The following is a 72,089-nucleotide window of genomic DNA, read 5'->3' as shown; positions in this document are numbered from 1 at the left end:
GGGAAAGCATCTAGTTTCTCAGCATTAAGTGTTATTTAGCTGTACGTTCTTTTGTAAATAATCTTCATCAAGTAAACTCCCCTCTATTTCTGGTTTTCTGAGAGTTTTTATCCTGAATGGCTGATGGATTTTGTCAAATGCTTTTTCTGCATCTATTGATTCATGTGACTTTTTTTTATTTAGTCTGTTGATGTGATGAATTACATTAATTGATTTTGGGATCATTGTTTAATCCACTCAGCCTATGGTATTAGTTTTAGCAGCCAAAGGAGAGTAAGACATAAAATGTTTTTCTATGCTGAGTGATATGGTTTGAATATGTGTCCCCTCCAAATCCCATGCTGAAGTGTGTTCTCCAGTGTTTAAGTTGGGACCAGGTTGGAGGTGTTTGAAACACAGAGGCAGATGAATGGCTTGGTGTCATTCTCTTGATGACGAGTGAGCTCTTGCTCTCAACACCTGAGATCTAGTTTTTTAGAGGTGTGTGACACCCCCCCGCTCCAATTGCTTTCACTCCAACCATGTGACGCCTGTTCCCCCTTAAGTTCTGCCATGACTGTAAACTCCCGAGGACTCCAAGAAGCAGATGCAGGTGCTCTGTTTCCTGTATAGCCAACAGAACCGTGAGCTAATTAAACCTCTTTTTCTTATAAATTACTCATTCTTAGGTATTTCTTTATAGTGACACAAGAGTGGCCTAATACACCAAGTTAATACTTCTCACAGAGATCTATTCAGAAAATATAGCTTGTTCCTGTTATCTCTGTATGTATGTTTGGATTTACTGGATTTTAATACATGACTTTTTCTTACTATGGGCTACAGTTTTATATTGAATTATAGTTTATTGAACTAGACACAGGAAGGGAGGCTGAAAAAGTCTAATAGAAAATATAATGTAACATCACATTTATATTTCTAATCCACTAATTATCCCAACATATCATCTAGTTATGCAAAATGCATAACATAGGAAAGAAGAAAAAAGTAGTTAATTTTAATTTCTTCACTTGGTTATTTTTATTTTGTAGGATATGCACCTATAAACCAGCCACTTTTTCTAGACTTTTTTATAACTCTTAGGCTTATTACAAGTTGCTAAAATTAATGAATTTTTTCAAGAAAATTATTCATAATTGAAACCAGACTATTGCTCAAAAATAAATAAAATTCAAGAAGATAAAATCTAAAATAAAATAAATACAGTGCCAACACAAATGACTATGACAATTCTTTAAGTGTGTTGTGTTTCAAAATACAGCATTTTGTGGAAAGAACAGAAGTCACTTACAAAATTGACTGTTTTTTATTAAATGATAAACATGATATTATATTCTGTTAGCTCATGGTATATTTAGTAACTGTGCAACTTTTGATACTATATCAAGACTCTTTTTTCTTCTAGGGCCTTGTATTTTTGGGCAATAGTCAACTTTGCTTAAAGTAAGAATAGAAGTCTTAATCCCATTACTGGGTATATACCCAAAGGAATATAAATCATTCTACTATAAAGACGCATGCACACGTATGTTTACTGCAGCACTATTTACAATAGCAAAGACATAGAACGAACCCAAATGCCCATCAGTGATAGACTGGATAAAGAAAATGTGGCACATACACACCATGGAATACTATTTAGCCATAAAAAGGAATGAGATCATGTCCTTTTCAGGGACATGGGTGAAGCTGGAAGCCATCATTCTCAGCAAACTAACACAGGCCAAGAAAACCAAATACCACATGTTCTCTCATAAGTGGGAGTTGAACAATGAGAACGCATGGATACAGAGAGTGGAACAACATACACCAGGGCCTGTCGGGGATGGGAGTGAGGTGAGGGGACTTAGAGAATGAGTCAATAGGTGTAGCAAACCACCGTGGCACATGTATACCTATGTAACAAATCTGCACGTTCTGCACATTTGTCCCATTTTTTGTCTTAGAAGAAATAAAAAAATCTTTTGTTAATGTTTTATACAAAAAAGAAGACTCCAATTCCATTCACAAGAGCAAATTAATAGTAATAATAATATACTTAGGAATAAATGTAAACAAATACATGAATGACCTGTACAGTGAAAAGTATAAAATATTTATGAGGGAAATTAAAGAAGACAAAGATAAATGGAAAGAGAGTTCATGTTCCTGTTTGAGAAGAATTAATGCTGTTAAAATGTCTATACTACCCAAAGCAATCTGTAGATTCAATGCAATCCTTATGAAAATCTCATTGGAAATATTCACAGAAATAGAAAAAAAATCTTAAAGTTTATGTGAAATCACAAAAGACACCAAATAGCCAAAGCAATGATGACAAAGAAGAAGAGAGCAGGAGGCATCACACTTTCTGAATTTAAAATATATTGCAAAGCTATACCCATCAAAACAGAATGGTATATCATAAAAATGGACATAGAGAAATGGAATAGAATAGAAAGTTCAGAAATAAAACTACATACCTATGGTCAGCTGATCTTGCACCAAGGTGCCACATATGTGAACATGCAATTGAGAATGTATAGTCTCTTCAGTAAATGGTGTTAGGAAAACTAGGTATTTACATAAAAATGAATGAAATTTTACACTATATCACACAATATACAAAAATCAACTCAATTAAAAACTAAATATAAGACTTGAAACTGTAAAATTAAGAGAAGAAAACCTAGAGAAAAAATTTCTTACCATTGATCTGGGTAATGATATTTTTGGATATAACACCAAAAACCTAGGCAACAAATGCAAAAATAGACAAGTGGGATAGCATTGAAAAAAAAAAAAAGCTTTTGCACAAATGAAAGAATCAACAGCCTCAAAAGGCAGCCTACAATTAAATGGGAGAATGTATTGGCATACCATATATCTGATAAGGGGTTAATCTTCAAAATCTATAATGAATTCAAACAACCTAAAGCCAAAAAAATTCAAACCAAATAATTTGATTAATAAATGGGCTAAAAGCTTTAACAGGCATTGTTTTCAAAAGAAGACACACAGATAGTCAAAAGTCATATAAAAGGTGCTTAATATCATTAGAGGGGAAATGGGGAGATGTTGGTCAGAAGGTACAAAGTTTTAGTTAGACATAATAAATAAGTTCTGGAGCTCTACTCTATAGTATGGTGACTGTAGTTAATAATAACGTATTATATACGGGAAAAATGGTAAGAGTATATCTTAAATGTTCTCAACGTAAAATAACCATGTGAGGTAATAAATATATTATCAGAAAAGGCAAATCAAAATGATAATGAGATATCACTTCACACTTGTTAGAATGGCTATCAAAAGTAGGAGAGATAAGTGTTAGTGAAGATGTGGAGAAAAAGGAGCCTTTATATACTGTTGGTGGTAATGTAAATTGGTAAAGCCATTGTGAAAAACAGTATGAAATTTCCTCAATAACTAAAATTTGAACTACTATATGACTAGCAATCACATCTTTGGGTATATTTCAGAAGGAAATGTAATCAGTATTCTGAAGAGACATCCATGCCCATTGCAGCATTATCCACAATAGTCAAGATATGGAATTGACTTAAATGTCCATCAATGGATGAATGGATAAAGAACATATGCTATACATATACAGTGGATGAACCTAAAGGAAATTATGGTAAATGAAATAAACCACTCACAGAAAGACAAACACAGCATGACCTCATTTATATGTGAAATCTAATAAAGTCAACTTCATAGAAGCTGACAGTAGAATGGTGGTTGCTAGGCGCTGGAAGAAGAGGGGGAATGAAAAGAGGTGGTCAACTGGTACAAAGTTTCAGTTAGAGAGGATATATAAGTTCTGAAGATCTATTGTATAGCATGATAATTATGGTTAATAATAATGAATTTTAAACTGAAAAATGCTAAGAGAGTAGATCTTAAATACTCTCAACATGAAAAAAATATAACCATGTGAAGTAATGAACATATTAATTAATTGGTTGTGGCAAACATTTGGCAATGTATATGTATATCAAAACATCATTTTTACACCATAAATAAATGTGATTTTACATGTAAAACTGGCTATAAAACAACAAACACAAACATGATCTCACATGTGAATTTTTTAAGCCAAATTTATCAAAGAGAGTAGAATGGTGATTTGTAGAGGCTGGGGTTAGAAAAAATAGAGACATGTTGGTCAAAGAGTATAAAGTCGGGGTTTTGTGGGACGAATAATTCTGGAGATCTAATGTGCAGCATGCTAACTATACTTCATTCTGTATTATAACCTTGAAATATGCTAAGAGAGTTGACCTTAAGTGTTTCCATCAAACACAAAAAGGAAACCTTAACTCTGTGAGTTGATGAATACGCTGATTAGCTTGATTGTGGTACTCTTTTCACCATGTATACATATATCAAAATGTCACTTCGTATACCTTAAATATGCACAAGTATTATTCGTCAAGTATACCTCAATAAATCTGGGAGGAAAATAGGGGGTAGAAATCCAGTATGATAAAGAATGAATGTACACTTTGATAGTGAAACAAGTGGGGGAAAAGTATTCTTTTTAAAAGATGAGATTATAAGGCTAATAGTTAGGTAGGCATATACTTTTACTGTGACATAATAAGGAAGATGAATTTTGTTCTCTATCTATCTTCTACACACACACACATATTTGTAGACATATACATCTGCATATATATAATATTGACACTATATATATATAGAGAGAGACTAAATAGCAGATGGCATGCAAAGATTCAAAAATATATAAATATGTGGGGGTGTGGGGGCAGTGCCAATTACTCCCAGCAGAAACAGCAAACTATGCCTTTCAGAGTACCTTTGAATAAAATTCCAGAACAATAAATCCATACAAACGGGCTATCTTGATCTTCACAATAAAGAAAAAGATGAGCTTGTTTTCTGAAATAATAAGTTTTTTGATCCTGGGATTCCAGATATAGCAAATAAAAGCACAGGACATATAGTTAAATCAAAGTTCAGATAAATAACATACACACATATTAATTATGTATAATATACATTATATATTTTTTATGTAATATAATATACATTATATACATTTTTCTATTATTATCCATATTCAGTATATAAGATATACTTGAACTTTTAAAAATGTTGTTTATTTGAATTTAGAATTAACTGGGATGTTCTTTATTTACCAGGAAATCCAAATCCACTTCTGTCTCTAAAACATAATAAATGCTTTGGTATACTTTCACTGATGAGAATATTAGAATTAACCTGATTTTAATGAAGTTATTAATCATAATCCTTAGGGAAACATTGAAAGTGAATTTGAGGGATTTCTGTTTGTGTGTTTGTTTTTAATATGGTCTATCTTTGCAAGTGACTTTTGCTTTCAATGTTTAATAACCTAATATAAAGTAGAAGATAAAACACACTCTTTAGTTCACATCATATTTGAAATTGGCAAAAGTAGTTTAGTATAACTATTAAAATGCTGTACTTAGCAAATTTAAACAATAGAAAAAATGATTTAATGTTTGTGGAGCAGAGATTAGTTAAGAAGAACATTTAGAAAGAGACAACTGACAGAGGAAATAGTTATCAGATTGGAGGTCCGAATAATGATAAAGAAAATATGAAAAGCAAAAGATTAAAGAATGGAAGTTGGATTAGGAATTGATTATGGATTGGGGTGTACTTTTCTTAAATCATAAGTGTAACAGTCAAGTAGTTACTATGTCCAAGGCTGCTTTAGGGTTTTTACCTATATGTTAAATGTTTTGCCAGTCCTGGTGTGCTTACATTTTTGAATGTGCCTGTGTAGTTCGAAGATCCCTGACACTTATTAAAAAATAAACTCTGGGCCTTCTAAAATGACTTTCTACCCTTTAATACAACTGGAATTAATTTAACAGTCTTTGCAAAATATGTGTTAGGAATAATTGACAATGATTAGCAAATGATTTAATTGGACTGAAAGGTCGATATAAATTACCAGTGTGATAGGACTGCTATACAAACCAACGTAATTTGAGATATTATTAGAAATAAAATATCTAGAAAGATTGAGTGTACCACTGAATTCTTCCCCAGCAGACTTTATTTTAAATATTATTTTCAACTCTACATTCAACATTTGTACAGGTTTATTGCCTAAATGCAAGTGAAGGATAGGGTGATCAGGATAATCTGGTGATATAAAGGATTTCTGAAAGGAACATGCATGGGTGGTATAGCAAAAACACTATTCCTGGGGGTTCCTGAGAAAATAGTTCTCTTTCACAATTTGCACAATTGTCATATGTTAATTTCTGCATGTCATGCCACATCAAGTCTTTGATCCCTTAAAAAGTAGTGCAATTGTAACATTACACATTGTACTCAATGTAAGAGATTATTTTAAGAGGGAATGACATTCCCTAAAACATAGGATAGGAAGTACAAAGTGCAATAAATTGGGAAAATTTAACAAAGTATTACAAACAAACTCAAATTTTAAAGGATAGCTGGAGGAACAACCATATTCTTTAACTGAGTTTGTTTTTAATATTTCTGTGCCTCTTGGGAACATAATTGTACTTAGCTTAGTTTTAAACTTATGCTAATATGTTATTACAATGTACTATAATGTCTTTGAATTAACAAAGTAAAAATTCAAAATAAAAGCATGGACATTATAGTAAAAAATCCCACATTAGCAATCTGAAACTCTTTTAAAGGAGATTATTGCACTACGTTTTAAGTATGATATTATATTTTGTCCTCTTTTATGTTTTTTTTTCTTTTTTTGAGAAAAGAGAACCAATCTCAGAGTAGCTGGTCTAGGTCCTTAAAGTACTATATAACACTGAGACAATATCAGATTCTGACACCAGCAAAGCTAAGTTGTACTGATGGCTATGAATTAAAAATTGATGTCATGCAGTCAACAGCAACATATAATGTTACATAAGCTGATGCACAATGTTTGAAAACATGCACTTCAGGTTCACAAAGATCTGTGCAAAATTTGAGTTTTGGCTTTGCCTCTTGTAAAGTTTCTGAACCTAAGCATATTATCTAAATCTACAAGTCTCTGTGGCTGTATATCTAAAAATATAACTTATTTCATAGTTTTGTTGTGGAAGTTCAATAAGATAATGTTTGTGAAATACATAACTTAATAGCAAATGTTATTGCCATGGTTGCTATTTTAAGGTGCTGAAGATTCCCATATTTAAAATTCTGTGACAACATACTAACTAAAGTAAAATTTGAAATTTATGAGGTTTTCCTGGATAAATCCCAAAGTTAATTTTATGCCAATGAGAGCTATGTTTTTGTGAATAATGCATTTAAAACAGCAATGAACACATTTTCTTCAATAAAAATGTTTGAGTTTTTTATTCTTAATTTAGGTTGAGTTCATTTTATTAGCATTTCTGAAATATAACACAATGTGCATATAACATTTTTAAATTCATAAATTGATAAAAGAATCCCACAATAAAATACTAATGCCCACACTTGTATACATATGTTCAATCTTTCAAAAAAAACATATTTTGATGTGGAAAATTGGCTTACACTGTTGACTGAGTGACAAGTAATTTAGTTCAGACAAAGGTGAGATAAATTTATTGTATTCATCATGATAATTAAGTATCTCTTAAGTACTGGTGTTTGAGAAACACCACTGGGTTTTAATAAAAACATTTTTTTTTCCTTGAGCATTTTAAAATAAGAAAAGTAGCATAATAAAGCTCTACTCTTATTAATGAATTTGTGTTTATCAGAAAGCTGTGCATCTTCTGTGTAAAATGGCAGACAAAATAAAATTGAAAATATTGTAGTTTCAGTGGAAAATTCTAAAAAGAAAATATAAATTGTAGCTTCAGATTAAAGAGAGCTGAGAATAAGCAAGCAGAAATATATTAGGAGATTTAAATATTAAAAATTGAGAGGTCACATGTGTTGTATACTGCTAAGTAGGCATAACTGACCTATGAAGCAATTGTATTCAAATTCACTTTAATTTAGGTAGCAGTGAGATACGGACATTCTTACTTCTGAAATAGGATGCGTAATAACTAATGAAGGTCAATGTTCACTTTGTTTTCACGCCTACTCACTAGTTTGAGAACTTTCTTTTAAAAGTTAGAATACATGATAAGTAATATTTCAGCTCTCTATTTGTTGTGCCCTCCAAGCATTCACTTAGGATTGAAGTATGGACAGGAAATAATTATGCTGTCAAAAATTGGTTCCCTTGCTTTTTATGTGTCGAATCTTTTTATTTTAGAATTTTGTAATGCATTTTATTTTTACTCAGCTTATTATCTATCATGCTACATATAACATGTAAATTATACATATTTAAGTGGTAGGAGTGTAAAGAATTTCAAATTACTTGGATAGTCACTAGATTTTTGGTAGTGGGTTAAGTTTTTATATGCTTAAATAGTTTATTTTTTTCACAGCACCCAGAGTAAAGAGTAATGTCAAAAGTCTTGATTTTTCAGTGATCAACTGATACACATAAAAATGAATTTCATTTTTTTCTTTACAATAATCCTCTTCAAAAGTGTAAGATTTGTATATGCCAAATAAGTATGGGAAATTTAAAAGAGCAGCTGATTGAAGAAGGTTCCAATACATTTGATTTCATTTTATTTAAAAGATGAAATTACCACCTTAGTAACGTGAAAAGTGTCTAAGAGTTTTCTACACAATCATAATTTTTTCATCTTACCTTTTAATTTGATAACCCTGTTTATATTTGTACTGCTAATCAGAATGGTAAGATGAACTAAAGAGGCAGAAGTGTAATTAGGAAACCTTTCATTGTGTAAATATTCAGAAACGTTGAAGTGTTAGCTTCAGCTCTATTAAGAGTTTCATTTCATAATTCTCAATTGATGGATATGTAGTTCTGTCTACATCATACTTATTCACACAGAATCCAGATAATTAAAAAATTCAGAGAGGCTTATAAAATTTCAAGATGAGACAACACAGCACTTTGAGGATAATCAGCTTATTTAAATTATTTAATGGTGCAGAAGAGAGACCCATGAAGTTACTGACTTAAGATAAATTGTAGAAGAACAAATTGACTCTAATATTGTAGAAATTAAGAAGATTTTATATTATCTGATACTTTTGCCTGTTGGTAATATCGTACCCACATCCTCAAAAATCACCTCTTACTTCAAGGAATAAAGACCTAGGTCTCTTAATCCAGTACCATGCCTGAAGAACAAGATTTTAGACATATACAATACACTATGAAAGAATATTATGATCTCATTTTCCTGTGGGATCATATATCATTCATCTTAAATTCCATGGACATATTTCCAACTGATTTTTTGAAATTTTTGTATGATAATTCATGATATAAAAGAAGCAAATATTTCATTCTTTAAGGTAATAAGCATAAACATATTTCAAAGAACTTTTTATACTTCAGATCCTCATTATTTTCTGAAAACTTTATCTAAATCATCACTCTTCATATTTGTAGATTTTCTCAACATTTTATATAACATTGTCTAAACAGATTGAAATCTTAAGTAAAGGAGAGCTTTTAAAAATGTTTATGTCTTCAGCATGTGGTAACTATTTTAATATTTCACTTAATCATTACAAATATTCTGTAAATAAAGCATTAATTCCATTTATAGGTTAAGTATCTCAGATGTTTGACACTTATCCCAGGGACACAAAATAAATTTTAAACTAAATGTTTCTCTGTTTAATGTCTATGTGTCTATATTTTTAAACTATAGTTTCCCAAACTTAATCACAGATTTTGTATTAAAGCTCTGAAATATAAATGGAAATTCCTTGCTTCTATTAAAAATTGTCTTTCTCCATTGTTTCTACACATTTTGTTGTATTCACTCATTTATAAGCTCAGTGCTATCTGGAATTGAAACCAATTCTAAAGTTGTGAAGATTTATGTCATGATGCCTTAGACCTTAGATTAATATCAAGATATTGTTATTTTTGCTTTCAGTTTTTACCGAAATTCTTTGCCTAAATTCAACTTATTGTGGCCAGGAACTAAGTGGAGTTCCTCATCTCAGTTTATTATCTCTTGGATTTGGATCTAGTTCATCTAAATATGCCTGCTCTTGCCTTAGTTGAATTTCTTGAACCTTAGCCTTAGCTTGGTTTAATCTGTAATAACTGTCTTCAATATGTGAACCTCTGAAGTTACTCCCAACTATATCAATTGTAAATATGTATTGTCTTAGTTTTGTTGTAAATTCTATTTCTTTAATTATTTCTATTTTCAAGTGAAATTCTAAGTACTCTCTAGTGTTCTATTTTTTCTTCTACTTTTTTTTCTTCTAATTTTCTCCTCACTTTAAAATGAAGGAGCAACAGGGTCTTCAGGCTTATAGGATAGTTTGAAGTGAGCAAATTCCATGTATTTTCTCTTCATCTTTTTTTGTTAAATAATTTCAACTTTTATTGTAGATTCAGAAAGTACAAGTGCAGGTTTGTTACATGGCTATATTGCATAATCCTGAGGATGGGAATACAGACGATCCCATCGCTAAGGTAGTGAGTATCGTACCTAATAGGTAGTTTTTCAGCCTACACTCTCCTATTTCCTCCCCCTTCTAGTAGTCCTGAGTGTTTATTGCTCTCATCTTTGTGTCCATGTGTACTCAATATTTGATTCCCATCAATAAATGAGAGCATCCAGTATTTGCTTTTTCTGTTCCTGCATTAATTCACTTAAAATAATGGCTTCCAGCCACATCCATGTTGCTGCAAAGAACATGATGTCATTCTTTTTATGGCTGCATAGTATTCCATGGTGCATATGTACCACATTTTCTTTCTCCAATCCCCCATTGATGGGGCACCTAGGTTGACTCCATGTCTTTGCTATTGTGAATAGCATTGTGATAAATATATGAGTGCGTGTGTCTTTTTGGTAGACAGATTCATTTTCCTTCGGGTATATACCTAGTAATAGGATTACTGGGTTGAACGGTAATTCTAAGTTCTTGAGAAATCTCCTAACTGCTATCCACAGTGGCTTAACTAATTTAAATTCTACCAATAGTATATGAGTGCTCCCTTTACTCTGCAGCCTCACCAGCATCTGCCATCTTTTGACATTTTTACAACAGTCACACTGACTGGTGTGTAATAGTATTTCATTGTGGCTTTGATTTGCATTTCTCTGAAGATTAGTGATGATGAATTTTTTGTGTTTGTTGGCCGTTTGTATGTCTTCTTTAAAGACCTGTTTGTTCATGTCCTTTGCTCATTTTTAAAATGTAGTTATATGTTTTTTGCTTGTTCTATTGCTTAAGTTGATTATAGATTCTGGATATTAGACCTTTGTTGGATGCATAGTGCGTCAGTATTTTCTCCCATTTTGTTGGTTGTCTGTTTACTCTGTTGATAGTTTATTTTGTTGTGCAGACTTTCTTTAGTTTCTTCTTTTTCCTTTAGTTCTACATAGTTCAAAAATGCCATACAGAAACAATACACTTAATTATAATATTATTGCACGGATGCCAGTCCAGGTGAATAACCCCCTTCATTTTATTCTCTGGTGAGATATAAGTTACTTAAGTAAATCAATCATTGCCAAAATATAAATTATATTACAGATTACCAATATAAATACTAACTTCTTCTTAAGACACTAGAAAAAGTAATTTGATCATGTATATTCACATAAAAAATAAATGTATCCACGTATAGAATTAAACCCAAATGGAATATTTATACTGTTTCTTTCATATTCTTGTCATGTAACTTCACGTAAGTAGGCCAGTCAATTAGCGTACCATTTTTATATTTATATAATTTTTCAAGTCAGCAAGAATAACTCTTTCTTATGTACTTATGTATTCAGAACTAATATTTTATTCTCCTGAAACTTTCATATGTATCAATTTTTTCAGCATGGTTTTGTGATTCATTGTAGATAGATTGATAAAATATATATATGAATATAAGATGTCAAACCCAAGGGTGACACAGAATGGAAATGTTTTAAAAGTTGTGATTTGATTAAATTTTCATTCAGTACAAAACTTATGGTAACATGTTTATTGCTCATTCCATGCCCTGCTGTGCAATGAGACACAAGAGACAGTAAATATGGAATTTAATGCCAATAGGTTGCAGCTTTGTAAACACATAAAATGCAAAATGGCATAAAAGCTCTTGAGTCTTGCTGATGTCTAATTGTCATCTGTGGTGTGCTTTATTCTACATTGCTTAAAGTAGCTAATATAACATTAAGCCCTAAATACATTGTACCATAGAAAAACTATTTTTAAATTTGAGGTTCTTCAATTTATAACTTATTTTTGACATAGTTCCCCCATTTCTATGAATTCTAATTCTATTACTCTTACTTTATAAAACCTCCCCAGGAATTGGATAATATACATGCCATTTATTTATTTATTTGTTTAGTGATATGAAGTCAAATATTAATATAAACCCTAGAACTTTTATGATTTTCTTTAAACTTCTCTCCCAGGAAATGTATTGTCTCTAAAGATAATCAATAATATATACTAGAGGGAATATATTATGATTAATTTGAATTAGACAAGATTAATCCCATCAAGATATCGAATTCTAACCTCCATTCCACTTTTTACCTGTGAATCCTTAACAATTTTCAGATTGTTCAAGTTTGCATTTGCTGCCCCTTCAGTTTCACCTGGTAAGGTCTTCTTACCCCACTGTACAGCAGATCACTGCCCAGTACATATCTTTACACATTGGGTACACTTCTCATTCAACAAGTTCTCAAGATCCTCCTGCTGCATGTAGCCAGCTCACTATATACTCATGCATCTGTGGTAAGGAAAGAGGCAACAGAATAGAGTGGAGAGTGCATGGTCAATTTGAGATGTCACACTGATTTATGGGTCGCTCTTCAATTTACTGTTTTGTTTTTAGTAGCTTTATTGAGATATTTCACACACATGTCATCCATTTAAAGTGTACAGCTCAACAATTTTTTGTATGTTCACAAAGTTGCACAACTGTAACCACTATCAAGTTTAGATCTTTTTCCTCCCCTCATTCGGAGAAAACAATGCCCTTAAGAAGTTATCCATTTCCTATCAACTACCACTAGCTCAAGGCAACTAATAATAAACTTTTGTCTACAGTTTGATTTTAAGAAAGCCATTTCAACCTTATAAAGTTAAACCCTAAGTAGAGTTTTTCCATTGTTATTTGCAAATATGAGAAGGTCCTTCCTTTTCCTCTTGTGCACCATACTCATTTAAAAATAACCCTTAATTGTGCAATTATCATATGTAATATGAATAATGTCTTAGTGTCATAATAAGTTATCAAGCTTCCTTTATTGGTAACATTGGAGTGTAAATGGTTAAGAGATGGCTAAGAATTACTTTATTGATTTACATAACAAGTTAATGCAGACCTTGAATATTTCTTTAGCAATAGACCTTTCTAGGGGAAATTAAAATTAGAAGTTTAATTATCTTTTTGCCTCCTCTCAATTCCATGGACAAGTCATTTCAACAACAATCTTACCTAGATATAAATCTTAATCTTGAACAAGCATTCTCTTTACTTTCAGACATCTGTGCTGTTGACTATTTTCTCTCCTTTAATCCAGTGGGTAGGAAGACATTGTGATTAACCTGTCCATTTTAGGTGGGTGGACTACATACGTCTATCAGAGCAATATTGTTTTATTTAGAAAAAAAAAAGTCTGGACCTACAATTTTATCTCCTGCTAGAGCTGCCATCTTGAAGCTACTACTTAAAGATGATGCGGCTCTATTTAAAGCTGAAGTACCATGTTAACCAAACTTTCAGGTAACTTACACTGTTGGACACAGACAATGAGCACAATCTTTATTAATAGTAATTTCGTTTTCTTCTTCTTTGCCAACCGGCTTGCTCTGGCATAAATCCGTATATTTCTAATAAAATTATTTGAAAAACAGTCAATAGGTTGCTATGGTCTGAATGTTTCCTATAATTTTTCCTGGTGCTACAGCTTCAAATGATGTTTGCACCATGAAGGAACAGCTAGTAACAGTTTAAACAAATATTTTACTACTTTGCTATCTTAAATAAGAGTTGCCACTTTATGTGTTGACAGCTTTCCAGCCTGAGATAACGGAGGCTTTGTTACCTGCTCTCTAACCACCTCAACCACCTCAATAAGGCAATCACATTTGTTTTGTTTTGTTTTGTTTTGTTTTGTTTCATTCTGCCATTTACATTACTTGAAAATTATTGAAATTTTGGATGCAGAAGATCCAAAGTATGCTTCTAAAATGTACATGCTGAGATACCTATGTGAATTCTAATTTGTAATATTAGGAAGGCAATTGGATATATAAACCTAAAATTCTGAGGAAAGGCATACTTCAAGATAAAGTTTTGTTGAGTCATAAGCATTTATAAATATGGAGTTTAAGCCAAGAAATTAGTACACTAAACTTTATACTTAAAGAATGTTAGCTAATAGAACATAGTTAGAATTTTATGGCATTTATAAGAAACTTAACCCAAACTAAGAGTTCAGAAAAGGTGACATAATAAGAAAAATATGCTTGGTAGCATAGTGAAAGCTTTTGGCAATTATTCTCCCAACGATCATAAAAGAAAGGACAGAGAAAGATGTGACACATTTGAAGCATATAATTAACATTCTTAATCTAACGGATATGTTTAAATCTTGACTCTAACAGTCAGTGAACATTTTTCAAGTATTTATGAAACATGTAAAAACTTATTTTTCAGCCAAAAGATGAGTCTTTAAAATATTTTAAAACCTTAATATCATACAGATCACTCTGATCATATGCAAATAAATTTTAGCAATATATAACTAATATTGTTATTAAGGATTTTAAGTATTATTCTCTTAGGCAATAAAATAAAAGATCTATGTGAAATATACTCCTAAAATGAATGCCAGGCCATTGTCCCCTCACAATTCCGTAAATATCATACCCTAAACCTCCTATATAGATGAAAAAATAAAAATAAAACAGAGCTTCTGGGTAATTATATGTATATATAAATATTAGCTAGCAATTATTATTCATAATTTTTTAATTAAAAGTGTTGTCAATGTATGCAATTTTTAAAATACTCTTTTCATTTTTGGGGTTCTGTTACATTGAAGTGGCATGTGTAAAAAGTCACTAGAGGAATTTAGGACTCTATCAAGTATGCTTTGTAGTATAGAAAACCACAATATTTTCTTCAAGCATAATGGCAGTGGAATGAAATTGAATCCATTTTTTTCCTTAAATGAATAATAGTGTAGTCTAGAACAATAAGTATAAGCACACTTATGAAAATAGGTTCAAAAAGATATTCCCTATCTCCTACCCCTTGATTCATTGTCTTCACCACTGGGATCAGTATCACTGTTTTCTCTCTTAATTTCAAATAAATCATATGCAAGTACTTGTATATTGGTTTGCAGTGACTTTTGTTACCTTACTGAGAAAAAGAGCAGCCCTGCTTAATTATCTCAAAATTGCACTGCTGTTATTATTAATATTATTATTATATTAGTATTTCTTTACTTGATCCATTCTAGGAAAATAGATTGATAGCAAATATTTCCCAATATAAACTATTTATCTGCATCTTCACATGTAAAGTATTTTTGAAAGGAGACAAAAAATATCAGCCCTTATAAAGCTTAAATTTTATCTAGGGGCAATATTTAAAAAATACATGTAGTCCTCATAAAATAGGTTCCAAACAAGTTAGCACGAAATTGTGAATTAGAATTCAGAGTAGGGAAAGTTTGTATTGAAAAGATAGGCCTAAATAAGTGGATAAATTATGGTCAGTTTTATATACATATTTAACATCATCATGGGATTGTTGACTAAAATATAGTGTTAAGATATATTTAGATGTAACACATGAAATATTTAAAGTGGAAGGAAAAGTGTGGATGCAAGGCAAAATCAAGAATGACGGATAGACCACCTCATAAAAGAAATTGCCTTTTAAATTCCATATATGTTGTTAATATGGATTTGTTTTTAGTGTCATATACAGAAAAAAAATGAGAGGTAAAGACATGGGGTGGAAGGAATGGTAGAAGTGGGGTAGTGGGTGTAGTCTAGCCAGAATTTAGGGGGCTCTATATCCTACTTAGAGATGCAAATGATGTCCTGTAATCAATAAGACTTAGGAAGTTGTGAGTAAAATGAGACTTAAAGGTACAATTGTATTTACACTACATGGAGGACAGCATAGATTTAAAAGTCAGAAAATAAGTGAAAAAATTTGGAGACAAACTTGCTATGTAAGTTTCTAAAATAGGATGGTGACAGAGAAAAAAGAAAAAAAATGATGTATTGGATATGTTAATTAGGTAAAAGAACAGACATTGCCAATTGGTTACACATGAATAACCATCTAAGATACTTTTAGCGGTCAAAATTGTAGACCTGAGAGTCAGATTCTATTAAATTGTAGTTCCACCTAAGGACCTTGCGCAAGAAACTTAGCATCTTTATATTTTACTCTTCTTAGCTGTAAAATGCATGTAATAATAGTATTTTTCATAAGATTCTTATGAGATAAGATATTTTCAAGTATTAAGAAAGTCTGTGGTTTGTGGTAACTAATGCCTGCATGACAAAGCTGTATTTCTACCCTGTCCTACTCTGCTTATCTTTAAGAAACAAGATGCCTATGATAAAAATGTCCCTTTGTAATCAGACCAGCTGAGACTGGTTAGAACCAAGATAGCTGACCAAACAAATTCAAAAAGATCTCAGGCTTCATTATAATCTCATTTCTATGCTTAATTACACTCCCACCAGTGGCATGACATTTGACAATTGCAATGACAATGACCAGAAGAAGACATAAAAGGACAAAAAAGAAGGCATCACTTCAATTCTGGGGAGTTCACTGCCCATTTCTGGAAAGACATATTCCTCTCCTCCCTTTTAACATACAACCCCTTCATTACAGGAGCCCTGTATTTTAACCCTTCACTGCTCACTAGTCAAGAGGTTGATTTGTGAACCATGTACTACTGCTTCTCAATTCCATGGCCACTGAATAAAGCCTTCACTGCTTGATACTCACTTTCAATTTCTAGTATTGGCATTGGCATGACACCAAATAGAGAAAGACCCCATCTTTGGGAAAACCATCATTGTCAGTAACAGTAACAATAATTATAACTTGATTACATTAACAAAAAATGTGTTTATCACATCACATTAATCCTTAGCATATGGATAGGAATTGATCCTCTTACTGCATTTCACTTTCATTTACCTAAATCAGTTTCGTTTCTGCTAGTTGGACTCTTGCACTGAAAACTTAGTGATTTTTCTAATGTTCTTAAATCATTAAGATGAAGGTCTATTTTCACTAAACATTTAAAAATTTTCTTTTAAACCCAAACAATGATGTGTGCTCACCTTAAATTTTATTCTGGCAAACTATATTTTAAAAAAGATGGAAAAGAAATAAGAAATCAATGTTAAAAGTGACACATTGAGTACACGCTTTTTATAAAACAAACGTATAAATTAATTATTCTGTGTTGCCTATTTAATCGAAGCATAATATTAAGTGATTTAAAAATTATTACAAAAATAGGGGTTCCGAGCAAGATGGCTGAATAGAAAGAGTTCCAGTCTGCAGCTCCCAGTGAGACCAACGCAGAAGATAAGTGATTTCTGCATTTCCAGCTGAGGTACCTGGTTCATCTCACTGGGACTAGTTAGACAGTGGGTGTAGACCACAGAGGGTGAGCAGAAGCAGAGCGGAGTGTCCTCTCACCCAGGAAGTGCAAGGGGTCGGGGATCTCCCTCTCCTAGCCAAGGGAATCTGTGAGGGACTGTGCCGTTAGGGACAGTGCTATCCAACCCAGATACTACGCTTTTCCTGCGGTTTTGCAATCCGCAGACCAGGAGATTCCCTCGGGTGCCTACACCACTAGGGCCCTTGGTTTCAAGCACAAAACTGGGCAGCCATCTGGGCAGACCCCAGCACAGCAGTCTGAAGTTGACCTGAGAGACTGGAGCTTGGTGGGGGCAAGGGCATCCACCATTACTGAGGCTTGAGAAGGCGCTTTTCCCGTCACAGTGTAAACAAAGCCACAGGGAACTTTGGACTGGGCTAGCCCACCACAGCACAGCAAAGCTGCTGTAGCCAGACTACCTCTCTGGATTCCTCCTCTCTCGGCAGGGCATCTCTGAAAGAAAAGCAGCAGCCCCAGACAGGGGCTTATAGATAAAACTCCCATTTCCCTGTGACAGAGCACTTGGGGGAAGGGGCGGAGGTGGGCACAGCTTCAGCAGATTTAAACATTCCCGCCTACCAGCACTGAAGAGGGTAGTGGATCTCCCAGAACAGTGCTCGAGTTCTCCTAAGGGACAAACTGTCTCCTTAAGTGGGTCCCTGACCCCTGTGCCTCCTGACTGGGAGACACCTCCCAGCAGGGGTCGACAGGCACCTCATACAGGAGAACTCCAGCTGGCATGTGGCGGGTGCCCCTCTGAAACGAAGCTTCTAGAGAAAGCTTTGCTATTCTGCAGCCTCTGCTGGTGATACTCAGGCAAATAGGGTCCGGAGGGAACCTCTAGCAAACTCTAGCAGACCTGCAGAAGAGGGGCCTGACTGTGAGAAGGAAAACTAAGAGAGAAAGCAATAACATCAACATCAACAAAAAGGACGCAACATCAACAAAAAGGACCCATCCAAAGGTCTTCAGCATCAAAAATCAAAGGTAGATAAATCCACGAAGATGAGGAAACACCAGCACAAAAAGTCTAAAATTCCAAAAACCAGAACACTTTTTCTCCTCCAAGGATCACAACTCCTCGCCAGCAAGGGAACAAAACTGGACAGAGAATGAGTTTGACGAGTTGACAGAAGTAGGCTTCAGAAGGTGGGTAATAACCTACTCCTCCGAGCTAAAGGAGCATGTTCTAACCCAATGCAAGGAAGCTAAGAACCTTGAAAAAAGGCTAGAGGAATTGCTAACTAGAATAACCAGTTTAGAGAAGATAATAAATGACCTGATGAAGCTGAAAAACACAGCATGAGAACTTCATGAAGTATACACAAGTATCAATAGCTGAATCGAACTGTGGAAGAAAGGATATGAGAGATTGAAGATAAACTTAATGAAATAAAGCATGAAGACAAGATTAGAGAAAAAAGAATGAAAAGGAATGAACAAACCCTCCAAGATATATGGGACTATGGGACCCACTGGTGTGCTGTATTCAGGAGACCCATCTCACGTGCAGTGAGACACCTAGGCTCAAAATAAAGGGATGGAGGATTATGTACCAAGCAAATGGAAAGCAAAAAAAAAAAAAAAAAAAAAAAAAGCAGGGCCTGCAATCCTAGTCTCTGATAAAACAGACTTTAAACCAACAAAGATCAAAACGACAAAGAAGGGCATTACATAATGGTAAAGGGATCAATGCAACAAGAAGAGTTAACTATCCTAAATATATGTGTACCCAATATAGGAGCACCCAGATTCATAAAGCAATTTCTTAGAGACCTACAAAGAGATTCAGACTCCCACAAAATAATAGTGGGAGACTTTAACACCCCACTGTCAATATTAAACAAATCAACGTGACAGAAAATTAACAAGGATATTCAGGTCTTGAATTCAGCTCTGGACCAAGTGGACCTAATAGACATTTACAGAACTCTCCACTCCAAATCAACAAAATATACATTCTTCTCAGCAGCCCGTCATACTTATTCAAAATTGACCACATAATTAAAAGTAAAACACTCCTCAGCAAATGCAAAATAATGGAAATCATAGCTAACAGTCTCTCAGATCACAGTGCAATCAAATTAGAACTCAGGATTAAGAAACTCACTTAAAACTGCACAACTACATGGAAACTTAACAACCTGCTCCTGAATGACTACTAGGTAAATAACGAAATTAAGGCAAAAATAAATAAATTCTTTGAAACCAATGAGAACAATGACACAACGTACCAGAATCTCTCGGACACAGCTAAAGCGGTATTTAGAGGGAAATTTATAACACTAAATGCCCACAGGAAAGAACACGAAAGATCTAAAATCGACACCCTAATACCACAATTAAAGAACTACAGAAGCAAGAGCAAACAAATTCAAAAGCTAGCAAAAGGCAAGAAACAACTAAGATCAGAGCAGAACTATAGGAGATAGAGACATGAAAAACCCTTCAAAACATCAATGAATCCAGGAGCTGATTTTTTTGAAAAGATTAACAAGATAGACTACTAGCCAGACTAATAAAGAAGAAAAGAGAGAAGAATCAAATGGACACAATAAACGTGATAAAGGGTATATCACCACTGACCCCACAGAAATACAACCTACCAGCAGAGAATACTGTAAGCATGTCTGTGCAAATAAACTAGAAAATCTAGAAGAAATGGGTAAATTCCGGTACACATACACACTCTCAAGACTAAACCAGGAAGAAGTTGAATCCCTGAATAGATCAATAACAAGTTCTGAAATTGAAGCAGTAATTAATAGCCTACCAACCAAAGAAAAACCCAGGACAAGATGGATTCACAGCCAAATTCTACCAGTGGTACAAAGAGCAGCTGGTACCATTCCTTCCGAAACTACTCCAAACAGTAGAAAAAGAGGGACTCTTCCCTAACTCATTTTATGAGGCCATCATCATCCCGATACCAAAACCTGGCAGAGACACAACAACAACAAAAAAAGAAGGTTTCAGGCCAATATCCCTGATGAACATCGATGTGAAAATCCTCAATAAAATACTGGCAAACCGAATCCAGCAGCATATCAAAAAGTTTATCCACCACGATCAAGTCGGCTTCATCCCTGGGATGCAAGGCTGGTACAACATATGCAAATCAATAAACGTAATACATCACATAAACAGAAACAATGAAAGAAACACATGATTATCTCAATAGATGCAGAAAAGGCCTTTGATAAAATTCAACACCGCTTCATGCTAAAAACTCTCAATAAACCAGGTATTGGTGGAACACATCTCAAAATAATAAGAGCTATTCATGACAAAACCACAGCCAATATCATACTGAATGGGCAAAAGCTGGAAGCATTCCCTTTGAAAACTGGCACAAGACAAGGATGCCCTCTCTCACCACTCCTATTCAATATAGTATTGGAAGTTCTGGCCAGGACAATCAGGCAAGAGAAAGAAATAAAGTGTATTCCAATAAGAAGAGAGGAAGTCAAATTGTCTCTATTTGCAGATGACATGATTCTATATTTGGAAAACCCCATCGTCTCAGTCCAAAATCTCCTTAAGCTGATAAAAGCAACTGCAGCAAAGTGTTAGATACAAAATAATGTGCAAAAATCACAAGCATTCCTATACACCAATAATAGACAGAGAGCCAAATCATGAGTGAACTCCCATTCAAAAGTACTATCAAAAGAATAAAATACCTAGGAATACAACTTACAAGGGATGTGAAGGAACTCTTCAAGAAGAACTACAAACCACTGCTCAAGGAAATAAGAGAGGACACAAACAAATGGGAAAACCTTCTATTCTCATGGATAGGAAGAATCAATATCATGAAAATGGCCATACTGCCCAAAGTAATATATAGATTCAATGCTATTCCTATCAAGCTACCATTGACATTCTTCACAGAATTAGAAAAAACTATTTAAATTTCATATGGAACCAAAAAAGAGCCCAAATAGCTAAGACAATCCTAAGCAAAAAGGAAAATGCTGTAGGCATCACACTACCTGACTTCATACTGTACTACAAGGCTACAGTAAACAAAACAGCATGGTACTGGTACTAAAAGAGATTTATAGACCAATGGAACAGAACAGAGACCTCAGAAATAACATCACACATCTACAACCATCTGATCTTTGACAAACCTGACAAAAATAAGCAATGGGTAAATGATTCCCTAGTTAATAAATGGTTTTGGGAAAACTGGCTAGCCATGCGGAGAAAACTGAAACTGGACCCCTTTCTTACAACTTATACAAAAGTTAACTCAAGATGGTTAAAGACGTAAACATAAGACCTAAAACCATAAAAACCCTGTTAGAAAACCGAGGCAATATCATTCAGGACATAGGCATGGGTGAGGACTTCATGCCTAAAACACCAAAAGCAATTTCAACAAAAGCTAAAATTGACAAATGAGACCTAAGGGATGTAACTAAAGAGCTTTGGCACAGCAAAAGAAACTTTCCTTAGAGTGAACAGGCAACCTACAGAATGGGAGAAAATTTTTGCAATCTATCCATCTGAAAAAGGGCTAATATCCAGAATCTAGAAAAAACTTAAACAAATTTACAAGAAAAAAACAAATAACCCCATCAAAAAGTGGGCAAAGTATATGAACAGAAACTTCTCAAAAGAAGACATTTATGCGGCCAACAAACATATGAAAAAAAGCTCATCACATCACTGGACATTAGAGAAATGCAAGTCAAAACCACAATGAGATACCATCTCACACCAGTTAGAATGGCAATCATTAAAAAGTCAGGAAATGACAGATGCTGGAGAGGATGTAGAGAAATAGGAACACTTTTACACTGTTGCTAAGTGTGCAAATTAGTTCAACCATTGTGGAGGACAGTGTCATGATTCCTCAAGGATTTAGAACAAGAAATACCATTTGACCTAGCAATCCCATTACTGGGTATATACCCAAGGGATTATAAATCATTCTACTATAAAGGCATATGCACACGTATGTTTATTGAAGCACTATTTACAATAGCAAAGACTTGGAACCAACCCAAATACCCATCAATGATAGACTGGATAAAGAAAATGTGGCATATATACGCCATGGAATAATATGCAGCCTTAAAAAAGTATGAGTTCATGTTCTTTGCAGAGACATGGATGAAGCTGGAAACCATCATTCTCAGTGAACTAACACAGGAACAGAAAACCAAATACAGCATGTTCTCTCTCATATGTGGGAGCTGAACCACGAGAACACATGGACACAGAGAGGGGAACACCACACACTGTGTCCTGTCGGGGGTTGGGGAGAAGGGGAGGGATAGCATTAAGAGAAATATCTAATGTAGATGACAGGTTGATGGGTGCAGCAAAACACTATGGCACATATATACCTATGTAACAAACCCCTACGTTCTGCACACGTATCTCAGAACTTAAAGTATAATTAAAAATAATAATAATAATAACATTACAAGAACAAAATACAACATAAAAATGTATTACTGAAATAACGTTACATTAGGTAGCTAGTCAGACATAAGCAGGACAAGAGAGGGCTCACCCCTGCACACACACCAGGAATGTCAGGTGACCATTAGGTGATAGTTAGGCAGTTGTTAACTGTCTCTCCAAAACAATAATTGATCACAGCCAGTGCCAGGGAAAGGTAGTCTCTCAATAAACAGAAACAGTTGAAACTAGTAAATAGCAGCTTCCTGATAAGATCTCAGCAGTTGAGCAAGTGGGCTCAAGCATGTGTATTAAGAGGCAGAATGGTGGAGTTTAACTGGTATATGACCTTCTTGGAACATATGGCTGGTAAGGGAAGAACGCTTCAAGTAAGCATGCATACAACTCCAGTAGACCCACTGTGCCTGCTTCTCTCCCAAGTGCTAGCAGGCCGCTGCACATACAGACAGCCCATCCCAAGGGAATAATCAAGAGAGAGGTAATGTAAGACCCGGAAAGCATGCCATCATATGAAACTCCAAGTCAAAAGGTCAAACCACAGACTTGATCTCTCAAGTCACCCACTTGGCCTCTCCCCAGTGTACTTTACTTTCTTTCATTCTGGCTCTAAGGCTTTCTAACAAACTTTCACCCCTGCTCTAAAACTTGCCTTGATCTCCCCTTCTATCTTATAGCCCCCTCAGTTCAAGTCTTCTTCTGTGGAGGCAAGAACTGAGGTTGCAATTGCTACAGACCTGTACAGATTTGCTGCCAAGTAACAGTAATAGTTAAAACACATAGAAATTCAGAAAAATTATATTCGGAGGTGTAGGTGTGAAACTTGTTCACTTTTTTTTTTTTTTCAGGAAAAATGGTATTCTGAAATGCTACTCTTCTGCCATACTCGTAAGTACAATCAAAGTTGACTCACAGGCCTACATGGTACACTGTACATTTCCTACCTTTGGTGAAGTAAAGTGGCAGTCAGTTCTATAGGATCAGCTCTTTAACGATCATCTGGAATTGAAATATTTTCATTTCCTTTTTTAAATGTGACTCCATGGGCCTTAACTCAAACTTAATTCTAACCATTGTCTCAAAGGCAATGCTGAAAAAAAGGTCATCAGGGGAAATTATATTTCTTAAGAAACAGTTAGAAATAAAGGACATTCTAAAACTGAAGGCTCAGAACACTCTAGTTTCTATATATAGAGCAAAAACAACCAATATTTACCTATGTGTTTAAGGACAGAAGGATCACTTTCTTTCTGAAAGGATTATTTATTACAGTCTCACTGCTCCTGTGATGTACTGAATGCTTGACATTGTTATAGAAAGTCAATTGGATTCAATCTGAGAAAGTTGTGTTATATGCATTCAAACCTGACAGTTGCATAAATCAGTATTTTTGTGTTAAAAACAGCCAAAAACAAAATGAAATTCATTTGTTTACTTTCTTAAACCAGATGTGATTGCTACTTTGTTTTCCTTTAGAAGGAATTACATTACAAATTGACTTTGAACTGCCCAGTAAAGTTGAGCTGTGGAAGATATCTCTTTGTAAAAATATGATTAGAAAATAAGTTTTCAAAGTATTTGCATTTTATTCATTGAACAAGAAAAGAGAAGAGTTTTTATCTGTTCTAGGGAAAAATAACCTTTTTAAATAACACATCAAGTATTTAGTGTAGACTTTTACAAACATCTAATGACAATACACAACTAAAATAAATAATTACTTTGACACTTTCTTTTACAATTACAGTTGAAAATAGCAAAATTGGATTAAATATTGTTTAGCGCCAAAATGGATTTTAAAACTCAAAATTAACCTTTAATCACTACATTTTTCTTAAAGTTTTATGTATCTAGATACTTAAAAGTTACGGTGAATCATTTCTGACCATTACATATTTAGTTCAACCCCAGCATTACTTAAACATCTCTGTTTACATTCCTTCCTCAATGTGTGGTCCAAGCAAGGTTCAACTCTATTATTTATAATTTTTAATCTATATATTCTGTGTCACTTTAAGTAAGTTGTAATAAACTGAAGAACTATTTGCATAGTAGGTGTATAATAAGCATTTTAAGGATACGATTTAATAAGTGTTGTCATATGTATACACCTATAAAACCTACATCGCAATCAAGATAGAGAACGGATATATCACTCCCAAACTTTTCCTTATTCCCCTTATAATCCCCTTTCCTCTCATTTACCCCATCTTCCAGCAGAGGTCATTTATTAATTTAGGTGAGTAGACTGATTTTTACATATGTTTTTCTCATACATTTAATCTTAGTTTAATCTTTACTGCTTCTGGTTTATATGACTGAGTTCATTAAGAAAAACTATTGTTTAATTTTCTTCTGTACATTTCCAGAGCATTTAACTGTGCCTAACACATATTATGTCCTCAGTAAGTTTATTAAGGAACAAACTAATGAGCAGTTACTTATAAAAATTTATTAAACAGAAACAAATATTAAGGGAAATTATATTTAACGTAAAAGCATAGATTATGGATATTTGACTAGTGTTAGCCAGCAGTGCAAATAAAATAAAAGCTGGTCAGTAGCTATTCAGATTATTAATAATAAATAGGCAATTATAATAAGTATTGTTAAGTATTATAATGAGAAAAATGGTGGTGCCCATGGCATATAAAAAAGGGACTTAGTAGAAGCCTGAACTTAAATCAGGCTTTGAAACAATTGATTTTCATAGGGTCCTTGGTAGTACCCTGTCCAAATGCCATTCTAAGTCACATGCCTTGCTCTAGTTTTATAAGAAAGTGCCAAGTAAACAAAATAAAATTAATCTTAATGCTAGTAATGTGATAATTAAAGAAATAAAACTGATATAGGAGTTAAAAAGAAATTATTTAGGCAGATAATGAGGATAAGGAAGTCCTCAGTGAGGCTTTCCTTTTAATGAAAAACAGCCTCCAAATCACTTTCTTTTCTAACAAAGAGTGGTCTATAAAATCGGGCTGCAAACACAGACAAGCAAGCTAGAAACTTGCCCAGGTAAATGCTGTGCCAATAGGGAAAGGCTACCTGGAGCTAGGCATGTCCAACATGGCAGCTCCATCTTCCCTTCTCCTTGCCAGCCACACATACAGTAAGGAGCGGGCAACATGGGACCGGCCAAGCAAAGACTGCATTTGCATAATAAGAATATTAGGGTGGGGTGGCCAGCTTCCTTGAAACGTCATACCTGGTCCAACTAATCTATTGGTCCTATGTAAATTAGATACTGCCTCCTCAAGCCTGTCTATAAAATCTGCTGCGCTAGGCCGGGCGCAGTGGCTCATGCCTGTAATCCCAGCACTTTGGGAGGCCAAGGCCGGCGGATCACGAGGTCAGCAGATCGAGACCATCCTGGCTAGCACGGTGAAACCCCGTCTCTACTGAAAATACAAAAAAATTAGCTGGGCGTGGTGGCGGGCGCCTGTAGTCCCAGCTACTCGGGAGGCTGAGGCAGGAGAATGGCGTGAACCCGGGAGGCGGAGCTTGCAGTGAGCTGCGATTGCGCCTCGGCACTCCAGCCTGGGCGACAGTGTGAGACTCCATCTCAAAAAAAAAAAAAAGATGCTGCACTCTGCTGCGAGCCAGAAGTCCCACTTGTGCACCCCTCTGCCTCTCAGGAGAGACAGCTGTTCTCCTTTCTCTTTCTTTTACCTGTTAAACCTCCACTCTTAACCTCACTCCACATGTGTCCATGTCCTTGATTTCCTTGGCATGAGGCAAAAAAAACCTCGGGTATTACCCCAGACAAGGACACTGCTTCAAAACCTGATGTACCAAATCTCACCATATAATTTAATGTAAATATGGAAGTATTACATTATTGGGAATATTGACAAATTAACAACTAATTTATAAACATGTGCTGTGTAATGACGTTTCAGTAAATGACAGACCACGTATACTGCAGTGATCCCATAAAATTATAATGGAGCTGAAAATTTTCTATCACCTAGTGACATTGTAGCCATCGTAACGTCATGGTCCATTCATTGTATTACTCACATTTTTGTAGCTATGCTGGTGTAAACAAACGTACTGCACTGGCGGTCATATAAAAATATAGCACAGGTAGAATCTATAAAGAACTCAAACAACTCAAAAAGAAAAACAAAACGTTAAAAGGTGGGCAAAGAATATGAATAGTTCTCAAAAGAAGACATGCAAGATGCCATGAAATATGTGAAAAAGGCTGGGCACAATGACTCATGCCTATAATCCCAGCACTTTGGGAGGCCAAGGCTGGTGCATCACTTGAGTCCAGGAGTTCGAGACCAGCTTGGTCAACATAGCAAGACCTCATCTCTACAAAAAAATACAAAAATTATCCAGTTGTGGTAGCAGGCACTTGCAGTTCCAGTTCCTTGAGGGGCTGAGGTGGGAGGACCACTTGAGCCTGGGAGGTCAAGGCTGCAGTGAGCCATGAATGCATCACTGCACTTCAGCCTGGGCAACAGAGCAAGACCCTATTGATTAAGTGGGAGCTAAACAATGGACACAAATGGACATACAGAGTGCAAAAGTAGACACTGGAGACTCTAAAAGGTGCGAGGGTGGGAAGAGGGTAAGGTAGAATATACTACCTATTGGTTACAATGTTCATTATTTGGGCGATGAGAACACTAAAACCCAGACTTCACTCCTACACAATATATACATGTAGGAAATTTGCAGTTTTATACCTAAATCTATAAAAATAAAAATGAAAAAATAAGTATAGCACACACAATTATGTACAGTGCATACGTGATAAGAATAATAAATGACTATGTTACCTAAGTATTCACTATACTATAGTTTTATTATTATTTTAGAGTGTACTCCTTCTACTTAAATAAAAAATTAACTGTGAAAGAGCCTCAGGCAGGTCTTTCAGGAGGTATTCCAAAAGCAGGCATCATTATCATAGGAGATGACAGCTTCACGTAGGTTGTTGTCCCTAAAAACCTTCCAGTGGGTAAATACATGGAAGTGGAAAACAGTGACATTGATGATCCCGACCCCGTGTAGGCCCAGGCTAAGATATGTGTTTGTACCTTAGTTTTTAACAAAAAGCTTAAAAAGTAAGAGAATAAAAAGATAAAGTTTTAAGAAATAAAATCAAGTTTATAGAATAACAATATAAAGAAAGAAAATATTTTTGTGTAGCTTTAAGATGTGTTAGCGTTTTAAGCTCAGTGTTATTGCAAAAATTCAGAATGTTTAAAAAATTTATAAAGCAATAGTCAGCTAAGTTTAATTTATTATTGAAGATTTTTTATGAATTTAGTGTAGCCTAGTGTTTATAAATCTACAGTTATGTACAGTAATGTCCTAGGCTTCACATTCACTCACCACTGACTCACTGACTCACACAGAGCAACTTCCCATCTCACAAGATCCATTCATGCTAAGTGCCCTATACGGGTGAACCATTTTTTATCTTCTGTACTATATTTTTACTGTGCCTTTTCTATCCTTAGATATGTTTACATTCATAAATATTTACCATTGTGTCACAGTTGCCTACAGTATTCAGTACAATAATATGTATACTGCACAGGTTTGTAGCCTAGGAGCAATTGACTGTATCATATAGTCTAGAAGTGTAGTAGGATATACCATTTAGTTCTGTGTAAGAACAATCTGTGGTATTTGCACAATAACAAAATTGTCTAATGAAGCATCACTCAGAACACATCTTCATTGTGAAGCGATGCAAGACTGTATTCAAAGATAATGCAGGTTTGTTGTAATTAGTTTGCTCAGTGTTAGTTGTTATCTTGACCAAATGTCATTCCAGGGCTCACGACACTAACATCATAAATGGAAGAGTAGGAAGTGCAACATACTTTCAAAATTATATTAACAAAGATATGTTTTAGAGGATATTGACTAATTGACAATTCAATTACATAGATATAATGTAAGCTCTGTTATCTTAATTAATGTTTCTTTAAGAAAATATTATTTAAATACACTTCTAAGTTGTATTCTGGGAAGCTGTAATTTATGTTACATAAAAGGATCACAATTATAAGCCCTTTTGTGGTACTTAGAAATACTTCATTTCATTTATCCTAAAATAAATTTCTAAAAATTATTAAATAAAACTGCTATATTTTCTCATTTTAATTGTTGTGTCTTCCAATTAATATGAATGGCAAGCTCTAGAGCTTCAGAGACAAAAATGTCTTGGTTCAAATATGAGCTTGGCCACTTTCTGGCTATATGGCTCTGTGCAAATTCCTTAGCTTCTATATGCTTTAGCACTATTATCTATCAAATTGTTAAAGAAATAGCACTCCTTGAAGCTGCTGGGAGTATTAAAAAGTAATGCAAATAACAAAGTTAGTTTAGTTTAATAAAATGAAATTAATTATGCTTATTACTATAAAGCATAGAAAATAAGACCTGGCATGAAATTTGTATTCAAAACAAAAAGGTGTTTATAACCATTTTTTAAAAAGTTTCTGTAAATATCATTTAGTAAAAATTGAAATCAATGAATGAATATCAGAAAACTTTGGGACCAATAGCTGCAACTTTCTATTATATTTATATTACTTACTTTAAGGTAAAACAGACAGACAATAGAGGAAAACCTTTACTTTTTAGTGAAGAGATATTTCTTCAGTATATACATTTTCAAATCCCTTTATTTTCTATTTAACCATACATTTTATGTGTGCTAATATAATTGCTAGGAACACTATGATAAATATTATTTATTGTGACTCACTTTTGCTGAAATTGTTTCAATAATGTTATTAATCTTAATTATCACTTACTGTGTGCTTACCAAATACCTACCACTTTTCTAAGAGTTTATCACTTGCTACCTTATAAAATCGGTGGTCTTAAAAAGTGAAAATGATTGTCTCCATCTTAGAGAAGAGAATGCTAAAATCCAGAAATTATAAGAAATCTGTTTAACAGCCTAGTGGCTAAGACAAGTTTGGAGTCAAGGCCCTCTGACTTCAAAGTACACATTAGACACATTTAGTAATAGGAACAAAGAAGGATTCAGTGTACATTTTGTCATTGTTTTCTTTAATGCACCATTTTTGGCAAGCAGTTTTTAAATTTGTGTCTATGAAGGACTCTTTTGGGGAAAGAATCTGAATAGTTAGCAGGTATATATTAGTATGTGGACAAATTGCACCAGATGCATTGTTTTTCTCCTGTTGTAAAATCCGACTGTTTGCCAAATGTAAAGGAGAAATTTAATGTGGAAAATTTTAGCCCAAGAGAAAAATTAAACATAGTTTTTTTCTATTTTTCCATAAAATTTAGCTAAAACTTTTTTCTTATATACATTTTTCTCCATCGCTTAGTCTTCTATAATTTAAAACAAAAAATTTCAATATAGTGATGAAGCCAGCTTCTCCTTCAAAAACATCTACAACGAGAAGTGAAGGTAATTGTGAAGTTATGAAAATAACAAAGTGAAAGAGCACAACAGTTCAGTTTTCAGACATGCCCCGTCCTGCTGAGACTCCAAAATGGATTTCAAATAGGGTCAAGTTAAGAAAGAAATATTCATACACTTTGAAAGACTTTTAACCTATGAAATCTTTTGTCACACCCCTTACATGTTATACAATAATATCCAAATGTAATGGTTGTGGAACTTATTAAATAATTAACTTTCAATTAATGATTTAATTATTATAGCATATTTTAAACAAATAAAAATATACACTTTCATGTCACAAAACAGAAAGTAGTATGTCCCATACTAAAAAAAGTCTGCCAAAATCAATGTGCTTATATCTATTTTTTCTTTTAAGGCAGAGCAGAACACCTGTGAATCCCCATAGAAGCAAGGTCAACCACAAAATGGTCAAAGAACGTTTTTTTTTCTTTAGGCGTAACAGAATGCAATTTTACCTTTTTAATGTTAGTCTAAGAATGTCATGACTCCTAGGAAACTGTGCTTGCACACTGTCAGTTCATCAATCATTAGCCTCTGTGACTGTCAGCCACAGACACTCAACAGGCCTGCAGTTTTATGTGGCATAAAGGTTAATATTGAATTCTTAGGTAAGATTTGAAAATTTTCTTGATCTTTGGAAAGCATGTGAAAACTAATAATGTTCTAGCCTGGAATTTTTGACTCAGTTCGATCTTATAAGTGGACTCATAGTTGAGAGATCTAGTGAATAAAAACTGAGTACTTTATATAAATATATGGTTATATTTGTATACCATTATACGGTTATATTTATAAACACATGTGCATATACACATAAACATATATACATGTGTACACATGTATACATATATGCATCATATGTTTACATGATATATCATATATCTATATACACATTTATTTATATATGTATCATATTGTGGGACAGTAAGTATAATATTTAGTAATTATAAAAAAATAAAGGAAATGTATACATACTTTCTTCTCCTTTCTCACTTATGTCTCTCAGTGTTTTCTTTTACGAATTTGCTGGAATACCAACAAAATCATAAAAGTATTGGGCACATATAACCATGCACATTTCCAGCAGCTTAGTGAGTGAAATTAAATAAATTAAATATTTTTTCAATTTAATTCATGAATTTAAGAAATTATTTTGCTTGAGTCAATATGTTTTGTGTATTTAAAGGAAAGAAGTAGAAAGAAAAAGCGAAAGTACAAAAGCATGACAAATTAAGGAAAATTTTTCATCATAAATATTTGAGTCCCATATTTACATTGATGTGTTATGTCTCTTTTTAAAATCAAAATGATGAATTATACTGATGTCTAAATGAACAAATATTTAATCATTCAATAGTGTCTTTAATTCCCTCCACAAAAACTTACAGACTGTGACACTTGATTTTTCTAGTACCACTCCTCAATATTAACCAGCACAATGATTAAAAATCTGAAAGACATTTTGTCTCCTTCTTTTCTATAAATATTTTCTAAAATACAACCCAACATATTTTTATATTGATTGTAAATAAGGCTTATATTTATTTTTAGTCCAGAGAATTAAATATGTGTAAAATGGTGTCTATTGCCCAGTCATACAAAATGAAAAACAGATCACTAACAAATTTGAAGGCTATAACATTCATTATAGGTTATATAGCATACTTGCTATAAGTCTTTGTAAAGACCTTCAATAAGTATTAACTTATCTTCCAGAGCAGGCATAAGGAGAGGTTTTTGTTGATGTCAATAAGGTCAGAAGACAATATCATTTTTAAATGAACTCTCTCCGTCTTCAAGAATAGCAAGTACATACACATGGACAAAGATCTAAACAATAAACACTGGGGACTCCACAAAGAGGGGAGGGAGGGAAGGAAGCAAGAGCTAAAAAACTACCTATTGGGTACTGTGCTCACTACCTTGATTACGTGATTATTCATACCCCAAACCTCAGCATCATGCAATATACCAATGTAGCAAACCTACACAAATACCCCCTGAATCTAAAATAAAAGTTGAACTTAAAAAAAAATAAGATAAAATAAAATTAAAAGTTTTTATAAAACCTTTTTTTAATATATATATATATATATCTTGGATAGAAATGTGAAGTATTCTACCATCTGCCTCATGAGACCTTGTTAGCTTCATATTTATAATAAATTTTACCAAACCATCAAACTTTGCTTTTTAAATCAAGCAAAAACCCAGGGATATCAAGGATCAAAGGGCACTCCTGCTCAAGAAATACACTCCTACTCAAGAAACACGTTGAATATACGGACTTTCTCTCCAGTTGCTTCTTTCCTGGTACTTTTAATTATCCTAATCCAGGTTAACTTTTCATCAGAGAGAGGTGTACTTATCAGTGGTTAATGAGTCTTCATTAAAACTGTAGATAATCCAGCTAATCACATATTTAAGATATTATGTTTTTTCTATATATTTTTATAATTGACAAAAAATGTGAAAAGGAATGTATCACATTTATAGAGCTGATTGGATATTACCCTATTATTACCTAATTAATACAAGTCTCTAATTATTTGCTCTAAAAAGCATATAGCATTAATTTTGTGTGAACAAATTGATAAGCGATCATTCTCCCAAAACCTTGTTGTAATTTTAATACTACACTTGACTAAAATTATTGTTCCAACTATCCCTTTCATTATGCAACAAATAAGTGGTTTCACTTGGATCTTAAAATAAGAAACACAATTCAATCGCATTTCCTGTAAAATACTTACTTGACAAATTCATTCACAAACCAGTTGCACCAACACAATTTGGGTAACATAAAGTTTCCTCTAAAATTCTCTGTAAGAGTGATTTTAAAAACAGTCTTAGGCTAGTATATTTACTGTGGACTTCAAAGATGATTCAAGACACATACTTGGAATAGATAGGAAAAACACATAACAATAAATACTCTAAATGAGGCCTCAGTGGTAGTGAACAGAATATTATCTTTTCTCATGATCATGCTCCACATTTCCCCCAACACCAGGGACAAAATGGATTTTTTTTCAGTGTGAAAATAATGAAGAAAAATAGAAATATTTGTAAAATGTTCTCAAAGTCTATGTCTCAAAAATATATATCTCTTGGATAGAAATGTGAAGTATTCTACCGTTTGCCTCCTGAGGCCTTATTAGCTTCATATTTATAATACATTTTGCCAAACCACCAATCTTTGCTTTTTAAATCAAGCAAAAAACCAGGGATATCAAGGATCAAAGGGCACCCCTGCTAAGCCAACAAACTTAATTTCCTTTCTCCTACCCAAACTTCTCCCCATTACATTGCTCAATTTCCTAATTCAGAATCCAGCAAGTTATCTTGGCTCATTCTTTCTCACACTGTGATTAAATCTATAACCAAAATCTTTGAATTTTTCCTCATTTTAATCCTTGGCTTTTGTAGTTTTTTACCATTCTCAGATGATTCAGTGATAATTTAGACTTTCATTATTTCTTGCCCAAATTACAATGATAACTGTTAAAGTAATTTTCCTGACCCTAGTTTCTATAACAAAAATTATTTATTTAACTGATCATATATATTCCTTCTATAGGATGAACTTGATTATCTATAGTTTATTGTTGATTTTTTAAAAATAGATATAGTTGGCTGGACGTGATGGCTCATGTCTGTAATCCCAGCACTCTGGGAGGCCGAATTGGGGGTGGATCACCTGAGGTCAGGAGTTTGAGACCAGCCTGACCAATGTGGTGAAACCCCATCTCTACTAAAAATACAAAAATTAGCCAGGTGTGGTGGCATGCACCTCTAGTCCCAGCTACTCGGGAGGCTGAGACAGAAGAATTGTTTGAACCCGGGAGGCAGAAGTTGAAGCCAAGATTAAGCCACTGCACTCCAACCTGGGCGACAGAGCGAGACTTCATTTCAAAAAAAAGAAAAAAAAAAACCAAACAGGTATAGTTGACATTATCTTGAAGAGCATGAAGAAAAAGATTTGGCAAAAACATATGTGTCTTTAGATCTTATAGCAGAATTCAATGATTATACCATATATTAAGCATCCACAACTCAGTTTTTGGACATGGTGACTGGAACAAATTCATATGTATTTATTTATGGAAATCATAATAGAAATTAGAGCTAGTCATGGAGCATTTTATGTATTAGTTAGCTTACAGGAGTTATATAACCTACATTTGCAAATTGGGCCACACAGGAAACTATATGAAGTGAGGTGATAAATGGACAAAGATAAAATTTTAAGACTAGTCCTGGTAGAAATTACCAACCTGCATTCTTGTCTTTCCAGCAACATAATTGCTCACAGTTACTTTTCAGTAGAGCATTTATTTAACCTAGATGAAAACTGCATTTCTTTGCTTCCCTTGCTGTTAGGTACGAACATGTGATTAAATTCTAAGCAATGCAGCATATAAAAACATATGTGCAAATCCCACGTTGCTTTATCAAATAGAAATTTACCTACTCTTTTAAAGTTGCATATATTTAAGGTGGTAGGCATGATGTTTTGATATACCCATATAGAGTGAAATGGTTGCAATAGAACATATTCATTATCTCACATAGTTGCACCATTTTGGGTCTCTCTGTGTGGGTGTGGCAAGAGCACCTATAATCTATTCTCTACTGAATACAATATAATACAATACTATATAATACAATATAATACTATTATATACTATATATATACACAATATAATACTAATACAATATGATACTATTAACTATAGTTCTCATGTTATACATCAGATCTTTAGATTTGTGTATCCTACATATCTGCAACTTTGTATCCCTTGACCTACATCTCCTAATTTCCCATCATCCACCCTTTCCCCTGGTAACCACCATTTTATCCTATATTTCCATGTATTTGACTTTTTTTTAGTTTCCACATATAAGTGAGATCATGCAGCATTTTCTTTTTCTGCATCTGCCTTATTTCCCTTAGCACAATGTCCTCCATATACATATATATATGTATATATATATATATATATATATATATATATACACACACACACACATACATGTAATGGAACAGTATTCCATTATATAATATATAATATTATATAATATATAATTATATAATATAATGGAATACTGTTCCATTATATATATTATGATATATATAATATAATATTATAATATATATAATATAATATTATAATATATATAACATAATATTATATATATATACACACACACACAAACAACAATTTCTGCATCCATCCCTCCATTGATGAATACTTAAGTTGTTTCCATATTTCGGCCGTTGTGAATATGGTAGTTCTATTTTTAGTTTCTATCAGAATCTCCTTACTATTTTCCACAGCAGCTGCACCAATTTACATTTCCACAAACAGTGTATTAGGGGTCTGTTCACCAATACTTATCTCTTGTTTTTTGATACTAGCCCTCCTAACTGGTGTGAGGCAATATCACCTTGTGATTTCGATTTACATTTCTCTGATGACTAGTGATGTTGAGCATCTTTTCATATGCCTGTTAGCCATTTTGATGTCTTCTTTGGAGAAATGTCTACTCAGTTCCTCTGCCTTAAAAATTTGGTTATTTGGTTATTTGCTATTTAGTTGCATCAGTTCTTTATGTATCTTGGATATTAACTCCTCATCAGATATGTGGTTTGCAAATAAATATTTTTTTCTAGTTTGTAAATTGCCTGTTCACTCTACTGATTATTTCGTTTTTTGTGCACAAATGTTTTAGTTGGATATAGTTCCATTTATTTATTTTTTGCTTTTGTTCCCTAAGCTTTTGGTGTGATATCTAAAAAATCATTGCCAAGTCAAATGTCAAAGAACATTTCTCCTGTGTTTTCTTCCCAGAGTTTTATGGTTTCAGGTCTTATGTTTAGGTCTTTTGTCCTTTTAACAAAATTTATTGTAATAAATATAAATTGATAAGTTATAGTTCTATATATTTACTAAATATAAAATGATGTCATGATTTATAATTACAATGATGTACATGATTTATAATTACAATTATTTATAATTACAATAAATTATAATTATAATTTATAATTACAATGTGGAATAAGAAAATTAAGCTAATTAACATATTCATCACCTTGAATACTTATCATTTTGTGATAAAATTAGAAATTTACTCTTAGCAATTTTGAAATGTACATTATAATTTACTATATTCACCATGCCGTGCAACATATCTCAAAGAAAAGCAAAGCTTATTCCTCCTATTAATTGAGGCTTTATATTCTTTCATCATCATCTCCTATTTTCTCCCTCCCTCCCCCAAGCCTCTGTAACTACAATTCTACTCTCTGCTTCTTTAAGTTCCATTGTTGTAGATTCCACATATAAGTGAGAACATTCAGTATTTGTCTTTCTGTCCCTGGCTTATTTCACTTAGCATAATATTCTCCAGTTTCATTCATGTAGTCACCGTGACAATTTATGACAAAGCAGAATAGTATTTCCTTATGTGTATATACCACATTTTATTTATGTATTCATCTGTTATTGGGCACTTAGAGGTTGATTTTATAACTTGGCTACTGTGAATAGTGCTGCAACAAACACAAAAAGTGCAGACATTTCTTTGACATACTGTTTTGAAACCATTTCAGTACGTATTCAGAAATTGAATTGCTGAATCATATGGTAATTCTATTTTTAGTTTCTTGAGGAACCCTCATAGTGTTTTCTATAATGTCTGTACTAATGTACACCCCTTCCAACAGCATACAAGGCTTTCCTTTTCAACATATCCTTGCCAGCGCTTACCTTTCATCTTTTTGATACTAGCCATTTTAACAGGTGTGAGGTAATATTTCACTGTGGCTTTAATTTGCATTTCTCTAATGATTAGCAATGTTAAGTTATTTTATATACCTGCTGGCCATTTTTATGTCCCCTTTGGAAAAGTGTCCCTTTATGTATCTTGCCCATTTTTTAATCATTTACTTTCTTTCTATAAAGTTGTCTTACATATTTTAGATATTAAGCCCATATCAGATATATGACTTGCAAGTATCTTTCCCCCAGTCTGTAGGTGGACCAATACTTTCTTATTAATCTTTGTCTCACTGATCTGTTCATTATTGAAAGTAGAGCATTAAAGTACCCTATTATTATTGTATTATAATCAATGTCTTCCTTCAGATCATTTAATATTTTCTTTATATATTTAGGTGCCCCAGTGTTGGGTACATACATATTCTCTTGATGAATTGACCCTGTTATCGTTATATAATGTTGTTCTTTGTCACTTTTCTTAGTTTGGAACTTTAACTCTTCTTGTCTGATGTAAGTAGAGTTACCTCTATTTCCTTTTGGTTTCTAATTGTGTGGAATATCTTTTTCCATCTTTTAATATTTAGGCTTATGTATGTTCATAAAAGTGAGGCAAGGCTCTTGTAAACAGCGTATAATTGAGTATTTTTCTATCTATTAAGTAAATTCTTTATTAGAGAATTTAATCCATTTATATCCAAAGTAATTATTGAAGGTAATGACTTCCTATTGGGATTGTGTTAATTGATTCCTGGTTGTTATACAGATACTTTGCTTTTTTTTACCCCTCTCTTCCTGTCTTCCTTTGTGATTTGATGGGTTTTTTTTTAATAATATGTTTTGCATCTTCTCTATTTTTGCTTTGTGTATCTACTAGAGATTTTTGCTCTGTTTTACTATGATGCTTACATAGAACATCTTATTCTAATAACAGTCTATTTCAGATTGATAAAAACATAATTTTGACTGCATGCAGTAACTCTACACTTTGGTTTCTCCACTCATATTTTATGTTTTTGATGTTAGAATTTACATTATTTGTGATATGTATCCCTTGATTGTTTATCATAGCAATAGTTGTTTTTAATAATTGTCTTTTAACCATTGTATTAGGTATAAAATTACTATACACAACACAATTTCAGTCCTGGAGTATTCTGAATCTTGTTCAGTATTACTTATATGATTGAATTTTATATTTGTGTAACTTTTATGTTATTAATTAGTGGCCTTTTTGCCATCTTAAAGAACTCCCATTAGCAATTCTTGTGAGGATGGCCTATTGGTAAAGAACTCCCTTAGCTTTTGTTTGGCTAGGAAGTTTTTTAATTTCTTCATTTCAGAAAAAATAGCTTTACTACAAACAAAAGGAATTCACTGACAGTTTTTTTGCTTCAGCAATTTAAATATATCATCCCAATATCCCCTGAACAAAAGAATTTCTGCTCAGAAATCCACTGATAGCAGTATTGGGACCCCCTTTTTTGTGATATGTTTCTTATCTCTTGCTACTCTCAGAATTTTTTATTTGCTTTAATTTTTGGTGGTTCAATTATTATGTGCTTTTGTGAACTCCTTTTTGGATTGAATTTGATTGGAGACTTCTGTACTTCATGTACTTGGATGTTGACATTTTCTCCCAGATTAAGGAAGTTTTCAGCCACTATTTTTTAAAGTACACTTACTGGCTCTTTCTTTCATCTCCTTTTTAAGCTCCTATTATGCATAGATTAGATCTCTTGAATGTGTCCCATAAATCCTGTAGGCTTTATTTATTCTTTTTAATATTTTTTTGCCCACTTGATTGGATATTTTCAAATGTTTTGTCATTGAGCTCACTGACCCTTCAGCTTGAGTAAGCCTGCTGTTGAAGTTTTCTATGGCATTTTTCATTTCAGTCATTATATTATGACTCTCTAGGATTTCTATTTTTTGTTCCTATTTTTTTGTCTTTTTCTATTTTGTTCACGTAGTGTTTTCCAAATTTCATTTAAGGTTTTATCTGTATATTCTTATAAGTTACTAAACTTTATGGGAATTAATCTGAATCCTCATTTACCATTTGGCATATCTCCCTTTCTTTAGTGTTTATTTTGAGGAATTTGTTATTTTATTTTAGAGGTTTCATGATTTCATGAGTCTTTGTAATCTTTTTGTTTTTGTGTTAATGTCTGTACCTTTAAGTGGGCATCCACCTTTTTCAGCTTTTATACATGTTTTTTGGCAGGGATTGACATTCACTATGCAGTCTAGACTATGATTCTGGATGGGCCAACTGGTAACAACTCTGTTCAGTCAGAGTTTGCTTTCAGGTTCTATAGATGGCCGGGCTGGTGCCCTTGTTTTCGGATTAGATGGAACATCTGGCTGGGCCCTGCTATCTGGCAAGACTACTGGCTGAGCTCTGCAATCAGGCTGAGCTGCTGGATGGGAAACTACAATTACGTCTGACTGAGACTGGCCACAGGGCATGTTCCCTGGCCAGATGGTACCACTATTTGAGAACAGAAGTTGGACAGGATTGCAGTAGAATCCTCACAGTTAGGCAAAGTCTCTAATCAGCATGTACAAGACTAGCTGCTGTGTTGAGTAGAAATGCATGGTTAATTAAGATTTGTCTCTCTGCCTATGTACAACCTTGAGGTGGGCTTTGAAGCTGGTTCAACCACTGTTTAAATGGCTGAGGATGTCAGATCTAGCCCTTGCTCTTTGCCAAAATTTGCTGCAGTGGTTGTCTCCCTCCTTGAACAGGGTCCCTTGGTAGGATCTGAGGCCAGTCTTAGAGACTGGCTGTCTAGGGATTCAAGCCAGCTAGAAAATCTCTCCACTTCTGGGATGAACAGCTAAATTTTGTGGATGGGCTATGCTGTTAGGTGGTAACTGAGTGGGCATCATCGCTGAAAGGTACACGGAACTATTACTGAAAGTATGTGCTGGTTGCTGTGGGATACAATTCCTTGCTTTATTTCTTTTTGACCCTAGGAGGTCTAACCATGCCATTATTCACTGTTTCCCTTTAGGTAAGAATGGAATGGGCTTCTTTGGAAGTTTCTCAAAATGCTGGGGAAGCTTAATGTTCACCTCTGATTCACTCTTTTTTTTTTTTTCTCTGTAAGAACTGTGATCACTGGAAAACTCTCTTTGTGTGGCACTGTGTTAATTTGAGGGTGGGAAGAGGGTGATGTGATCAAAGTAAGATTTTTTTCTGCTGTTTTCTATGCAGTTTTTATTCCATTCTGTGGATGACACAGGTTACTCAGGCTTATTCCCAATATGAAGGATTTTCACCAAGGCATATTTGTCTGTGGATAGCTGCTATCTGAACTTTTTGTGGGTAGCAGTAAAGCCTTGGCCTTCCCATTCTGCTATTTTGCTCCTTTAATCCATTTTGACTTGATTATTGTGTATGGTGTAAAATAAGGATCAATTTTTATTCATTTGCATGTAGATACTCAGTTTCCTCCACTCCATTTCTTGAAAAGACTGCCCTCATCCCCACTGTGTCTGCTTTTTGTAAATGGCCCTTATTATGTTGAGGAGATTTTCTTTGATGCCTAAATTGTTGGCTAGTTTTTATCAGGGAAGTACGTTGAATTTTTTCAAGTGATTTTCTGTGTCAATTGAGATGATTGTGTAGGTTTTATCTTTCATTCTGTTAATACAATCTATCACATTGGTTGCTTGTTGTATATTAAATCAGCCTTGAATGCCAGAAATAATCTGTTGTGGAATTCCATTTGACAGTATTTTATTAAATTTTTTTTCTATTTTCATCAGAGATATTGTCCTGTAGCTTTATTTTCTGTGGTCGCTTTGTCTGGCTTTGGTATCAAGGTGATGCCAGTCTCACGAAATGTGTCTAGAATCATTTCCTCTAATTCTATTTTTGAAAATGTTTTTTAAAAGATTAACAAGATTAACAAAGGAATTGTTATGTTTTCTGTAGTTATTGTATTCTTGATTTATTTCTGTTCTGATTGCTTGCATTTTATATGCTCTCTTTTTGCTTTACTAGTACCTGGAATATAAAATTTATGGTGAATTATTCAGAGAAGAAACACCCATCAAAGTGTTAAAACAAGAAGGTAAAATGAAACTCGACTACTCAATATCCTTTTGGAACATCTACCTATCTACTCCAGCCCACAGTCAACCTGTGAACTATTCTATCAGCAAGAAATAAATTTCTAGCTTGTTTGAGTCAGTGGATTCCAGTGGATTTTTGGGTCTCTATGTTATAGCAGCTTAGCTTAGGCTCCATGAAGAACACTTGTATGGAAAGAAAAAAATAGACAAAAAGCTGAACGTTCAGAAAACTGAGGAAAACAGATGAAAATACCTTCACAGAAGCCAAAGGAGAGCAGAATTTTACTAAGACAGTAGTGGTAAGTAATACCAAATAATGAAGAGACATTACATGAGATGGAATATTCCAAGTATACATTGCAACACTGATGAGATTAGAAAATTGAGGAATCTATTAAATATTAGAGAAAACCTCTTATGGAAGTGTAGAGTGAGTTAATGAGGAACACATAGAAAGATTATCTGACAAAATTAGAGGCAAAAAATAAATTAGAAACTATAAAAGTAGTGTGACATAAACTACCTGAAAAATTTGGTAATTTTTTTCTCAAAATATTCAGCAGTCTACATGTGGATTACTATGTTGAAAGCAAACAGTATGGATGAGTTTATTACAAATTTTCCATTTCAATCGAGAAGTTGATTGAGTGTATCAGAAAACAACAGAGAACAGAGTTTTTTTTGTTGTTGTTTTTGTTTTTTTTTTGTTTTTGTTTTTGCCCTCCCTCACACCATTAAATTCCTGGCAGACTCCTACTCATCCTTCAAGGTCTAACTTAGATCTCTCCCCTTCTCTGCAGGCTCCCTGGCTCCTTGGTGCTGCCTCAGCATCTCTAACCATATTAGTGCTCCTACTGTGCTGTGCTTTACAAGTGTGCCCTCCACTAGATCAAGAGCTCTGCAGGATGGGGACCCGGTCTTAATCACATCTATGGGCCTAGTGCCTAGTGCAAGGCCAGGCACAGAGGAAGAACTTCATCAACAGTTTTGGTTATTAATGCTCAAATCGTAAGAAATGCAATACCTCAGTGCAGGGTCAGAACATTCATGAATTCAATAAACATTTACTAATGTCAACTGTAGGCAGGCTGAGAGGCCTTGACCACAGCAATAGATAAACTTCACACCAACTGCCCTGAAGGTGCTCCTCATCCCTTCTCTACTCTGACTCCTACCGTGTGCCCCACTGCACAAATGGCTATGGAGAACTAGAGCTCTCCAGACTAACTGGTTCAAAAGGCAGAAAGAGTTTAGTAGTTATAGGACCTAATAAGCCTGAGGGGTTTGGAACTTCCAGGGACTGCAGAGGAGGCGTTTCCAGGTCCCCCTTCTCACACATCACATTGCTCACGACCCAACCGCACCAAAACCAAGAATTGCCCTATAGACTTCTTCAGGGACCCTGGATCATCCAGACCTCAGGTGTGTTGTCCTCACCAGCTGCTAAACGTTCCCTCTTTTCTCTTCCTATGCAGTGATTCAGGCCAAAATCTCCAGTGAGAAGGTAGTTCCTGCCAGTGCAGACCCTGCTGACACTGAAACAATTCTCCAGTATGAAATCAAACAGATACAGGTACATGGAGGCAGGCTGGGATGTGTAGCCCATAAGGTTGTTGGAGGAAGTGGGGTCTGTGTTCTGTGAGGGCTGGTAGCTTTCAGTTGGCCTGGCTCATTGATCCTTGGGTCTAGATGCTGAAGTGGAACTGGATGAGATTTGGAGGCAGAACCCGTAGAGTCCCAGGGATATTGCTGGTGAGGGCTTCAGAGTCCATCTGGTCCCACGGCTGCTGGTGTATGGCACCACTACAGGTACCTACTGGAATAAACCAAGGTTTAGGTGTTTTTTGTTTGTTTTATTACTATTATTATCATTATACTTTAAGTTCTAGGGTACATGTGCACAATGTGCAGGTTTGTTACATATGTATACATATGCCGTGTTGGTGTGCCACACCCATTAACTCATTATTTACATTAGGTATTTCTCCTAATGCTATCCCTCCCCTATCCCTAACCCCATGACAGGCCCTGGTGTGTGATGTTCCCTGCCCTGTGTCCAAGTGTTCTTATTGTTCAATTCCCACCTATAAGTGAGAACATGCAGTTTTTGGTTTTCTGTCCTTGCGATAGTTTGCTCAGAATAATGATTTCCAGCTTCATCTATGTCGCTAAAAAGAACATGAACTCATCCTTTTCTATGTCTGCATAGTATTCCATGGTGTATATATGCCACATTTTCTTAATCCAGTCTATCACTGATGGACATTGGGGTTTGTTCCAAGTCTTTGCTATTGTGAATAGTGCCACAATAAACATACGTGTGCATGTGTCTTTATAGTAACATGATATCTAATCCTTTGGGTATATACCCAGTAATGGGATAGCCAGGTCAAATGGTATTTCTAGTTCTAGATCCTTGAGGAATCGCCACACTGTCTTCCACAATGGTTGAATTAGTTTACAGTCCCACCAACAGTGTAAAAGCATTCCTATTTCTCCACATCCTCTCCAGCAACTGTTGTTTCCTGACTTTTTAATGACTGCCATTCTAACTGGTGTGAGATGGTATCTCATCTTGGTTTTGATTTGCATTTCTCTGATGATCAGTGATGATGAGCATTTTTTCATGTGTCTGTTGGCTGTATAAATGTCTTCTTTTGAAAAGTGTCTCTTCATATCCTTTGCCCACTTTTTGATGAGGTTGTTTGATTTTTTCTTGTAAATTTGTTTAAGTTCTTTGCAGATTCTGGATATTAGCCCTTTGTCAGATGGGTAGATTGCAAAAAATTTCTACCATTCCGTAGGTTTCCTGTTCACTCTGATAGTAGTTTCTTTTGCTGTGCAGAAGCTCTTTAGTTTAACTAGATCCTATTTCTCTATTTTGGCTTTTGTTGCCATTGCTTTTGGTGTTTTAGTCATGAGTCCTTGCCCATGCCTGTGTCCTGAATCGTCTTGCCTAGGTTTTCTTCTAGAGTTTTTATGGTTTTAGGTCTGAAATTTAAGTCTTTAATCCATCTTGAATTAATTTTAGGGATCCAGTTTCAGCTTTCTACATATGGCTAACTAGTTTTCCCAGCACCATTTACTAAACAAGGAATCCTTTCCCCATTTATTGTTTTTCTCAGGTTTGTCAAAGATTAGATGGTTGTAGATGTGTGGTGTTATTTCTGAGGCCTCTGTTCTGTTCCATTGGTCTATATCTCTGTTTTGGAACCAGTACCACACTGTTTTGGTTACTGTAGCCTTGCAGTATAGTTTGAAGTCAGGTAGCATGATGCCTCCAGCTTTGTTCTTTTTGCTTAGAATTGTCTTGGCACTGTGGGCTTTTTTTGGTTCCATATGAACTTTAGAGTAGTTTTTTCCAATTCTGTGAAGAAAGTCATTGGGAGCTTGATGGGGATGGCAATGAATCTATAAATTACCTTGGGTAGTATGGCCATTTTCATGATATTGATTCTTCCTATCCATGAGCATGGAATGTTCTTCCATTTGTTTGTGTCCCCTTTTATTTCTTTGAGCAGTGGTTTGTAGTTCTCCTTGAAGAGATCCTTCACATCCCTTGTAAGTTGGATTCTTAAGCATTTTATTCTCCTTGAAGCAACTGTGAATGGGAGTTCACTCATGATTTGGCTCCCTATTTGTCTGTAATTGTTGTATAAGAATACTCATGATTTTTGCACATTGATTTTGTATCCTGGGACTTTCCTGAAGTTGCTTATCAGCTTAAGAAGATTTTGGACTGAGACGATGGGGTTTTCTAAATATACAATCATGTCATCTGCAAATATGGACAATTTGACTTCCTCTTTTCCTAATTGAATACGCTTTATTTCTTACTCTTGCCTGATTGCCCTGGTCAGAACTTCCAACACTATGTTGAATAGGAGTGGTGAGAGAGGGCATCCCTGTCTTGTGCCAGTTTTCAAAGGGAATGCTTCCAGTTTTTGCCCATTCAGTATGATATTGGCTGTGGGTCTGTCAAAAATAGCTCTTATTATTTTGAGATATGTTCCATCAATATCTAGTTTATTGAGAGTTTTTAGCATGAAGGGCTGTTGAATTTTGTCAAAGGCCTTTTCTGCATCTATTGAGATAATCATGTGGTTTTTGTCTTTGGTTCTGTTTATGTGATGGATTACGTTTATTGATTTGTGTATGTTGAACCAGCCTTGAATCCCAGGGATGAAGCCAACTTGATTGTGGAGGATAAGTTTTTGATATGCTGCTGCATTTGGTTTGCCAGTATTTTATTGAGGATATTTGTATCAATGTCATTCAGGTATATTCGTCTAAAATTCTCTTTTTTTGTTGTGTCTCTGCCAGGCTTTGGTATCAGAGTGATGCTGGCCTCATAAAATGAGTTAGGGAGGATTCCCTCTTTTTCTATTGGTTGGAATAGTTTCAGAAGGAATGGTACCAGCTTGTCCTTGTACCTCTGGAAGAATTCAGCTGTGGATCTGTCTGGTCCTGGACTTTTTTCAGTTGGTAGACTATTAATTATTGCCTCAATTTCAGAGCCTGTTATTGGTCTATTCAGAGATTCAGCTTCTTCCTGGGTTAGTCTTGGGGGATGTATGTGTCCAGGAATTTATCCATTTCTTCTAGATTTTCTAGTTTATTTGTGTAGTGGTGTTTATAGTATTCTCTGATGGTAGTTTGTATTTCTGTGGGATCAGTGGTGATATCCCTTTTATCATTTTTTTATTGCGTCTATTTGATTCTTCTCTTTTTTCTTCTTTATTGGTCTTGCTAGCAGCCTATCTATTTTGTTGATCTTTTCAAAAAACCAGCTCCTGGTTTCATTGATTTTTTGAAGGGTCTTTTGTGCCTCTATCTCCTTCAGTTCTGCTCTGATCTTAGTTATTTCTTGCCTTCTGCTAGCTTTTGAATTTGTTTGCCCTTGCTTCTCTAGCTCTTTTAATTGTGATGTTAAGGTGTCGATTTTAGATCTTTCCTGCTTTCCCTTGTGGGCATTTAGTGCTATAAATTTCCCTCTACATACTGCTTTAAATGTGTCCCAGAGATTCTGGTATGTTGTGTCTTTGTTTTCATTGGTTTCAAAGAATATCTTTATTTCTGCCTTCATTTCATTATTTACCCAATAGTCATTCAGGAGCAGGTTGTTCAGTTTCCATGTAGTTGTGCAGTTTTGAGTGAGTTTCTTAATCCCGAATTCTAATTTGATTGCACTGTGGTCTGAGAGACAGTTTGTCATGATTTCTGTTATTTTACATTTACTGAGGAGGCTTTACTTCCAAATATATGGTCAATTTTGGAATAAGTGCAATGTGGTGCTGAGAAGAATGTATTTTCTGTTGACTTGGGGTGGAGAGTTCTGTAGATGTCTATCAGGTCTGCTTGGTGCAGAGCTGAGTTCAAGTCCTGGATATCCTTGTTAAACTTCTGTCTTATTGATCTGTCCAATATTGACAGTGGGGTGTTAAATCTCCTGTTATTATTGTGAGGGAGTCCAAGTCTCTTTTTAGGTCTCTCAGGACTTGCTTTATGAATCTGGGTGCTCCTGTATTGGGTGCATATATATTTAGGATAGTTAGCTCTTCTTGTTGAATTGATCCATTTACCATTATGTAATGGCCTTCTTTGTCTCTTTTGATCTTTGTTGGTTTAAAGTCTGTTTTACCAGAGACTAGCATTGCACCCCTGCTTTTTTTTTTGCTTTCCATTTGCTTGGTAGATCTTCTTCCATCCTTTTATTTTGAGCCTATGTGTGTCTCTGCATGTGAGATTGGTCTCCTGAATACAGCACACTGATGGGTCTTGACTCTTTATCCAATTTGCCAGTCTGTGTCTTTTAAATGGAGCATTTAGTCCATTTACATTTAAGGTTAATATTGTTATGTGTGGATTTCATCCTGTCATTATGATGTTAGCTGTTTATTTTGCCCGTTAGTTGATGCAGTTTCTTCCTAGCATCGATGGTCTTTACAATTTGGCATGTTTTTGCAGTGGCTGTTCCCAGTTTTTCCTTTCCATGTTTAGAGCTTCCTTCAGGAGCTCTTGTAAGGCGGGTCTGGTGATGACAAAATCTCTCAGCATTTGCTTGTCTGTAAAGGATTTTATTTCTCCTTCACTTATGAAGCTTAATTTGGCTGGATATGAAATTCTTGTTTGAAAATTCTTTTCTTTAAGAACTTTGAATATTGGCCCTTACTCTCTTCTGGCTTGTAGGGTTTCTGCCAAGAGATCCACTGTTAGTCTGATGGGCTTCCCTTTATGGGTAACCTGACCTTTCTCTCTGGCTGTCCTTAGAACTTTTTCCTTCATTTCAAGCTTGATGAATCTGATAATTATGTGTCTTGCTGATGTTCTTCTTGAGGAGTATCTTTGTGGTGTTCTCTGTATTTCCTGAATGTGAATGTTGGCCTGCCTTGCTAGGTTGGGGAAGTTCTGGATAATATCCTGAAGAGTATTTTCCAGCTTGGTTCCATTCTCCCTGTCACCTTCAGGTACACCAAATAAATGTAGATTTGGTCTTTTCACATAGTCCCATATTTCTTGGAGGCTTTGTTTGTTTCTTTTTACTCTTTTTTCTCTAAACTTCTCTTCATTTCATTAATTTGATCTTCAATCATGGATACCCTTTCTTCCACTTGATCAAATTGGCTACTGAAACTTGTGCATGCATCACATAGTTCTTGTTCCGTGGTTTTCAGCTCCATCATTTAAGGTCTTCTCCATCATTTAAGGTCATTTAAGGTCTTCTCTACACTGTTTATTCTAGTTAGCCATTCGTTGTATCTTTTTTCAAGGTTTTTAGCGTCTTTGTGATGGGTTTGAACATCCTCCTTTAGCTTGGAGAAGTTTGCTATTACCGACCTTCTGAAGCCTACTTCTGTCAACACATCACAGTCATTCTCCGTCCTGCTTTGTTCCATTGCTGGTGAGGAGCTGCAATCCTTTGGAGGAGAAGGGGGGCTCTGCTTTTTAGAATTTTCAGCTCTTCTGCTCTGGTTTCTCCCCATCTTTGTGGTTTTATCTTCCTTTGGTCTTTGATGATGGTGACCTATAGATGTGGTTTTGGTGTGGACGTCCTTTTTGTTGATGTTGATGCTATTCCTTTCTGTTTGTTAGTTTTCCTTCTAACAGTCGGGTCCCTCAGCTGCAGGTCTGTTGAAGTTTGCTGGAGGTCCACTCCAGATTCTGTTTGGCTGGGTATCACCAGTGGAGGCTGCAGAAGACCAAATATTGCTGGAAGCTTCATCTCAGAGGGGCACCTGGCTGTATGAGGTGTCAGTCGGCCCCTACTGGGAGGTGTCTCCAAGTTATGCTACACGGGGGTCAGGGACCCACTTGAGGAGGAGATTTGTCCATTCTCAGAGCTCAAACACCATGCTGGGAGATCCATGGCTCTCTTCAGAGCTGTCAGACAGGGACATTTAAGTCTGTAGAAGTTTCTGCTGCCTTTTGTTCAGCTCTGCCCTGCCCCCAAAGGTGGAGTCTACAGAGGCAGGTGGGCCTCCTTGAGCTGTGGTGGGCTCCACCCAGTTCAAGCTTCCTGGCTGCTTTGTTTACCTACTTGAGCCTCAGCAAAGGTGGACGCCCCTCCCCCAGCTAGGCTTGCCACCTGGCAGTTTGATCTTGCACTAGCAGTGAGCAAGGCTTCATGGGTGTGGGAACCGCTGAGCAAGGCACAGGATATAATCTCCTGGTGTGCCATTTGCTAAGACCGTTGGAAAAGCGCAGTATTTGGGTGGCAATGTCCCGATTTTCCAGGTACAGTCTGTCAGGGTTTCCCTTGGCTAGGAAAGGGAAATCCCCTGACCCCTTGCACTTCCCGGGTGAGGTGATGCCCTGCCCTGCTTTGGCTTGCCCTCCATGGGCTGCCCCCACTTTCCAACCAGTCCCAATGAGATGAACCAGGTACCTCAGTTGGAAATGCAGAAATCACCCGTCTTCTGCATCCATCATGCTGGGAGCTGCAGACCAAAGATGTTCCTATTTGGCCATCTTGGAACGGCTCATTTGAAAGTTAGGTTTTGGGTTTAAATTATGGCATTTAATAATTTTGCAACATTGAAAAATTATTTAACCACTTTAAGTGTTGATTTTCTCATTTGTAAAATGTGGATAAAGTATATTAATACAATATACTTTGCTGTGGTAACAACTCTAACTCTCAGTGGCTTACAATAAAAAAAACATTAATTATGGACTGTAGGTTGGCTAGAAGTCTGTACCACTTGGATCTGCTTCTCTTGGCTAGTTTCTGCTGGGGTTGACTTCAGTCTGGAGTTAGCTTCAGATCCCTTTTACCTAGATTTTTAGTCCAGAACTCAGGCTAAAGAAATGACCACTATCTGAGACTTGTGGTACTCACAAAGAGAGCACTTAAGTAAAAATTTGCAATGCCTCTAAGGCCTTTTGCTTGGACATGACATTTTTTGCTACTTTACTTTCCATTGGCCAAAGCAAGGAATATGGCCATGCCAGTGATGGAGGTAGGGAGAGTAAATATAGATGGCATAGATCATCATTCAGTGTTCACTGATCTTACTGTTATTATTTATAATGTTTATTTGTTACATGTTTATACTGATGAATAATAAGGTGTACATAGTACAAGAAAAGAAGCAAAACAAGAAAAAAGTGATAGGTTGGGGATGAAAATAGATTATTATAGAAATGTGATCAATTAAAAGAGAGAAGGCTGTGTTCAAAGAGGTAGATCTCATAGTTTAACATTTCTATGAACTCAAAAGAGTTATAGTATTTTGGTAGTTATAGTGATGTTAAGGTCATTGGCATTAAAATAAGCAAGGATCTATTAGACTATATAATTGAATAAATCAGCTACATAGAGCTACAGAGAGAAAAATGACTTTAAAGTGAGTTCTAAAATCTGGACTAAATTAAGGTATTAAATCAGAATTTGATAACTGCAAACGACAAAAATAATGACATGTAATAACACGAACCACTGAGATATGATGGTTTTAAAATAAAAAGTTGCAAGAATAATGCTTTAGTAATAGTTAAAAAAGCATTTAGGAAATGATCAGTTGCTGAACCAGAGCATGGCCTAGCTCACAATCTTTTTCTTGATGTCGGGAGAAAGTCCTCATCTGAAGAGTCTCCAGACAGACAAGAATTTTTGTGTACCAAGAGTTAAGAAAACAAACAAAGAAACTTCTGGGAATAAGAAAAAGTTAACAGGGTTATTCATGAAGAGACTAGAATTTCAGGAACCTGCCCTCCTCCACAGGATAGTTAAGGGCTTCTTGAATTAGTTAACAAATTGAGAGGATAAAAAAGTTTTGTTTTGTTTTTAAAGATAGTTTAAATTCATTGAAACTTTAACACAAATTAGCAGGGTGTGGTGGCGCATGCCTTTAATCCCAGCAGGAGAATCACTTGAACCCTGGAGGTGGAGGTTGCAGTGAGCCTAGATTGCTCCATTGCACTCCAGCCTGGGCAACAAGAGTGAAACCCCACCTCAAAAAATAAATGAATGAATAAACAAATAAATAAATAAATAAATAAATAGAAAAAAGAAAATTTAACACAAATATTATTGCATTGTATTTCCTAGAATTTTGCATATTTTACTTTATTTTTACTAGTTTTATTTTTATTTTGCAATTCCAAGGTATTTATGTTCTCTCCCTCCCCCTCAAATTCCTTATATCATCATCACAAGCTCTCAGTTATGTAGAACTCCAGTCTAGTAGAGAGAGTGTAATGGGCTCTGAAGAACCCATGTTTCCTTTGCATGTAAGTAGAGACTATATGAGGCTCATATGTTGATACTGATTCAACCAAGGCCTTACCATAAACATTTTCTTCAAAAACATTTTGTATCAAATGATCTGTAGTGTTTTTAAAATAAACTAAGTAGGTAAATATTTTTATTCAAATTCAAGAATTTTATTTCTGAGGGAATCAGAGTTTTGGGTTTTGTTTTTGTGAAATAACTTATCAATTCAGCTCATAGAGTCAGAGAAAGAGTGCTTTTGACAGTGTATCTTAAATTATCAAAAATTTTAGATCCTTATTTATAAAGCTACTAATATTAAACTTGACACCATCACTGCACTGAATGCCAGTTGACATAAATGCTGGTAATTATTTACTCATTTACAATAAATTCATATTTGTGTTTATTAATCATTTGTTGCACATATAGTAAAATTAATTAGTGAAAAACCAATTATATATGCCATATGGTAAATGTATAGTTATCTCTCTATTGATCTATGTATCTATCTAGTATATCTATGTCTGTCTTTAAAACAAAACTGAATAATTAGACGGTAGGTTTCCAATAGATTTAATCTTACTCAAAAGCCAATAAAACACTTGGCCCTAATTCCCTTCGATAAATAAAAGGTTGTCCTTGATCTAATGATCACCTCATTTTCATGGCAGCCACTTGCTGTGGGTTTTCTGACTTCCTATCTCACATGTAAATAGTGCTTTCATAATTTTTCTTGGGTTCCACGTGACCAATACAGAACTCCAGAACTCATAAAGATTTGTTTTCCCATGATTCAACTGAAGGCACACATATTGCCTAACTACTCAATTCTATCAACAAATTTTCCTTTCCAGATATTTTATAAAGGCTTGTATAAGCTGACTTCTGCTCATTCTCTTCTTCCATAGACATTAAAATATGAAATGTATGCAAACATCATAATTCAGTTTCCTATCTATTAACTTATTTTCAGATTATAATTCAAACCCTGGTTTCATAAATATTACCTGTAACTTTCTTTTTGGTATTTTTTTTACAGGGGAGACAGAATCCAGTACAAATGATATCCAAGTTCAAACTAAATTCCAATGCTATATTTTCTGCTTAAAAGTAAAATAAAATAGAACTCCTGTGGATAAGACATTGACATGGTAGACAGACTGCCCTGGGGGTCAAACAAGGGCTGAATCACATACAGTAAAAGATAGATGATTGTGACTAAATTATGTAAGCCAAGACTCAATTTTCATGAGTAAATTATTGTAATATAATTGGTAGTATGTAGTCAAGGTTCTATCTTCAATAAACTATTTCAAGTGCATTAAGAATAATGTTATTATATTACAGAAAGCTATAAATAATTTTTAACTAATTAATTTAAACACTAGCAGAAAATATGTAATACATGTATAATTGTAAAATTCGAGCACTAGTATCTCTTCATAAAAGAATGGATAATAGGTCTCTACCTGAAAAGAAATACGTCAAGATTCAGGTCTTTTCTTGTGAATTCAGAGGCATTTCTTGAAAACTTAAACTTTATAAAGTCTAAATTTCCTCCTTTTCCAATCTACTATATTTACTTTATATAAATATAAATATCATCCTGTTTTCCTTCAGAACACTAAACTGCCATCTGCAAGCATATTTCTTCATTTGTTCACAGGATCATTTTCTGTTTTCCCTGCTAGAGGGCCCAAAAAATTTCATGCACAGAATGAACACTCAACACATATTTGCTGAATGAATGAAACGCCTGTGTCCTGAAGGGAGAGCCAATATTGTTCTCAAGATTGAGAATGGAGACGGACATCAAGTATACTTTACCAGTATCTGTTTATTGAATTATACGTATTTGTTACACAAAATGGAAAGGATATAAAAGTAATTTTTGTAAAGAACTCTTTGTGCAATGTGTGGTTCACAGAAGAAAGTAAAAGTTATTTTGTCTTTTGGGACCTGACACGGTTTTCTTGGATTCCATCATTTTTTTGTGTATCATATTGGTTTATTTTTCTGACTTTATGGTCCCGCTAAGAGCTACTGAGTTTAATTTTTTAAGATAGAAAATTATGATGCCATTGCAGTAATTTCCAGAAAGTGCATTCTATTTGGTTAGAGGAAACTCCATAAATATGATTGTAAGGTCTGCCTAAATGAACAAAGAGAACTGGTATGCTTTGTAAATTAGATAAAATTAAGCTCCTCCTTGTATTCCTCTTCTGCCCTTCCCTGCCCCACCTCCCTCTGCCCCCAGTACACACATATACACACATCACATCAATTCTTGATTGGATAAAGTTAGAAGAAAAAAAATTAAATGCTTTATGATAGTCATTTTGATTATGTTTACTTGAGAAAATTCGAGGAATTCAGATTGATAGCAACACTTTATTAATGGAGGAATGATCATTTAAAATTCCTTAATGGTTACAAATCCCAAAATGTATTATATCAAATATTGAGCTTCACATTAATATTTTACTCCATTCCATAAAACGAATTATAATTCTTTGTACAGACCCAAGAAATTGCTTTTTTCTCTTAGTTTTCCTATGTTAGCTCAGCTGCAACTTAATACATCTCTTATCTTCTTAGCAATTTCTCAGTCAAACAACATATATTCAGATCTCCTAATATTTTCTAGTAAATCAACTCCACTTAGTCTTTATTTTATTTTTCCAATCTTTATGAATTCCATCTATCTATTTGCACTAATTTAACTTTCCTAGGAACTAAATGAATTCGCCAAGAAGACCTATTACATTTTCTCTACTAAATGTAATGGATTAAGGTGTAACTTTTTAGAAATTTCATTTCTGCTTTTATAAGTGAATCTTTAAATGGTTTCCCTAAAATTGGAATACCCTAAGCATTTTTAATTTCTAGAATTTTATTTCATAAGCCTGTTCATTTGCCTTCACCTAAACATCCAGTGCTTGAATGAAGTATAGTACTAAGTGCTCAATTAAGGTTTTTTGAGTGTGAACTTTGCTACTAATGGTCTTGTCCAGCTTACAACTTTCTTGATTTGTATTATAGTTGGGGTGATTAAATGTTCCTTTGAGTGCTTAGTAGAATGAAAAAATAACAAAACCCACTAAAAGATAATCATATCAGAGTTAAGGAATTGCCACAAAAACTTGCAGAGTAAAACGAATAGGCCAAATAAAACAAAACAATAATCAGGTGACATCAGATTGGTCAACAGTAATGTTGGATATTAGAAGACAACAAAATCAAACTTCTACATTTCTACAGGATAATGATTTTCATCCTAAATTTCTATACCTAGAAAAACTGTAAGCAAATTTTGAGGAAATAATTAAAGCATTTTCATAAATGTAAAGACTAAGAAGATTTATCATCCATCCCTTCTTGGGATGCAATCTTGGTCCAGTTTATGCCTCCATAACAGAATACCTGAGACTGGGTAATCTAATAAGAACAGAAATTTATTTCTCATAGTTTAGAGACTGGGAAATTCAAGAATAAGGTGCTGGTGCCTGGTGTCTGGCAAAGGCCTTCTGGCTGCATCCTCACATGGTAGAAGGCGTAAAGGCAAAAGGGATAAATGCTGTGTCTTCAAATGGCAGAAGAGAAGTACTACCTAGCTAAATGCTACATGAAAACTCTACATAAAGGCTTTCCTCCCATTCATATAGGAGGAGCCCTCACAGACTAATCACCTTTAAAGACTCCACCTCTTAACATCATCTCATTGTCAACACCTGCATTTGGGAAGTGACACGTTGAAATACAGTAGAAGTGCTCCAGTAAAATGAGAAAGCTAAAACATGTAGCTTTCAAAGTTTTGGTAAAATTTTTGTCATTCAAAACACTGCCAGCCTGGAATGAGATGTAAATAAAGAGTACAAGCCAAGGAAAACATCAAAATAAAGAGACTAAAATGTGTGATCCAGAAGACAAAAATAATGAATTAGGAAAGCCAGCTTTGCATCAAAGGAAGACTAGATATCAATCAGCCCAGATTGGAGCAGGGGACTCCTGGAAAAGATAGCTATTCAACAGAGTACATCAATATACTAGGAAAAAATTAGGAGATTAAATAACAAATTAAGGTTAAAAAACAAAAAGAACTTAGAAAATCTGGTGTAGGGAAGTATTTTAATATGAAATACTTGGATAATTAAAATACTTGAATATAATAATATTAAAATACTTGAGTTTATAGCATGTGGTACTTACAGATTTAAAATTAAATGGGAAAGAATAAGTTGGGGAGGGTATAAAAGAGTTAAAACTGCATATAGTAAAAGAAGAAACAACTCTCTAATTTTTAAAATTGATGAATCAAGAAAAAACAATATAGTTGCCTTATAATAAGAAAAAATATTTTGGAATGTAATGCTTGGAGAATAAATGATGGGGTGAGATACAAGACGGTTTCTACTATAATACTTTTGGGAGCTAAAAATAGGTAGTAATCTAAGATAACTGTCAAAGACCAACATCCTTGTATTATTTCTGGGCATAACCTGTGAATATGATGAGAGATATCCCTTTCACAATTCTGTTATATGAAAAATGAGTTTTGGCATATTTAAGGCTTTGGAATTGGGCAGGGGGTAGGGACTCAAAAAATTTTCAGGAATATGAAAAAAATCTTGATTGCCTTGAACAAAATTTTAATAGGATTATGTATTTTAAAGATGCTACCAGTGAAGATATAGACAGAAAGTAATAATAGAAAGTGTAGCAAAATTGTCTCCTATAGTTATGTGGAGAGCCAAATTTGTGATACATGTGATTATAAAGCTAAGGAGATTTCTAACTAAAGTGTTAGAGGTGTGGCCTGATTTTTTCCAGTGTGCTCATAGTAAAATAATTTTTAAAATAGGGATAAGTAGAAGGAAGAACTGTTAAACAAAAATGAATCAATACGTGATGACTTAGAAAATTCTCAGTCCAAATGGCAAAATGTTAAAATTAAGTGGTTGCTTTTTAATATAAATAGAGAGATAGCTAAATCTGTGACTATACAAAATTTTGCTGAAAACTAGGGAAGATTATAAGTCAGCATACACAGTCACATAAAGTACGATGGTGCGTTACAGAACTTCTCTATCAAACTAGACGACCTTCAAGATGCTTAAGGTCATTGCCCCATGGCCATCTCAGCCAGGGGATCAAGCTTGTCTCCAAATGATTCAATGGGTATTGCTTTTGTTGAATGGATTGAAGCGTGGTGTAGTTTACAAATAACCTGAAAAGTTTTGTAAAACTTTTGTCAGCAGAAACACTGCCAGTCTGGAATAAAAGGTAAATAGAGTATAAAAGTAAAGGAAGCTATCTAGTCCGAAGAATTTACAGGAAAGAAATAGGCTGATAAAACTACTCAGTTCATTTGGGAGGCCAAGGCAGGCAGATCACGAGGTCAGGAGATCGAGATCATCCTGGCTAACACGGTGAAACCCCGTCTCTACTAAAAATACAAAAAAAAATTTAGCCGGGCATGGTGGTGAGTGCCTGTAGTCCCAGCCACTCAGGAGGCTGAGGCAGGAGAATGGCATGAACCCGGGAGGCGGAGCCTGCAGTGAGCCCAGATCGTGCCACTGCACTCCAGCCTGGGCAACAGAGTGAGACTCCATCTCAAAACAAAACAAAACAAAACAAAACAAACTGCTCAGTTCAAACAAGTGCTACTATTCATGAAAAAGAAAGGATAATTCAGAGGGTGGAGCTAAGGGTCCAGAGGGAGAAAAGGAAGCCCAGACCTTGGGCTTCACCTCAGAGAATTCTTTCTAGCCCTCCAGACCTCATAAGGGAATTCCTGACGGAGTTTTCTTAACTGGATTACAAAACAGCTTTGAACTGGCAACTCTTTTACCTTCCATTTTCCCACTTTTTAACAAATGTCTGTAACCGTTATCATATATCCATTCCACTACTGTATGTTGGAGTTTTGAGGGCAGAAAATTTATGTCTTTAATTTTGCAGGTTCACAGATGTAAAAGAATTGTGCTCCAGAATGAATTACACCCAAGAGCCTCATAGAAACGTGATTTAAATGACCTAGATGATGAGATTTAGAGTTAGAGGAATGGATTTTAAACTTGATCTATACTATGGTCTAAATGTGTGTCCTCTCCAAAATGTTTGAAACAACTTCCATTGTGGTGATACTAAGAGGTGGGGCCTTTAGGAAAGTGATTAATTACTTTCTCAAAGGGGGTTAAAAAAGGCAAAAACAGAGTTTATCTTTTAGCAAAAAATAAACTCTTTTGCCTTTTTTGTCCCTTCTACCATTTGAGGATACCTAGACAATGCCATCTATGAGGAATGTGCTGTCACCAGACACCAAACTTGCTAGCACCTTGATTTCGGATTTCTCAGCCTTCATAAATGTGACTAATAAATGTATACATATATAAATGTATACATATATACATATAAATATATATATACACATATATTTTTATAAATTAACTAAGATGAGCTAATCTTGTCATTGGGAACCTTTTGAAGACCTAGAGATGGAGTCAATGTATTTTGCATGATGGACAGATGTGGAACACCAGGGCCACAGGGCAGATTATGGGAATCAGAATTTTAAGAGGACTTCCAATGGCACTTGATTCTAGGTACTCTCTTCTTAAACGTGGGTTAAACCTGATAATTTGGTCAGCTATTACTCCTACGATTGTTACATTATGTAGCAAAAAGATTGTGCCAATGAACTAGGATAAAAATTTGATTTACCTTAAAATAGGGATATTATCCAGGTATGCCTGTCCAACATGATCACACAGTACTTTCAACCAGGTTGTAGTAGTCAGAGATAGATGATGTCAGAGTTTCAACATATGAGAAGGATTCACTTAAATGTTGCTGTATTGAAGACCTAGGGAGCCATGCGGTGAGGAATGCAATAAGCCTGTAGGTGCTGAGAGCAGCCCTTGGCTGACAGCCAATAAGGAAACGGGGACATCAGAGGTACAACCAGGAACTAAATTTCGTCAATAAGAAAAATAACTTCCAAAGCGGATTCATGCCTAGAGCCTACAGATACGATTGTAACCTTTTTAACATCTTGATGTCAGCCCTTCAGACACTGAGCAAAGAACCCACCTATATCATTCCTGGAGTTCTGAACTAGAGAACTGTGAGTGATTGAATCAGTAATAATTTGCCAAGTTTGTGATAATTTTTTATGTAGCAATGCAGAATTAATAGAAAGCTAGTATTTAACAATGTGTATGAACCACTTCTTAGAAAATAACATAATAATACACAGAAATAGTATACAGCTTAAACTGGGAGAAAAGAAAAAAAGAGGAGACCTTTAAGAACATTGTAAATCATAGCCAGGTAGAGACGGAGTGAGGGGATAATATGTCCTAGCTACTGGTAGAGCATATTCATTTACACAAAAGGGGAAAATAAAGGACAACTTTGGGAACTTTAATTGGTGTTTATGGACAAAGTGAAAATATATAGCAAACTTGAAATAAGTAAGATATAAGTATTAGAAAAAGAATCTTAAGGAATTGATTTTTTTCCTTAGTTTTAAAAATATCCCTGGTTCAGAACATTGAAGCTAATTATAGTTCTGGATTAATAAAACAAATAATGATGAGCCCGTGCAATTTTCCTTTCTTGTTGCTGATTCATTCATTTATTTTCATTCAGTTGTATGTTTCATCCCTATTCCCCACTCCTTTTTCTTTCCTTCCCAGTGGGAAAACATTTAAATGCACTTGAGATAAATCTTTGTGAATATCAGTGAAAAATCTGTGCTGTTGTTAGACATGAACATATTTAAATATTAATAATTTTTTTTCTCACTCTGTGGCTAAATTTTCTTACTCGACTTTCAAGTTGCTTTTAAGATCTATCCACATTTCTGTGAGTAAATATTTCTCTTTCTGACTACTGGATAATACCCTATTCTGTGCATCAGGAGAGTTTCACCTAGTTCCTTCTCCACTGGTAAGGCAACCTCATCATCTTCAACTCCTGACATCCATAGGAATGCTTAGATAAACATAAATTCCCATGTCCCTTAACAGACTTATATGAGACTATGTTTAGTCTTGGCCAACAAGGATTACCACAGCTAAGGAGAATCAGGTCTTCTAGATTATAGGGTATACATATATAATAGTTTAATTAAATACTGCCAGACAATTATGTTGAATGGTTACATCAAGTTACAGTCAACCATCGGCATATGATGCCACCAGTGTTTGGAGTTACTGCTTTCATATATTTTCCTGGATATTATACTGGCTGCAAGATGCAATCTCATTTTTAGTTTATTTTACATTAATAATATGATTACTAATGAGTTCAGGCTTTTTAGGTTTTGATTCAGTAATTGTTTATTTTCTTTGTCCAATTTCCTACTGAATTACTCTTGTTGATTTGCAGAACTTCTTTATACTGTTCTAATATTAGTCTCATTTTAGACTCATTTTAGTTTCCAATTTTAGTCTCATTTAGACTCATTTTAGTCTCATTTTTGAGACACTTAAAATATTTTATTTCCTTGTATTTTCTACATTTTAATTATTTCTGTATCTTCTCTTTATTGAACATAAATATTTAATTTTTAACTAATTATTTTTGTTTTCATTTTGATGTGAGCAATGGGGCTTTTGGTAAAAAGATTTTTCTACGCACTAATTCAAAAATATCTTCCTTTTATTATAATTAACTTTAATGTTTTATCATCTACAAGTAGCTATTTAATTTACCTGTTGATCATTTTTATAAATTCTGTTAGTTGGTAATCCAAGTAACTAAACTATGTATTTTTCTTTATTTTTTTTTAATACTCTCTACCTGACAATCCATTATTTCAACATGGATTTGTAGTATTGTCTTTACATTATTTTACCAAATGTTCATGGAACTTTTTTCAAGTTATCTACGGAAAGCATAGACAACTTGGCAAAAGTTCCACATACAGATGGTAAATATTTTTGTGTACTCTTTTTATTAACATGGCTTTACATTATGTCTTAATGTCAAGGAGGTCGAGTTAATCTTATTTTCTCTTTTCTCCAAAGTTTATTTTTCTATGTATAGTTTATTATTTCTTCATATAAGATTTAAAATATATATTTTCTTTAAAAATTTCTTACAATTTTTTTGACATTTTGATTAAAATTGCTTTAAAATTTAGACTCAGAAGAATTGATATATTTATAAAACTAATTCTTATCACCCTAGAGTAAGAAACATTTTGAAGACCTGTATTAAAATTTTCAAATTCTGTCCATAAGTCTTGTATCTTTATGGTTTTCATTGCTGTATACTTTATACTAAATTTGATGTTTTACTTATTATTTCTGTTATTTGAATGGCACCTTAATATTTGTTATATTCTATCTTTATTTATTGTTTATGTAGGAAAATGCTAATAAGATTAATAAGTAGCTCTTATACACAGTAACTTTGTGAAACTTGCTTATCGTTTTTAATAGTTTATGTGTTGCTTCCAAAGGTATTTCTAAGAATACATTCATATCATCTTAAGAACAGTTTTATCTTATCTTTTTAATTTTTATCACTTTTTATTGTAACGTTGGCCAGAACTTTTAGTCCTAGGTTTAATACTAGTGGTAGTTATTAGAATCTTTCTTTTATTTCTAGGAATATAGACATAGCTCAACTTTAAATGCAGACTTCTCAGTTGTTTTGCAAAGTGCAGATTTAACTAAGTTAAGGGTTAGCTCTACTTTTCTGACTTTTTAAAGAAATTCATCATAAATGAATTTTACCAAATGCTTTTTCTGATAATTGAGATGATCACAGTATTTCTTTCTTTTGAATATCAATATAGTGAGTAGCATTACATTGATAGGCTTTTGAAGGTTTAATTCTGCGTGTTGTTCCAAAAAATAAGAAATATTTTGTTTATAAAGAGATATTATTTAATATTTTTCAGTATTTAAGATTTTGCATCTAATATTATAAGTAATACTTACCATTAATTATTTGTGCCACTTTTTCTTTATTCTGCAACAAAATATACAAGGTGGCTATTAACCGTTCACTAAATGATTGCTAGAACACACTCAGTAAAAACCTGCAAGGAGGCCAGGTATGGTGGCTCACACCTGTAATCATAGCACTTTGGGAGGCCGAGGCAGTCGGATCACTTGAGGTCAAGAGGTCGAGACCAGTCTGGCCAGTATGGCCAAACCTCCTCTCTACTAAAGATGCAAAAATTAGTCAGGCGTGGTGGTGCAAACCTGTAATCCCAGCTAGTCGGGAGGCGGAGGCAGGATAATCACTTGAAGCTGGTAGGCAGAAGTTGCAGTGAGCTGATACTGCACCACTGCACTCCAGCCTGGGTGACAGAGTGAGACTCTGTCTCAATTAAAAAAAAAAAAAAAAAAAAAAGAAGGAACATCTGCAAGGGTGTTATTAGAATTATACGAATTCCTTTTATACCTGCATCTCTAATAATTTACATATGACGAATTGAGCATCTTTATTATACAATATCTTGTTTCATCTATAGTCATTCTTAAAACATATTTGACATCTTCCTTGTTTCTATACTTAGTCAACCTTTTTTATTCTACATTTTGTTCATTTTTATATTGTGTGTTTTTCCTTGATCATTGTTGCCAAAAGTTTGCTGCTTTTTTTTTCAAAAAAAAGTTGTTCTGTTTGTTTTAAAAGTTTCTTCACCACTGATTTTATCCTCTATTTTACTAAATTTCCCATGTTATTTTGTTATTCCCTTAATTTGTTTTGTTCTTTCTCTGAATTGTTGAGTTAAATGCTAAGTTGATTTGCTTAACTGGTTTGCTTATAACTTTTATTGTTTCCTAATAAATCCATTTAAAGCTATGCTATTTCTTCTAAGAATTGCCTTTATTGTTTCCTACAGAATTATCATTGGAATATTTTTATTGACTATTATTTTGAAGTGTTATATGATCTATATTAGAATTTCCTTTAGAAATCAAAGTTTATTTAGTTATATGTTATTTAATTTTAAACATGTGAGAATATGTTTAGCTCTCCTTTATTTCTTAACATCTAATATGATTGTATTATGCTAAAAATACTCTGGTACCATTCATCTTCTAGAATTAATTGAGACTATTTTTGTTGTATAACGAAAGTCCTATTTTTAAAATTTCTGCATGTTTTCAAAAATAATTTGTATTCTCATTAGTGATGTTGAGTATTTTTTCATATGTTTGTTGGCCATTTGTGTATTTTCTTTTGAGAATTGTCTATTCATGTTCTTAGCGCACTTTTTGATGGGATTGTTTGTTTTTGTCTTGCTAATTTGTTTGAGTTTACTGTAGATTCTGGATGTTAGTCCTTTCCCAGATGTACAGATTGTGAAGATTTTCTCCCACTCTGTGGGTTGTCTCTTTACTCTGCTGACTGTTCCTTTTGCTGTGCAAAAGCTCTTTAGTTTAATGAAGTTCCAGCTATTTATCTTTGTTTTTATTACATTTCCTTTTGGGTTCTTGGTCATTAAATCCTTGCCTAAGACAATGCCTAGAAAGGTTTTTCTGTGGTTATCTTCTAGAATTTTTATTATTTCATGTATTAGTTTTAAGCCCTTGACCCATCTTGAGTTGATTTTTGTATAAGGTGAGAGATGAAGATCCAATTTTATTTTCCCACATGTGGCTTGCCAATTATCCCAGCCCCATTTGTTGCACAGGGTGTCCTTTCCCCCACTTTATGTTGTTGGTTTTTTTTTTTTTTTTTTTTTTTTGCTTTGTCAAAGATCATTTGGCTGTAAGTATGTGGCTTTATTTCTGGATTCTCTACTCTGTTCCATTGGTCTATATGCCTATTTGTATACTAGTGCCATGCTGTTTTGGTGACTATGGCCCTATAGTATAGTTTGAAATTAGGTAATGTGATGCCTCCAGATTTGTTCTTTTTGCTTAGTCTTGTTTTGGCTATGTGGGCTTTTTTATAGTTCCATATGAATTTTAGGATTGTGTTTTCTAGTTCTGTGAAGAACGATGGTGGGAATTGTTTGATGATGAATTGCATTGAATTTGTAGATTGCTTTTGGCAGTATGGTCATTTTCACAATATTGATTCTACCCATCCATGAGCATGGGATGTGTTTCCATTTGTTTGTATCATCTATGATTTCTTTCAGCAGTTTTTGGAGTTTCCTTGTATAGTCTTTCACCTCCTTGGTTAGGTATATTTCTAAGTTGTTGGGTTATTTATTTATTTATTTTTTGCACCTTTTGTAGAGGGGTTGAATTCTTGATTTGATTCTCAGCTTGGTTGCTGTTGGTGTATAGGTGAGTTACTCCCTTGTGTACATTAATTTTGTATCCTGAAACTTTGCTGAATTCATTTATCAATTCTCAGAGATTTTTGAAGGAATCTTTAGGGTTTTCTAGGTATACAATCATATCATCAGCAAATAGCAACAGTTTGACTTATGCAAGTCAATATATGCGATACACCACATAAACAGAATTAAAATAAAAAATCACATGATCATCTCAATAGATGCAGAAAAAGCATCCCACAAAATCCAGCATCACTTTATGCTTAAAACTCTCAGCAAAGTCGGCATACAAGGGACATATCTCAACATAATAAAAGCCATCTATGACAAACCCACAATCAACATAATACTGAATGGGGAAAAGTTGACAGCATTCCCTCTGAGAACTGGAACAAGACAAGGATGTCCACTTTCACCACTTCTCTTCAACATAGTACTGTAAGTCCTAGCCAGAGCAATCAGACAAGAGAAAGAAATAAAGGGCATCCAAACAGGTAAAGAGGAAGTTAAACTGTCACTATTTCTGCTGTTTTAAAAAGTATATTTATATAACTTCTATTTATATCATTCATTTTCCTGCAGTTGATATATTTTGTTCATAGTATCCTATTTCTTTTACATTTGTTTTACTCTTCCAGTATCTAATCTTTTTGACCTCTGACTCCATTTTTCCCTGGAAGTAATGTTTCAGGGATGACCAAGGTGTCTGTATTCTCCAGCTGTCCTTTAAAAATAACTGAGAAAAAATTTTCAAGCCTCCTACCACTGTGACCACTTCATTGGCTGTCATTCCACCAGGTAATACAAGTCAGGAATTTATACTTCTGGAAATAGGCAATTTCAGGAAGGGGCAGTTTCCTCAGTTTGTAATCTACCAGCCACTGAGGAGGTGATGAGTGTTGAAGAGGGAGGAAGTAGAGAAGTGAACCCTGGAAACCAGCTGATCTGCCCACACTAATTTTATTAAATCCTCAGTAGCTTTATTTTTGTTGCATAATATAACCTTACTGGCACTGACAGGCCATTTCACTTTCCCCTCAGCAATAGGGGGAGAGGTAATGGAAGATTTTAAAGCCTTCTCTCCCTCCTTTACTCCCTCTAAAATCTCCAGCACTGGTTGGCCCCGGGCTGTAGCTCCCAACAGAATCATACAAAGGCCCATGGCAGTTTACCCCAGCTTTCAGGTTCCCTAAATATTTCTCATACCTTTTCAGTAAGTTTTTTGATCCATAATTCTCTCTTGCCTTTGCAATTTCTAGAGTGTTGATCAGGACAGGAAAAATCCTATAGTTTTTTACTTTACCATCTTAAGAAACAAGGAAGCTGAACTTTGTTCTGAAAACTATGAGTTCTAAAAGATTTTAAACAGCAGAATGATGGGCTCAGATTTCTTGTAGGTGTTAGAGACAGGAAGGAGTATGGAAACATAAAACAAGGAAACCAAATAGGCTATGCCTATTTGGTGAGAAGTAAACATGCTAGAAATAAAAAGAATTGAGACCAGGCACAGTGGCTTACACTGTAATCCCAACACATTGGGAGGCCAAAGCAGGAGAATTGCTTGATCCCAGGGGTTGGAGTACAGGGTGGTTAACACAGCAAAACCCTATCTTTACTAAAAAAGAAAACAACAACAACAAAAAGCCAGGCATGGTGTCACACAGGTGTAGTCCCAGTTACTCAGGAGACAGAAGTGGGAGGATCACTTAGCTCAGGAGGTAGAGGCTACATACAGTGAGATGTGATTGCAAGACCGCAGTCCAGACCACATGACAGAGCCAGACCCTGTCTTAAAAAAAAGAAGTGGCAGAATTTTAACAATGTTATCAGAGAGAATAACGATAACTCTTTTAGACTGAAGAAGAGGCTAGTGGCTAGAATTATCTAACATTTATGTCTCAGTAAAGAGGATAGAAAAGGTTTGGTAAAATTTCCCCAAATTAAAAAAGGAAGAGGAGATAAAATTGTCCAGAAGCTGGGAAACAAAATAAGTAATGAGTTTGGGGTTTGTTGGATTATTTTTTACCAGTAGTGTTTAGATATTTGTCAGAAATCTAAGTATCATGTTTGTTAGTATTAGACTCTATGAGTGCAGTAAGCAAGTGTAGGAAAGAGATTAGCAGATTGTTGAATCCAAGGTCTTTTAGAATGTCTCAGGAGTGCAGAATCTTATATAAAGTGGATACATTGGAGGGATAGAGGAGGGACTCCCAAACTTTCTTGGACATCAGAATCCCTGGCGTGTAGAAACAAACAAACAAACAAACAAAACAAAACAAACAAACAAAACAAAACAAACAAAAAAACAGAAAAAGGAAGGAAGGAACTAACAAATGAACAAATGAAAAAGGAAGAAAGAAAACTTACAGGATTTATCACTCAAGATTCTGATTCAGTGGTGCATCTGATTATCTGGGCACCTGACTCAAAGGTGACAGTGCTGTGCAATTAGGTTTTCAGACTCTTGGGGTAGAGAACTTAAAAAAGGATATGCTGATTTTAGGATTTATTCCTACCTGATGTGCAGAGCTGAGCACTCAGAATATAATATTCCTTTGGCAGATTCTATGCAATGAAAGAAAAGAAGAGGTTGAGAAAAATGGCATTTCCACAAGCTGAAATACAGTGTTTATGGAATTGAGTGCCTCCTGTCTGATATTTAGTATTTTGTTAGTTTGTTTGTTTCATTTACTTGTGTTGTTTGGTAATTGTTATTTGGGGATAGTAATTATAGGTATTAATGTTGTTTGTCTGAGTCAGAGAAAAGATAATTAGGGGGTCGAGTGGAGTGGAAGGGTTTCCCTGTTTTCAGATGGTCTTGTTTACATGAAGTGAAGCCTTGGTAAATATTTAAAAATACAGCTTAAGTATCCTCTAAATTTCAACACTTTGTGTATTCTGCTATTGTGTTTTTCTCTAATCTTAGTTTTTGAAATTGCGAGACGTTTGTCTTTTTCTAATTTGATTTATTATTTTAGATGGAAATTAGTAGAAGCTACCATTGGGCTGGTCAACATGTGTACCATATGAGTCCCTCATCATTATACTAACTTTAAAAATCTTTAGCTATTTCATGTCTCCTTACCCAGTTTCATTTTAATAAATCATTCTAGTTCCCTTGGCTTTTAAAATATGACTAAACAAAGTAAGCAGAATTTCTAATTTCCTCTGGAATGCAAGTTATGCATCCTGCTTGTTTACATTTATTTCAATATGAGCCAAGTACTTCGTTATCTTCTGTTTGTCAATAACTAATTCAACAAGGTCTTCTTCACATCCAAGTTATCCACTGTTCTTGCATTTTTCATGTTAATGACAGATTTTTTAAATGAGTTGAGGATTTAAGCCATTTTTTGAGTCATTAATTTTACGCATCTTGTGATTTATTAGCTACTCTGTATTCCTTGGTAATAACACTGATTCTAAGACTTAGAAATAAAAACCTATCTTGCTGGCTTGGGGGCTGTAAACTTAACTAATATATTTAAGTTTGATTTCATTTTATGTAAGAGTATTATAAATTCATGTTTTTAATGATACTCAAGCTTTGGGAAACTTGTGGTTTTTTTTAAAAAATGCACATTTTTAATTTAAGTCAACATTTCAGTTAAGAACAGTTGAAGTATGTTTTATTTTAAATCACACAAATATCTTTAAGTTCATATATTGCAAGGTATTTTATCTGCTTTCTAAATTCTTGATTTAAATATTCTTTCCAATGTAATATACTAGTGTATAGGGGTTTTCAACTTTTAAAATACAGTAGTAGCTCACATTGATTAAGTCACCATGTTAAACATTTTATATGCATAGTGACATTTCATTTTCACAACAACCCAGTGATGTTATTATCCCTTTTCCTCATGCAGAAACCAAAAAAAGATTGTATAACACCTAACAAGATATGAAGAATCCTTTGTTTAAATAAAAGACAACCAAGAAATAAAACATATAAAACAGATTTTTTAAAACTGCATTTTATAAACACAGAATATGTACTGGAAGGATATTCACTGAACCCTATGGTTCAAAAACCTCTTGCATTATATCATTCCTCAAAAATAAGAAATGAAAGATTCTCTGATATTGTGATTAACTATATTTAGTAATATTTTTCTAAGATAAAACTTTGCCACATACTTACTGAATTTAAAACTTAAAAGACTTGCTATAATTTCCAGTGTCCTAATTAACCTTTATAAATATTTCTGATGATATGTGTAGGAGAATATCTGAAATAGAAAAAAGTGGCAAGCCAATACTATCAGGGAAAAATGCTGTTTACAAAATTGCATATGCCAAGTATCTTTAAATCATCTCTACAAAATTGTCACTTCTTAAGTTTTGAAGAGTAAAGTCATTTGTCAGTTTTAAGGAATTTAATGGGAAGACTGGAACAGGTAGGAAGAAAAACATTCCCAGAAAATTCCGAAACACGTAATTCTTTCCACCCCCAATGATTAGATAATTTTAGTCTATGAAACAAAACAGACAGATAAACAGGAGGGGAAAAAAAAGAATAAAAATTCATTATGTGCAAGTACAAGGGAGTCCCACAAAATACAAAACTCAAAGAAGGGCCAAAACATTAAAGCTTACATATTGTCTTCATAAGGGAGAGGGAAGTGGAGAATGTAGGCAATTTTAGAGGAAGAGTAAATGATTTTTAAAGGAGATGAGTGGGGCCAAAAAAAAAACACCTTGGTTCTTAAGAGAGTTTACTTTAGAGAAATGTCAGAATTCTTTTATGCCGTACTTCAGAGGAGAACAGCAGAAGTTCACAGAGATCTTCCTGCTTCTGCTGTTTTCTTAAATGCCAAGTTTCCATATTTTGGGGTAGATGTCCTGAACCCCTTTTAATTTTTTATTTTATTTTGTTATGATCAGGTAATTTTTACAGATTTTAATCTTTGTAAACTTTTGCATATTATTTTATGGTTAAGAATATGATCTATCTTGGTGAACTTTCTGTGTGTGTGTGTGTATGTTGGAGGGGGTTGCATGGTAAAATTTATCTCTAAGTGCAGTAATTTTTTTTTTTTTGAGACGAATTGTTGCTGTGTCACTCAGGCTGGAGTGCAGTGGCCTGATGTGAGCTCACTGCAAACTCCCACTACCGGGTTCAAGAGATTCTCCTGCCTCAGCCTCCCAAGTACTGGGATTACAGGTGCCCACCACCACGCCTGGATAATTTTTGTATTTTTAGTAGAGACGGAGTTTCACCATGTTGATCAGCTGGTCTCGAACTCCTGACCTTCAGTGATCCATCCGCCTCGGCCTCCCAAAGTGCTGGGATTGCAGGCGTGAGCCACTGCGCCCGGCTATACAAATTTTTTTGAAAGTCATCACATTAATTCTTTGAGTCTCAAAATTTGACGTAAAACATATTGTTCAGAAAATTTGTTAAAATGCAGATTTCCTAACTCCCAGAGGAGAGGTAGGACTTAATGCATCTAGGCATCTTTGCTTTTTACATGCACATAAAGCTAGACAGGTATTCTGGGAACAGATTCTGTACTTTATTGAGATGCTGCATGTGCCTTTCAGAGATTAAATACGAATGTCTGTGAAAAATCTTCCTCACACAACTAGGCAAATAAAACAAAATAGTATACTAGGAATAAAAGATTATCTTTTTATGAATTTATTTATTAAATGCACCAGCAATTATTTGGATTACGTCAATGAACAAAACAGATTAAGATCTATGCCCTCAGAAGACTGACATTCTAATGTGCATGGTGGACAATAAACTGCAAACACAAAAATAAATACATTATATAATACGTTAGGAGATGAAAAGTCCTCTGTAACAAAATGAAAATAGAACAGAAGAAATATATGATATGCAAGAGGTAAAGGGACAGAAAAGTTACAGGCTTTAAGAGATTGTTGAGATAGATTTAATTAAAAAGGTGTTATGCGAGAAAAGATTTGTGAAGAGGTGAGGGGTTATCCATATAGATTTTCAAGGGTGAACACTCCAGGCAAAGGGAACCAAGTGCTAAGACTCTTAGATGAAATCCAGTCTCAGTCTTGTGTATCATAGGAATAAGCAAAGAGGATCTGGGGAGAATAAAGGGGAGAGAAGAAAGAGAATAAGGGGGAGAGGAGTAGAAAATGAGGTCAAGGATGTAACCTGAGGACAATTAAAGATATTTTGCTTTGAGTGAATGGTTAAACATTGCAGGGTTTTGAGAAGACCAGTAACAGAATCTAAATTAGCTTTTTAAAAATCTATCTTATTACTCTGTTTAATATACATCATAGGCAGCATACAGGCAGGGTAAGTAGAGTTTTAATTTAGAAGGCCATTGCAGTATTATAGATGAGAAATACATAACAGTGGCTTGGAGTAGTTTGTAAATAAAGGTTTACAAACTCTGCATTGTACTTAGCAGAGATGTAACCTTGGAAGGGATGAGAAGTGCTCAGAATGTGATTTCCTTACAATTCGAATATGAATTGCTTTACATCAGTTGTTGTTTATAAACAGACTACAACTCTTTAATATATCTAAGACTGGTTTATTTTCTCAGACGATTAATAATGTAGTTGAAGCATGAAGTTTAAATGATTTGACTATGGGCTATTGGCAGAGATAAATCTTGAACCTATCTGACAATCTTTCAAAGTTTTTAGGTCTACATTCATCTATCAGGTGTCCATGTATATTTTAGATTTTAAAGCATTCAAAGTGTTCTGAAAGCTCAAAACAAAATTAAATTTGATGTTATATTTAACTCTAAATCCTATACACTTGTGGGAAAGAGAGGAGAGGAAACAATTAAAAATCTGATTATGGATTTATTTTGGTGATGTATTACAAGTTTGTACAACTCAAAATACCTGTACATTTTTATTCTTTAGAATCAACAAGTAATCTGTAAAAGACAACTCACTCACGGAGGTCCAGGAGATTCAACATATTCTGAATAGTAATAGCGAAAATTGCAAAGCAGATTTCTCAGTCCTGATTTAGCAATGTAGGCAACTGTAAAAATCACCTAATCTCTTTTTTTAGACAGGAAGTTTGGCAGGAGCTTTCCTTACTGACAACAAATTTGTCTCCTGGCAGTAGTGATTTGTAGCAGCTGCTGAAAATCAGTAATAATTTGGGATCCTTCCATTTCACAGGTGTGGAAAGCCTAGAATTTAAGAGGTTTACAAGCTCCGCACTGCACTTATCAGTAATGAACAACTTGGGTAACTTTTTTTATTTGTAAGATTTATTGTTATTTCAGAATCTCGAAATTTCTTATTTTTCAGGGTCAAAATGATTGGTCACATAAAACTGCCTGATGATTCTAGCAACTCCTTTCTTTTTACTCAACATAGAGGAAAAGTGAGAAATGAGACAGGGTTTTGTTTATTAAGCTTTTGCACATCTTTAAGAACACTTGGGAAGTTAAGGAAGCCTGTTCCTCTTCACAGCTAATATCCTGCATGTGTCACTTTTGTTGTGTTTCTATATTCCTTGCCACTAGATCTCTGTAAAGGTCAGAGGCAATGAACTTATTTTCTTTTTCTTTTTCACACTAGTATTTTTACATACATGACAATATATAAGCCAAAACAAACAGTCAGGTGTGATGTATTATTGCTGCAGCTGATAGACTTACTATTAGATCTTACTCATTTGAACTAAGCCTATCAACCTATCACTTACTCTACTGTGTTCTAAAGTCTTTTCATAATTACACATAACATTATCCTTTTAATCAGTAGGCAAATTATCAAGGTCATGGCATTTATCTCCACAAATTTATGTCCCAGGCAATTATATATCTCTGTGGCCCAGTGAAATTCTCACTATAGGCCATTATAATCCTTCCTCAGCAAAGCAATCTGGAAGTTCACCTATTTAAGAACAATTTGGTTAATCTTTTCTCCTGAAAAGCTCAGAGTAGGCTGGGTGTGGCGGCTCATGCCTGTAATCCCAGCACTTTGGGAGGCCAAGGCGGGTGAATCACTAGGTCAGGAGATCGAGACTATCCTGGCTAACACGGTGAAACCCCGTCTCTACTAAAAATAGCATTAGGAGATATACCTAATGTAAATGACGATTTAATGGGTGCAGCACACCAACATGGCACATGTATACATATGTAACAAACCTGCACGTTGTGCAAATGTACCCTAAAACTTAAAGTATAATAATAAAAAAAAAAAAAAAGAAAAGTGCTCACCGAGGAACAAACCTGTCCTAGCTCCTGAGTGACAGCAAGATACATACCTTGTGAAGGTTTAGGGGCGGGTGTTCCTGGTGGAGGGAAGAGCAAGTGCAAGGTTTGGAGGCAGGAAGGAGCTTACTCTGTGTAAGACGCCAAAGGAATGGCAGCATTGGAGTTGGGAGAGACGGGCTTGCTGGAACCACTGAGATCAATTATAATATAAAATATTTGAAAGGGTATGCAGTTTTCTTACTTTTAAGCACTAATACTAATTGGAAGTAGGCTAATACATAACTGTACTGTAGAAATCCTTAGGGAACCTATTTTGATGCATAGAGAATGATAACTATTTGTAATTATCATAACAGAATTGTCTGTAAATAAATGCTTCTAAAAATGAAAAAAAAAAATTAGCTGGGTGTGGTGGCGGGCGCCTGTAGTCCCAGCTACTCGGGAGGCTGAGGCAGGAGAATGGCGTGAACCCC

The sequence above is a fragment of the Gorilla gorilla genome, chromosome 14 (genome assembly GCF_029281585.2).
Source record: "Gorilla gorilla gorilla isolate KB3781 chromosome 14, NHGRI_mGorGor1-v2.1_pri, whole genome shotgun sequence".
In the NCBI taxonomy this organism is placed as follows: domain Eukaryota; kingdom Metazoa; phylum Chordata; class Mammalia; order Primates; family Hominidae; genus Gorilla; species Gorilla gorilla.
This window is presented reverse-complemented; position numbering follows the sequence as displayed.